The sequence below is a fragment of the Ipomoea nil genome, unplaced genomic scaffold, assembly GCF_001879475.1.
Source record: "Ipomoea nil cultivar Tokyo-kokei standard unplaced genomic scaffold, Asagao_1.1 scaffold2690, whole genome shotgun sequence".
In the NCBI taxonomy this organism is placed as follows: Eukaryota; Viridiplantae; Streptophyta; class Magnoliopsida; order Solanales; family Convolvulaceae; genus Ipomoea; species Ipomoea nil.
The window spans coordinates 72,778-144,866 of NW_017619118.1; the positions used below are offsets into that span (position 1 = coordinate 72,778).

Sequence of the window (72,089 nt, forward strand, 5' to 3'; positions counted from 1 at the left end):
GGGAAGGGAATCAAAGAATTATGATACACACACACACACCTTTTTTTTTTTTTGAGTTTTTAAAGCAATTGTCAATTGAGCTCAATTTCACTTTATCAAAAATTGGTCTAATCTTCTTGCACTTAGTATCAAATCATGTATATTATATATACATATAATTTATTTTTTTTAATATGGGGCCCCCAAAAATTGGGGGCCCTGTGCGGTCGCACATGTTAGACATGCTCAGAACCGGCCCTGAGCTAGAATGACGTTTTGCTTCGTTGTGGCCGCTTATATTACTTTCTTCTCATAAATCATAATCATCCCAAGACTAAGCTTCTGCTTACCTTTCCCTTGACTATGGTTGAAGTAGATGTTAACACTACAACAATCGTCTGACACTGTAGTGAACACGTTGCCACTGGATCTCTTGTGGTTTTCACCCAATGCACTTGATATCTCAATAGACACCAATTGTGTGCCACCAATCACAGGTCTATTAATTCATGAACCGAAGTTCACCAGAGCATCATCATGTGATTTTACAACTTCCATGGAAATATTATTCCCACAATTGCTAACATTTACTAAAGTTTCAAAATGTGCAATATCAGTTAATGTTGAATGTGAAACACTAGCAGCATTGACGGTTTTTATGGAATCCATCGACTTATTCATCATATCAGTTTTAGAATTGTATGGCGAATAAGTCGATTTTCAACAATATATACAGACCAATGGCACACGACATACAGATTAATGGCACACGACTACACCTGTCCGCACAGTCCTCTATAATATACTTGTCCTCATTTGAACACACACACACAGTAATCCCAACCAACATATATGAATATATGAACAAAGGGGTTAAATTTTAGAAAAATAATCTAGCCAAAGAACCAAAAAACCAAGGAATCCAAGTCGTGTGATACCCACAATATCCTTAAAATTGAAAATTAATTAAAGAGTTAATTTCACCAAAGGTCCATTATCTTTGGTAGCAATTACAAATTTAGTCTCAGACTATCGTTTTTGTCATTTAACATCCTAGACTATTATTTTTTGGACACTTTTAGTCATTCTCACGACTTTTCCTATTTTTAGTAAAGACATTTTTGTCTTTTCATATTTTTCTTTTGTTATTTTTCCGATTTCAACCGGTTTAATTGGTTTAGAATTTTAGGTAACCTCAGATTTTTAGTAATCATATTTTTCAACCAGTTTTTAGTAAAGTCCTAAAATGAAATTGTCCAATGAAACCGTAGTTGAATTAGAATTATAATTTAGTGGTGTTGAATAAGACTGCAGTGTGTATAAAATGAAATTCAATAACATGTCTTACTGTAATAAGACTATTATATGTATAATGTCGAATAAAATTGTTGTTGTACGTGCTAAAATGAAACTATAATGTATATAAAATGAAACCGAATATGTTATAAAAACATAACTATTTACGCGAAACGTGTGCCGTTTCTTTTCATTAAAAGAAACGGCACCGTTTTGAACCATGGTCCACAGAAAAATTTTCCATTACAAGGGGCAAATTATATCGTGCACCCTCGGTGATTATGCACCGGGCTTCTAAACGACGCCGTTTTGTTTAATGAAAAGAAACGGCACTCGCTTTACGTTGTTCCACACCGTTCCGCAAAAAGTAACTCTATTATTCAGTTTCATTTTGTATACACTGCAGTTTCATTTCAACATAACTACAATTTCGTTTCGATATAACTACAATTTCATTCGATATTTATACACTCAGATATGTGAAAATGTTTTTAATTTTATTTTATATACACTATAGTTTCATTAAAACATACACAACTACATTATCATTTCGATATAATAACTACAATTTCATTGCACAATATACACTCAAATATGTGAAATGTTGTTCAGTTTCATTTTGTATACACTGCAGTTTCATTTTAACACAACTACAATTTCATTTCAATTCAATTGCAGTTTCATTTGATAATATAAAAATAATATGTGAGTGCGGCCCTATAATTTTAGATTGGTTAGTTTAATTAATGTGGATAGTTGGCAATGCTAGAAAATTGGATTGTGGAGTAATTAGTGAAATTCTTTCTTCAAACTTATGAAATCTCAGGTTTCTACAGTCGAATACAGTGACTAATCCCCTCGTTCCCTTCTTGGCCTGGAGGTTTAAAGCTGCTCCATTCCCAAAGCCAAAGATCGAACCCTTGACCTTTGGTTAAGGATTGACGAGTCTCTTCCACTCAACCACACCCTCCAAGTTTATGAAAGTAATTCATCAAGGTGTATCTCAAAATCTTAGTGGAGTAAAAATTAAATCTCTTGTGAATTCTACAGAAAAATAAACGGCAACATATGTATTGTATCACTTTTCTCCATATCCAGACCTTTTTAAATACCAAGGCAATGTTAATATATTGCGGAATTAATATTACTTCTCTTCTTTTATCTTCCAGGATAAAATAATTAATATACTGTAATAAATACAATTAAACAACATAACAAACTCTTCTACTCACTCTTTGAAAATAAATTGAAAGACTAACAGATCAATAAATAATAAAATTTCTATCAAATTTAAAATAATCTTTGTAACTCAAATAAAACCAAAATATTATTTAAATAATTGGTAGACTCTGAAATATTAAATTGACTACTTAACATATACGGAGTATATAAATTTCTAATAGACACATTTTTCAAGAACTTCAAAAAATCATTCAATCATATATACAGGCTTTGTCCACATTTTACAAGTATATTATTATCATACAGAAATATTTCTAAGAATACTGAGCCTGAGAAATTGCATTTTGGAGATATTTTAAGGTTCTTTGATGATGTGGGAACCACATAAACCAGAACTCAAAATGATCTTCTGTGACTACTTGTATGTACTTCTCTGATGGATTCTTCAAATTCTCACTTTCATTTGCTCTCTTAATTCTTGCAATTGGGATTGATACCTTATAATGCATTCTCATGGACTTTCCAGTTGAAGAAGGGATCTTGATTGATCTCTCACTAAGGAAGGCAAGTTTGTGAGTAGAAACAAAGAGTAAGCCAGGCATTGGACCAGATGTTGTTGATAAATAACATTGGGAGGCCTTCAACAGCTTTTCGCCGTCTCTAACAGGACCGAAGTTCTTTTTGAACACCTTTTCGACGCCACCTGCTTGGAGAAGTTTTGCCCCAAGAATCAGCTTGCCCTTCAAAGTGTCTGTTATCTTTGGCCTTAATCTCACTCCACCATTTCTTAGTTTTGAACTGGAAGAAAGATGGCATTGGGTGGCGGAAGAATGAGGAAGTGCCTGTTTTGTTGAGCTCTGATTCAATAAAACTGCCTAGTAGTTGATGGGAAACTGCAGGTTCTCTCCAATTCTTGATTTCATCTGATTTTGCTTCATCTCTAACTTACTTTTGTTCTTTTGTATTTGGAAGGATAACAAGAAATTATGTTTGCTAAAGCCTAAAGGGTGAGAAGATTCGAATGAACTTATTTCTGGTATACAACTGATTCTTCCATAAATAATGTGTATATATAGGTTAAGTAATGGGCAGTTGGACGAGTCAGATATTGATCATCATGACCCAGAAAGATTACAAGATGAGATGAGATTTATAATTAGTCCCTTTCAGCGTATCTGCTTTTCTTTTAAAAAAAAAAAAAATTTCTAAAAGATTATTGTGAATTAAAAAGTATGGGGGGAGGAGGAGGAGGATGTGATGATATGATGACTCATCTTTGGTTGATGTAATGGGCAATCTAGCTAGGGAAACTTCCCACATGCTGCTCACAAGAACCTGGTATTTGAATGCCCATATGCAATTCTTACTTTTATCATGTTTGATGTGTAAAGGCACAAAATTTTAACCTCACATCAACATGGCTTGTCTATGAAAAGTTGAAAGGCCGCCAGTCGGCTCAGTTGTTTTTGAGGATGTGTAAAGGCTCAAATTTGACCACATTTCCAAATCACATCAACCTTAGCTTGTCTATAAAAAGACTTGGCCAGCCGACTTAGTGGTCTGATTTGGACCTTAAATTTTGTGGATTAAACAGAATTCTATGATAGGATCGAGCACTTAGCTTCTTAATCTCCTCAAGCTTTCGGAGCTCATTTTGACATTTGACTTACACAATGCATATGAGAATGCCTTCATGTTACAAATTCAAATTGTATATATTGTTAGGCCGGAATAATTATTGTATAGATTTTGATGATGTTATTAGATGTATTTTAGGAACTTAGATTCCGCAAATATTTTTCTTTGCAACCGTCAATGTTGAAATTATTTTATTCTTCTCAAGTAGGAGTCAATCTTCAGGTAGACCTTAGTCATGGTTGATTGCACGCACTCACTATTGGCAAACCTTATCCGTCAAACCTCTCAATCATTTTGGTTAGCTAGGTCAATGGCAGACCCCAAGATTCATGTGTATAAGTTTTCCCGTAGATGTTATATCATCTGACCTTAACTAACTCTCACAAGTTGTAACACTCCCAAATTCTAACATTTGAGCCTAGATTAAACTACGCATTTAAGATAAAAGATTGAGAACTTAAATATTAGATATTCACATCATAGAGTTAACATCCTAAGCATACTAGGGGATGCTACCGCCGTAGCCACTCTCAATAGAGTGACTACCAGGCTATTACTACAATCCAAAATATATGAAACATCAAACACTACTGGAAATTCTGAAATTTCCGACCACCTGAAAGTGATCTTAAATTAAATTGAAAGCTTTGTTCCGACCAGTTTTGGTATCCCGAAAAACCCTTGTTGCTATTTCCGACCACTTTTTGCTTTTAACTTGATTTAAGATCACTTTCAGGTGGTCGGAAATTCAATAATTTTCAGTAGTAAAATATCATGGATTCGCAGACCACCAAGCCCACCAACAAGTGACGGTAACCCACATGAGAAGGAATGGCCTCTCCCGGCATTTTATGTAATTTAGTTGTTCTTAGCTGATATGATGATGTTGGATGATCTGTTGGTGCAGGAGTTAGTGTCACTCTTACGTTTAGATGCTTTCAATGGTGATCTCTAGAGTTTTTTTGAACATTTTTTTCAGCTCCACTTGCTTTGAGAAGTAACATGCATATATATAGGTTAAGTCGGCAGTTGGTGGATCTTAAGTTTCAGGTGGATGAGATTTAGGGTATGTTTAGTTTGTACAAAGGAATTGGAATTGGAATATGAATAGTAATGTGGTGAAAATATTTTTTATGTTTGGTGGTAGGATGGAATTGTAATGAATATCTTCGGTTATGTATGAATCCATAATGGAAATAAAAGTTAAAACAAAAAAAAAACAAAAAAAAATAAAATATTAAATCAATTGATCCTTATATAATGATAGCCAAAGTACTAATATGAATAAATAAAAATCAAAACAAAAATCTTAAAATACTAATTCAAACTTAAAAATCAATAAGATGGAATGAAACCCGTTTTTTAATTAAAAATGAGGTTTTTAATTAAATTGATAATTAATCGAATCCCATAATTATAATTTAAAAAGTTGTTAACTAAACACTAACTATAATTTTGATCATCATTCTTGATGTGTAAACCCATGAACCAAACACACTGATAAAAGTCTATTTGAAGGATCTTCCCACATTCTTATTAATTCAAATAACCATGAATATGAATTGCTTATCTGGCATGGATATGCTTCTTTTAGGCATTCCTTTTCTATATTGCTTTTTTTTAGTTTATTTATTATTCAATTTATTTGTAGAGGCAGACCAACCATGAAGGCATGCAGCCAGATTGATTGCCTTAGCTTTGTTCTCTTCTACAATTTTTGTCATCACATACCAGTGCCACATCACCCTCCGAGTCCAACCAAGACAACTCAAAGTTACAACAATTAGAATCAAACTTTGACTTGGAAGGGAATCAAATATTGTGCCTTTAATTTTCTGTTCATATAACAGGAATGGATAAGTTTAATGTGTATACTTGACAATTTCCAAGAACTGCTTCAACACTTATCCAATCTTATATACAGTGTTTTGAGCCCTACCACTTTGTCTGATCTACATTTTTTACAAGGAAAGAATATTTTTATGCTTAACTCAGAATCATAATGGATATTTCTACAGATATACTGAGCTTCAAATCGAGATGATTGCATTCTGGAGATATTTCAAGGTTCTTTGATGATGTCGGAACCACATAAACCAGAACTCAAAATGGTCTTCCGTGACTATTTGTATGTACTTCTCTGATGGATTCTTCAAATTCTCACTTTCATTTGCTCTCTTAATTTTTGCAATTGGGATTGATACCTTATAAGGCATTCTCATGGACTTTCCAGTTGAAGAGAGGATTTTGATTGATCTATCACTAAGGAAGGCAACTTTGTGAGTAGATACAAAGAGTAGGCCCGGGATTGGACCAGATGTTGTTGATAAATAACATTGAGATGCCTTCAACAGCTTTTCGTCATCGTCTCTAACAGTACCGAAATTCTTCTTGAACACCTTTTCGATGCCACCAGCTTGGAGAAGTTTTGCCCCAAGGATCAGCTTCCCCTTAACAGTGTCTGTTATCCTTGGCCTTAATCTCACAGCACCATTTCTTTTTTTTGGTGGTTTATTTAAAGTAGGAGACAGATTGCATTGGGTGGCTGCAGAATCAGGAAGTGCCCATTTTGTTGAGCTCTGATTCAATAAAACTGCCCAGTAGTTGATGGGAACCAGGTTTGATTTCATCTGGTTTTGCTTCATATCTAACTTTCTTTAGTTCTTTGTATATAGTGGCAAGATAACAAGAAATTATCTTTGCTAAAGCCTAAAGGGTGAGTAGAATGTGGAATGAACTGATTTCTGGTATACACCTGATTCTTCCATAAGTAATATGTATACATATATAGGTTAAGTTGGCAGTTGGTGGATCTTAAGTTTTAGTTGGATGAGTCAGATTTTGATCATCATGACCCAAAAAGTTACATTATATTATTTATAATTCCCTTTCAGAAATTAAAAAGGTTCCATGCAATGGTTGCTAATTTTTATATATAATTATTTTTGTAAAAGATAGTTATGAATAGGAAAATACGGAGTATATATTATATGTAGTCTCATGCTTTACTCCCAACTTTTTACTCCCACATTTAAAATTTTGATGGAGACACTCTTACAAGGGTCTACACGAAGAAAATATATAACCTATCAGCGCCCGCTGCTGGAAATTATGGAATTTAGGACTACCTGAAATTGATCTTAAATCAAGTTGAAAGTAAAAAGTAGTCGGAAATAACAACAAAGGTTTTTCTGGATACCAAAAGTAGTTGGAACAAGACTTTCGACTTAATTTAAGATCACTTTCAGGATGGTCGGAAATTTCATAATTTCCAGCAGTGGCCCGCCACATCAGGAAGCAAATTTGAAAGAATAAAATTTGAGAATACATGTAGTAGAACTACTGTGAATATTAGCATGGCAGTACTTAAATAGGGAGTTTTCTTTTCATTTCTTTTTATTATTATTGTTTTGAAGTCATATTGGCCCGTCTCAGAAAGTAGTTGGATTGTGTCTGGTCAGGCAGGAGGACGATCTGATGACTCATCTTTTGTCTGCAGATTGCATGCATGCATGTTAGTGTGTTACTGCAACGCAACTTTTTAGCTGTCTTAGTGGCTTTAATTTATTTCTGATCAAACTAACCCACTACTTTTGTGCTAATCTTTGGTTGGCAAGGAAAGCTTCCCACATGCTAGTCACAAGTTGCAATTTGCAAAGAACATCACGTACTTTTATCATCTTTGATGTGTAAAGGTACAAATTTTAGACCAGTCTTCCAAATGACATCAACCCTGTCTGAAAAAAGGCTTTGCCACCAGCCGGCTCAGTTGTTTTTGACATTGCATATATACCATCTCCTTCATCTCCAAATATATATTGAATTGATGAACTTCAGTTGCATGATCAAAGATTCCAGATGGTTAACTTAACCTTTTACCTTTTATGTATAGAAAGAAATCGACCAATCATTATACTATGGACCATGGTCCACTTTGTAAGGTGAACCCTATTGGGCGTCGGCCGGGTTGGCCGAGTTCAACCCCTGCTCGATTCGGGACGTGGCGCTGTGGCTTAGCATGGAGAGATGTGGTTAAATGGTTAATGTCCACCTACCTATCACCAATTGATTTTAAGTAGGATATGGCAACCAGGTACCATAGAATTCTGTGATTAAGCGTGCTTGACTTTCGGCAATCCCGATCCCGAGATGGGTGACCCACTGGAAAGTAAGGATAGTGCAGCGCTGAGGTTCAACAAACCCCGACATAAGATACATTTTTATTATCTTAAAGGCACATTTTTTACACTAAAGGTTCATTTTTTGAAAGTACATTATTTGATTTATTACCAAATAATGTACCTTCAGCACACAAATAATATACATTTAGAATATTAAAAATATACATCTATTCATGCTCCGTAATTAATCATTATCCTATGGTCCATAAATAAATATACTAAAGGTACATTATTTGAGTTTTTGATGTACATTGTTTTGTATACCTACTATCAAATATTGTACATTCAGTACATAAATAATTCACCTTTAGTAAATTAAAAATGTACATTTTTTCATGATCCACACAGAATTTGCCACACAATATAAGAACAACCTCATCAGTTGAGGTTTTTTCTACCAGTTTGTTGTGGGCCGCCCCAGCATCCATGATGAATGTCTTAAACTCATTCTTTTTCCAAACACATTTTAGTATTTTTTACTTGTTACTCATTGAGTCATTGTTTTATGGAGTCAATTTGGTTACTTATGAAATTATATTGCATTTGATGGTTTGAGACATAAGATGGACTATTTGACCAAGTCTTTGAAGTCGCCTTAGCATGAGAGCAAAATTGGATGATCAAAGTGATACTTTTTGGAGTTTTAGGCGCATTGGGATGGACCATGGCTTGACCCACGACCGAGGAGAGCACCGGAACAATCACTAAAGACATTGGAGGCCTCCCCTGCTAGCCACGGGCTCAGCCACATCTGGTAAGCATAGGTATAGGCATGCCCGTCCATGTATCCATGTGCACAATCCAATAGTTTTTTCTTTTTTTTTCTTTTCTTTTTATTTTTGCTGGGCACAAGTTCGACCTTACCCGTGCCCAACCTCTACAACATTAAAAAGACTTTTTGCTTTATTTTAAATGGAGAACTCTTTACACCAAAAACACAACTTTCATTTCCTTTTTATTCCCTAATTAGGTTTAGCTCTCTAGAATAGCTTAGGGTAGAATAGATTTTTTGTTCCTTTCCATTTCCAAGCTCAAAAACACTTTGCAGTCCTGGATTTCAAGGCTTCAATAGAAAAGTTTTCTTATTCATCTATTTCCTTTGTTTTTCATTTATGCTTTTAATTACTCTTTTAGTACTGTGTATCTATTGTTATATTATGAGTAGCTAAGTGTTTTAGGACTAGGATTTGGTTTGATTTCTTGCTATTGATGCCTATTTGAGTTGTATTGCATAAAAGAGATTATTTGGATGTTCTAGGGTTTGTTGTCTGAATTGGGTTTGTTTTGAAATTGCGTATAATTGTTAGATTCCAATTATATGCTTTTTTTTTGGAGTCTGTTTGTTGCTACGAGAGTAGAGTTTGTACACTAACCACATATTCACACACTTAGACACAATACGAGAGTATTTCGGGTGTTCAGGAGAATTTATGCCTTGTGTTCTTGTTTGGGCAACTTTGGGTTGGATTGCTATGAGAGTGGAGTTCAAGGTGAAGTTGCGAGTCCAAATAGCTACGAGAGTGATATTTGGACAATGATGTGTATCTCACTTACCATATGCCTTTATTTAATTCCCTAATTGTTAGTATAATATTTGGCATTTTAGCTTGAATCAACCAAATTCCAATCATTTGTTTTACTTGTCTTATTTTCTATTTGCTTAATCATATCAACCCAACCTATTAGCGATAATCCTAACTTCTAAAACGGTAGTTTTAACTTGTACTTAACTCCACTTTGCATCATCTCCCGTGGATCGGAACGATATCTTAACACTTTACAATAATTTGATACTTGATAGTTATGTAAAAACATCTTATCAAATTTGACGCCGTTGCCAGAATGGCTTGGTTATGAATGTTTTGTGGTAGTTGACATTGGTGAAAGACTATTCTAGGAGACTAGACCATTTTTTTTCTCTTTGTTTTTATTTTCCTTTTGTTACCATTTGCTCTAGTTCGCTTTGCTAACGGACATTCTTGAACTTATATGCACAGAAGATCCAAAGAAATTGGAAGCTTGCACCACTTAGAAATTGAAAGGGGTGTCAAGCAAAGGAGAAGGGAGCATCATGTCATTCTTCAACAACATAGAGTAGCTATGGAGAACACAAGCTATTTCGTACGTGTGTTATTAGGGTATGTGTTTTTGAACAATTGTCCTTTGGAAAGGACTTATTATGGTTTTTGCGTACGTACTGATCTTTAATAATTAAGTTTTTATTAGTTGCTTAAATGTTTTTATTTCATTTCGAGTTGTATAGTCGTTTGAAGTGTTTTTCCAAATGATAGCCAAAAGTGGAATTTGTTAGTATTTAGTCTTGTAAACCCCAACTTTGTAATTGATAAATTATTATGGCAAATAGATAGGTTAGGTCTAGTACTAGTTAGTGTGCTGATTGAAGAATAGACTTATCAGATCCTGCACTAGAGCCTTTGGAACTAGCTGTTGAGAACTACACCGCCTTAGAATATCCCTATCTCTCTTTAATACCTCAAGAGTAAGACAGTAATTGGTCCTACATATGATATCATGGATCACTTGTCTTACAAGATCAGAGTATTATATATACAAAGAGAGAGAAGCAGCATCAGCAACAAGAAGAGAATTAGAACGCATGAACTTCAAGATTTGAAACGCCCCCTCTAAGATTTACAGAAGAAATAATACCTGAGAAATTATCTTCTCAAGATATTGTTCATGATTTGAACTTTAAAAAAAAAACAAAAAAACTTGAGAAGAAACTCTACAAAGTCTTTATCTCTTGGATCGTAACCCATGAAATTGTGGTACAGTGGTGCGTGAGTCAGCGAGACAGACAAGAACAGTGTGTATCTCCAATAGCTTCATCAATTGACGACCTCGACAATCTTCTATAGCTTCATCAGATTGGGTTGTGTCATGTGGGGTATATCACACATTTGGTTGAAAAGGTGTTCTCTTACCATCTGTAAAATTTGCTATTGAGATAGTTGATTGGACTGACTAATGGTGGTCCCCAGACATAGATACGATTGTATCGAACTGGGTAAACAATATTCTAACTCATTTACTTTATGTTTGTTTAATTTTCCGCACAAGTCATATCAATATCTAATAAATCGATTAATCACACGAATTAAAGTTAGCGATGTTAAGACTTAGTCCAGGCTTGATATATTAATTTCATTATATTTGTTTTTATCTTGTGGCTTAGCTTTTATCTTGTGGTTTAGCTTTTACCTGCTTCCTGTTTCCTTGCTTTGTAAAGCTTATTTAAAGCTTGTGTTCATTTAATGCAATACCAGAGTTCTTCACTCTCACATGGTATCACAGCCATCTCTCTAGCGAGCTTTTTTTTTTTTTTTTTTTTTTTTTTTTTTTTGCTTCCTTTCTCTTATCTCATTCGCCATGGTTGATGCTACCTAACCCACTATCACTCACATTTCCGCCCCAACCCACTTCCCAATCAAACTCACTTCCACGAATTTTTTAATTTGGAAGAAACAAATAGAATCTACACTCATAGGTCTTGACCTTGTGGGTTATATCACCGGTTCCACTCCCGCTTCGGCTAAATTCTCCGATCAAGCGCAAACTGTGTTGAATCCTGCATACAAGGCTTGGTTCAGACAAGACCAAACTATCTTGAGTGCAATCTTGGGCAATCTCTCAGACACCTTACAACCAGTCATTTCATCCGCGACTTCTGCATGCGACGCATGGACACGGCTATCCACCAGCTGTGCCGCTGTTTCTCGGGGTCGCATAGTTTTGCTTAAAACGAAGTTAGCGAAGAACCCTAAAGCCAACCGATCCATTGACTCGTATATGAGGGATATGCGAGCCATTGCCGACGATCTGGCTCTTGCCCAAAGTCCTGTTACAGAAGAAAATCTTGTGGTTCATATATTCACGCAACTTGGCAACGAATATAACTCCATAGTTGCTGCTCTTCGCGTCAGGACGGAGGCCATCTCAAACAGTGAGTTGCATGATGTCCTCAAATGTGTTGTGTGTTCCAAGTCTTCAAAAGAATATAATTTCTATGTCTAAACTCTGTAAAACTAACTCCGTTTCGGTTGAATTTTTTGACACACACTTTGTTGTCAAGGATCGACAATCGGGAGCTCCTCTCGCGCAGGGTCCAATCGTGAATGATGTCTACAGTCTTCCTGTTCAGCGGTTTCAAATTAATGTCACTGCCATGTTTCATTGTCAAAGTGGCACCATCAATTCGGCCACCCTAATTCTAAAGTTTTATCCTGCATTCTTCGACATAATAATGTAAGCTTTAAGCCTGAACAACTTAAGAAATTTTCGTGTAATTCATGTCATATCAATAAAAGTCACAAGCTGCCTTTTTCTTTTAATTCCATGTCTAGCACCCGACCGTTACAATTAATTTACACAGATGTGTGGAGTTCTGCAACGGTTTCGGTCGATGGTTTTAAATACTATATTAACTTTGTCAACCACTACACTAAATATATCTGGTTGTTTCCTCTAAAGTTTAAATCACATGTTCATGCGGTCTTCCTTCAATTTAAACGTATGGTTGAAACCTATTTTGACTATAAAATTGTTTTGGTCTTTTCTGATAATGGGGGGAATATATTAAATTAACTCCTACGTTTAAAAGTCTGGGGATTTCTCACTATACATCCCCCCCCCCCCCCCTCCCCCCCTCACACTCCGGAACATAATGGTCCCGCTGAACGCAGGCATAGGCACATTGTCGAGAGTGGTATGACGTTACTGCATTACGCATCTATGCCTTCCTCTTACTGGTCCTTTGCGTTCCAAACGATTGTGTATTTAATAAATCGCATGCCCACTGCGCGCTCTCCTTAATCACTCGTCACCATATGAGAAGTTATTTCACAAATACCCGAACTACCAGAAAATTCGGTCGTTTGGGTGCCTATGCTACCCGTGGCTAAAACCGTACTACCCAGCTGAATTAAGTCTGAAGTCTCAGCCATGTGTCTTCTTAGGCTATTCGGTAAGCCAATCTGCTTACAAATTCTCTAGTTGTCGGATATATGTTTCGCGTCATGTTTTATTTGTGCCAGATGAATTCCCGTACACTGTGTTGGTTCGTAAAACCGTTTCCACTCCTGTTTCGTCCACTTCATCAAGTTTATTGTTGCCCAGTCACGTTCAGAGTCTGCCTAGTATGGTGATCGCGTCGGACTTACCATCGACTTCCGCACCGCCACTGAATCAGCCAACGACTATCCTGAAGGAGCTAGCTGCTGCCTTAGAGGTCCCGGGGACTTCCACGTCTGTCAATCCAGAACTGCCTCACCGACCAGAATTGCCATTGCCGACCTCGGAGTCCACACTACCAGTTATATCCGTCGGGGGTCTCGCGCCAGCTAATTCTGGTCAGGCGCCCACTGGATCAAACTTCCCGCCACCCAGCTCTGACTTCCTGCCGGTTGACGCAAATTCACAACAGCAGCTATCTCGTCAGGTGGGTGAGTCGGCGTCGGCAGCAGGCTCTATGGCGTCTGCAGGGTCTGTAGACGCTGAATCGGTGGTTGCCGATCATTCTACCGCGGTTTCTACGGAGCAGATGGTTGCTCCTTTGCGGAGGTCTAACCGACAGAGACGACCAAATCCTATGTACTTTAATGATAAATTTGTAAACTTGACGACTTCCCATCCCGTTGCTTCGTCCATTGAGCTACGCACCATGGTGGAAGCGTTGAAAAATGACTTGTGGCGGGATGCAATGTCAGGTGAATTCAATGCTCTGGTGAAGAACTCCACTTGGGAGTTAGTGCCCCGGGCTAATCATAGTTTGGTTGGCTGTAAATGGGTGTTCAGGGTCAAGCGGAAGGCTGATGGCTCTGTAGACAGATTTAAAGCCCGGCTGGTTGCCAAAGGCTTTCTCCAGGAATCGGGTCGGGACTACTTTAAGACCTTCAGTCCGGTGGTAAAACCTGTCACTATTTGGGTTATTCTCAATATTGCTCTGTCACGCAGCTGGTCGTTGCGTCAGTTGGACGTGAACAATGCCTTTTTGAATGACACGTTATACAAGGAAGTTTATATGGCATAGCCAATGGGTTTTGTTGACAAGGAAAAACCTGGTCATGTCTGTAGGTTGAGGAAGGCGATATATGGTTTGAAGCAAGCCCCGCGTGCTTGCTACATTGAACTGTCTAATTTTCTTGTTTCAGTTGGTTTTAAGAAGTCTGTGGCTAATATTTCTTTGTTCATTTATTGTACATGTAATATCACGTTATACTTCTTGGTGTATGTCGACGACATAATTGTTACAGGCAATAATGATGCCTTCATCGCGATCTTTGTTCGTCGGCTTTCGGACCGGTTTTCACTTAAAGACTTGGGTCCCTTGCATCATTTCTTAGGAGTTGAAGTCGTGCCTACTTTGACTGGTTTGTTTATGCCACAGAGTCAATATGTGGTTGATATTCTAGATCAGTTTGCAATGACGAGGCGAAGTCGGTCGCCACTCCGATGTGTGCTTCTGATAATACCTCGCGATCACTAGACCGGATATCGCGTTTGCGGTAAACCGCTTAACTCAGTTTATGGCGTCCCCTACTGAGAGCCATTGGCAAGCTTTCAAGCGGATATTACGCTATCTAAAAGGGACGCTGCATTTTGGTCTTCATTTTAGGCATGGGTGTCCGCTGTCGCTTGTGGCCTTCTTAGACTCTGATTGGGGTGGTGTTCATGACGGGGGGGGCGTTCTACCACAGCTTACTGTGTATTTTTTTTACTCTAATATTATTTTCTAGAAGTTTGCAAAACGGCGTTCCGTGTCTCAGTCCTCCACGGAAGCCGAATTCCGGGCTCTTGCTAATTCCGCTGCTGAGGTTATGTGGGTGCATAATCTGTTGCGTGAACTTGGGGTTCGTCTGCAGTCTACACCGGTGCTGGTTACTGACAATTTGAGTACCTCGTATGTGTGCAAAAATCCTGTTTTTCACTCGCGAATGAAGCACTTGGCCCTGGATTATTTCTTTGTGCGTGAATGGGTTACTTCTGGAACTCTGCGGGTCACTTATGTTCGGTCAGCTGAGCAGGTTACGAATCTTCTGACTAAACCGCTTGGTCATCGACATTTTGCTGCATTTCGATCCAAGCTTGGGCTCATCGATGGTGCCTCAATCTTGCGGGAGCGTGTTAAGACTTAGTCTAGGTCTGATATATTAATTTCATTATATTTGTTTTTATCTTGTGGCTTAGCTTTTATCTTGTGGTTTAACTTTTACCTGCTTCCTGTTTCGTTACTTTGTAAAGCTTATTTAAAGCTTGTGTTCATTTAATGCAATACAAGAGTTCTTCATTCTCACAAGCGATAACCAAGAAATCAAACAGTTGCATTACAATATGTAAATAACCAAGAGTACTTATCTGGGGAATAGTGAAATTTACATGTATAATTTCAAGTAATTATAAGATTGTTATAAATTTTCAATATGTGAATTGTCAATAAATAAACTTAAAATTAGAGGTTAATAAATTATGTCAATATAATACTTTATGAAGTTAATGTATCAGGCTTCTAAACTTGTTGTATTGATTTAGTAGAGTCTTATTCTTTATTTATTAGTATAATGATATGGTTGTATTCGGTTTACGTTTAATTATAGTTGACTAAATGTTTGGCATGTAATTATAATACTAGTTTTTTACGCGCATTGCGCGATTGGGATAATGCCCAAATGTTTTTTTTTTTTAAATAAGTACTTTAAAGTATATTAAGGCAGGATTATATTGAAATTGTTCATGCATAGATAATTGAAGGTTGAATTTGCGTATTTAAATAGGTAATTCTTCTCCCAAAGGTTGAGTCCTCAACCCCAAGGGCCCCACACTCCGGCCCGACAGAGCATTGTGGGAAATTGTAAATCACGGTGACTCAATGGTTCAGTAGACAGGGCCAAATGCTGATACGCACAAGGAATCTGCCCACTTTGGACATAATTCTCGCACTGCCACCGCCGAGGTTCAAACGTTGGTCTCTTCTCCCAAATACTACCCACTAAACCATTGAGCTAAACCCGTGCTGGTTAAATAGGTAATTCTCAGTTTACAAATGCAAGATAATATAATCAAGATTGATTATAATTGTCAATAAAATAATTGTATAGGTATAGTTGAAACCAAATACGGGACATAAGGGAGAACACATAAAAATTATGGCATAAAATATTAAATATATACTAATATTGTTTGAGGAGATTCCGACATTAGGATTTGTGGTTAAGTTCTATTAAGACTTTAATATTAGAATTAGATTAATGGTGTAGTTATAATTCTATATTAGACTTTAATATTAGAATTAGACTAACGGAGAATTAACGGAAAAGTTAAATGGATAATCATATAATTAAGGATAAATTAAAAAATCTTAAAAGAAAAAAATTATAACCTGAACAATATGAACCATTCATTTGATTTAATAATTTGGCGGTCATTTTTTCTACCCAATGTTAATAATTAAATAAATTCGCTGGTCAAATCCGCTAGTATAATCCGCTAACTGCTGATTGTCAAACAAGGACATTGCGAGGTAGTTCTCACTTCAATTTGTTGTGTGATTTGAATACTCTCTTTGTCACAAAATCTCTCAAGTAGTTAATATGGTTGGCTTTATTAATTATATTTTTTTAAATTTTTTCATGGTATTAATAAAATACTTGGTAAATAAATATATAGCATTATTTTGTATTATAACTTTGATATTTAATTAGAAAAATAGTGCACAAAAAACATAATAGATAATGTAGTGAGTATAATCAATTCATGAATTTGAATGAAAAATTTTTACATTTGAGAAAAATAAAGACAATATAACTAATGAAAATATTTCTTTTAATTAATTTATTGACAATTAATAATTTTTTTTTCACTGAATAAAGACATTGTAAGGACAATGTAGCGAACATAATCAATTAATAAATTTGAATATAAAGAATTTTTATATTGAAGAAAAATAAAGACAATATAACTAATAAAATTATTTCTCTTATTTAATTTATTGATAATGAATAATTTTTTTTTTTTGAATAAAGGTATTGTGGACACATAATTCTAAATTAAAGAAATGCATATGTATTATTTTTTGTTGTAACTACTAAATTATTATTTATATAATTTAATAAGACTAAAATAGAGTACTAATTATGCCAACATTGATTAGGATGAGGTTCGAACCTAAGACCTTTTTTTTTTTTTATTGAAATCCATGAGTAAGTTAACGGTGAACTAACGGCAATTCTTAAAATTTTAACGGAATTAGTAACGATGTGTGGGTATTTTAGGAAATTTTAGTGTAAAATTTAAATCTGATCAATCTTTTAATCAATCTGAACCATTCATTTGATTAAAATCTGTGACCGCCATTTTTTCTACCAATTATAGGCCTAACTCTCTTGGGCTCTTATTAGTATAGTAGATATAGTAGATATACTAGTATTTGTCCCGTGCGATGCACGAAAAATATGTTATAAAAATATACCCTATATGAGGTTTATTCATATATAAAATTTTTGTTATTTAATAATTATTACGTGTGAATTCCTATGATAAAATTATGAACATAAATATATTTACAATTAAAATAATATTTAAGGTGGGTGATTACTACAAATCTTAAACTATATTAAAAATTTAGTACATAGTATTTAATATTACAATTTACAAATTTTTAAGAACTTAGTAAACTACAATAGTAATTGAATTACAATTTTAGAGTCACCACGGATCAAAATTTTTAGACCTTTGAGATTTCTAACTCTAGATGTAGCAACATACAATTGATCTTTAAAGACCAAAATCACAATATTAGTTCGAACATTGATTCTTTTTTTTCCAAATACTATCGAATTAAGTGTGTAATCAATAAAAGATGAGAACTAATAATCCGAGAATATAATCTTAATGTTACTAAGCCTACTTCACGTCAATTAAGTTGGAGAGTGTTGTTGGATAGTATCCGATAAATCCACGAATAACGCATTTTTGTCTCCGTAGTCCTCAATATGCACATCAATAATCTTAAATATTAGGCCGCCTAGCTATGCCATATATTAATTTCAAACTTATGAACTTTGGGGTTGCATGCAATAAAAACTATATTTTAAATATACTAAGGGTACAGTATATATGTATGTAAGGTACTTTCAATATAAAAATAATGTATTTTTAATATATTAAAAATGTATTTGATATTCATGATCCATACAATTATGTGGACCATCGTTCACACAATAATTTGCCAGTAGAAATTGAAATATAAATAAATATAATAAATATATATATATATATATATATATATATATATATATATATATATATATATATATTAGAAATTGTCAGTGAAAATTATTATCATTATTATTATTGTAATTATTATTATTATTATTATTGTTATTATTATTATAATTAACAATATTATTATGGTCTTGTGAAAATTAAATGTTGATTATTACCATTTAATTTTCACAAGACCATATGGCTTATTATATATAGGATACGATGATATAATTTTAACTTATATTTAGTTTAAAATTAATAAGTTTTTATTACGAACTCAATGTATTAATTAATTGAGTTAATTTCTAAAATGGTCCTCTGACTATAGCATTTTCTCAAATTGGTTTCTTGACTTTTAATTGTATCCAAAGTGGTCTTCTAACTATTGAATTTTAAGCTAAAATGGTCCTTCGTTAGTTTGGGTGTTAAGTGGGTGTTAAAAATGAGGGATAAAACGGGTAATTTAAGATTTTTACTATAGTCAAAGGACTATTTTGGGTGCAATTAATTAAAAGTCAAAGGATTAATTTGAGAAAAGGTCATAGTTGAAGGATCGTTTTAGGAATTTTCTCTTTATAGTTCAAACATGATTTGTACTCATTTTGATTAAAAATGGTTGATCTTGTACTTATTTTCATTTTCTAAATAAACAATCTTTTTACTTTAATTGTTAGTTAGAAAATTATTTTTTTAAAAAAAAATAACTTAGAATAATAATTTTGATTATTAGCCTAGTACTTATTTATAGTTGTACAAACGTACTAACATTAATTTTGAATTAACTCTTTATTATTCAAGAATGCTTGACATTATGTATTAGAAATTTTGAATTTTGATTTTCTATGATCATAAATAGGCATACATATAATGACAAAACTATTGTGAAAAATTACAATTAAATGGACAAAGACATAAATCATTGCTTATTAAATAAATAAATAAAAAAAGACAACAATTAAATACAAGCAGATAAGAAAGATAATAATAATAATAATAATAATAATAATAATAAATCATTGTCTATTACAAAGTTACAATATTGATTTTATAGGGGCGGAACAAAAAATGTTGGTCAATAATGGAGGCGAAAAATTAAAATAAAATAATAATAAAAAACTCCAAAACGTGATAAAAGAATATTTATAATAAAATATGAAATAGTTGGAACAAATTGTATATCATCGCTATTAATATTATATTCATAAATACCTTTTAATTTAATTAGATATCTAAGTATTTTATATTAATTTAAATACGATAATACACAATTGAAAATTTTAGATTATATTAACTAGATAGTTCATAAAAATGAAATTTTCTTTTAAAATATTAACTAGATAGTTCAAATTGGTCCTTTGACTTTTAATTGCACCCAAAGTAGTCCTCTAACTATAGTAAAAATAAAAATAAAAATAAAAATAAACTATAGTAAAATACTGAATTGTCAGTTTTACCCCTCATTTAAAACCCACTTAACAACAAAACTAACAAATGACCATTTTGACTTAAAATTCAATAATGAGAGGACCACTTTGGGTGAAATTAAAAGTCAATAAACCAATTTGAGAAAAAGATCATAGTCGGAAAACCATTTTAGAAATTAACTCTAATTAATTTTATAAAGTTAAAAGGCGCCTTGCTAAACGTGCCGTTTCTAAAAGTTACGAAATAGAGTAACTTTTGATCAGATCGCCACAATAGAGTTGTGCATGTGAAAAAATTAGACTCTACTTGAACTACAATTAAAGCCTACCAAACTGGCTGGTCTGTGAAATCATATGGAAAATGAACTAGTCTTTCTCATTCATATCATACATACAATTGTGAAACCTCATTGATCTGTCAAAACTTTCCAACAAAGAGGTTTTGTGACAATTAAGTCTCTTCCCAACAATTCATATTTACATTTTCGATAAACCCAAGCTTAGTTACAGAATTCTGCCTGTCTGTGACAGCATATGCTGACACTGATTCTTAGAGATTATTGCCTCCTGGAGAAATCTCAGTGTTCTTTTATGATTTATGAACCCCATGAACCAGAACTCAAACTTGTCCTCTGTAACCACTTGCACATACTTCTGTGATGGTTTCTTCACATTGTGACTCTCATTAGCACTCTTTATTTTTCTGAGTGGGATTGTCACTTTGTAACGAATTATTTCCGGTTTCCCATTTGCAGAAAGGAGCTTAATGGAACTCACACTGCAGAAGGCCACCTTATCAGTGGAGATGAACAGAAGGCCTGCTATGGGACCTGCTGTTGTTGATAAATAGCACTGGCTAGTTTTGACTAGCTTTTCACCATCTTTGACAATGAAATTCCTCTTGAAGATTTTGCCAACTCCTCCTACTTGAAGGATTTTGGCTCCTAGGCTCAACTTTCCCTTTATGGTTTCTGTGATCTTGTGTCCAAATGTTACTGCACAATCAAATATAAAGATATTAGTGTTAGGATCAAACGCTTATCACTATATACCAGAAGTAATAGTTCACAGGGAAGGTGCAAAGACTAATTGTTGGACTTGGCCGCCTAAAAATTTTCCCTTTAAGCACTTATCAGTCTTAATTGCACAGTTTACAATTCCCCTTCCTAGCACCTGTTGGTTTAAGTACACAGTTTTTGTTGGGAAGGCGCAAGGACCAATTGATGGGACTTGGCCGCTCAACAATTCCCCCCTCAGCCAATTTTAACTACATAGTTTTTACTGTTGTTGGAAAGGCGCAAGGACCAATTGCTGGACTTGGCCGCCAAACAATTCACCCTCTCAACATTTGTCAGTCTTAACTGCACAATTTACTATTCCCCCTCCAAGCACCTGTTAGTTTTACACCACTTGTTAAAGATCAAGCGTTACCACTACGCCAAAAAGGCGCAACTTTATTTACTTAAATACTGTCACCACATTTTCAGGAGGCAGGATACTGCACTTGACCCTTTACTAACCTCGACCCAATAATTCTATAGCCACCAATTGTTGAACTTGACCCGTTCACCGGCCTCGGCCCAGCAATTAGCAACACTTTTAATTTTCTCTTCTGCTACATAACAAATTGGAAGTACTATACATGAGTTTATATTTTGTCTAAGCAAGTGAATGGAACTTACTTGATCTAATTTTTTTTGAAGTTTCATTGGATAAAGTCAGGACTTGGCGTCGGCCTTCTCCATCATACAAAATTCTTCTCTGAGAGTTCTGAAAGGAGCATATTGCTGAGCTGATCGGAATTCCAACGTCGACGTGGCTCTTTCCGGCGGTTCTTGCATAGCTCTGCAGCAATGGATTCATTTTCAACGTAACAATGCTTACTTTGGAAGGAATGACCGTGTTGAAGGGTTGGTGAGAGCGAATGGGCGTTTGTTTTGCGATACGTCAGATTCATTTTCTAAGGCTATATTTATAGGAGAAAATGGTTCCCTTTGCTTATTTTCGGCTGATATAAAAGCATTACTTTATGATGCAGCATACTTACTTTCTGATGTAAGCTATTCCTAATTTAAGACTGAAATAAGAAACCACCATTAATTGTATCCAAAAGTTGCAATATAATGTACTGATAGATTTGGCATGCCACTATTGAATAGCATTGTCATTTCACTTATCAAAGTAGTACCAAAATCAAATCTCTGCAAAATTGAAAAGAAACTCATTAAGAGAATACCAGTCTACTTGTGCATTTTATTCAAAAATGTTACCTTTTTGCTAATATCTTGATTAAGATCACAATCAATAATATATATTCACCAATTGATGAACTTCGACTTCCGCCCAACAATTTCCCCTCTGAGGGCTTGAACCAGTGACCTGATTCTAATACCACTTGTTAGATCAAACGCTTACTACTATGTCAAAAGTTATAGCTCACAGCGAAGACGCAACTTTATTTATTTATATATACCGTCACCACATTTTTGAGATGCAGAGTGTTAGATTTGGCTTTTTATCGACATCTACCCAACAATTCTCCTAACCACCCATTGATGAATTTGGTTCTTTACCGCCCTCCGCCCAATTATATTCATCAAATTATCTTTACCTTCACAAAATGAAGTTGAAAATTAGAAGGGTAGAAGAAAATGTGAACCATTAGCATCATACATTGCTTGCATATCTGCTACTATACATGCATCTCAGACAATCTTGGTACATTTATATTTCATTCAGTAAGAATACCTAGAATTCTAAAGTGAAGTATATATTCTATCTCAACTAAAAGTCTAAGTTCATAATTGGATTGCATATTTATTTCGAATCCATCGACTCTGATATATACAAAATTGAAGTATCTGTATGTTCTATATTTTCTCAAATATTTTCAGTCTAAAGAATTTAAATCCCTATCACCGGAGTTCGAATCTATGATCATCCATTTGGAACAGTAACCGAATAACATCACACTACATGGTAATTGGCATATAAAAGGAATCTTGATTGAATGGAATCTCATTTCAGAATATTTGGTAGACCAACTTCCATCCCATTTGTCATCATGCTAAAAGAAACCATTACCAGAAAACTCTATTTTGAGTAGCTGATCTGATGCACAACCTCTAGAGTGCGTGCGACTGTCAGGTCTAAACAAGCGAAAAGCCGTATCATCTGACTCAGATTCTTGACACTCTAGCTAAATATTCTAACCAACACCCCCACTCCTATTGTTCAGGTGATTACATCAAAATGTATATATTAAAAACAAACTTTTGAGTTGGCATGCTTTCTTTCTGGTGCAACACTGTAACTTACTTTTGATGATCACTAAAAAGATAAGATTTACATGGAAGTGTTACTTAGCAGCTAAGGGATCGGAGGGCTAGTAGAACTAATAATATAAAGTAGAGTTAATGTCATATTGGGCCCTCTGAGTATAGTGATTTTGTCACGTTTAGTTCTAAATTTTCAAATTGACCAGTCCTTCGACGTTAAAATTATTATCGTCCGTGATCCAAGTCTACACCCATGGTCATTCAACTTTCAAAATTTAACCAGCTGTGATACTCCTAGAAGAATCATGGGTAATCAAAATTTGATAATTAAAGAACCAGAGTGATTAATTTGAACCACGAAGGGTAACAATTTAAAAGGCAAAGAGTCACAGATAATCAATTTGAAAGCTTAGAACTAAAGTTGGCAAAACTACTATACTCAGAAAATTCCAAATGATATTATACAGTACTGGTATTAATTAATTATTAGTTAATGCTGATCGATTTGGATCAACAGCTTTTGGGAAATTTCTTTTCTCATCTTGCTTTTGTTTATGTCAGCTTCAATGTAAATTGAAGGCATGGGTTGTAGTAAGGCACCCATGCATGCTGACCTATTCCAACACCATCTAAAAGGTCCAAACCATCCAATTCTAAGATATATTAGAAATGCTATATATGAACTAATTTTAAGAATCCATGTCCAACTACTACCAGAAATTCAATTGTCATTTACATACATTATGTATATATTTGTTATAGAGTCAATTCCATGAACACTCCTTTGACTATTGACATTTACTAATTTTTATCTTCAACTTTCAAATTGACCATAATTAATCCTTAAACTATTGATTTTATTTCAGATTTGATCTTTCGATTAAATATTCATTTAATAAGCATTAAATTTAAATGTAAGAATATAAAAATTAGCTTGCAGAATCGCTTTTCCAAATTTGCATATTTAAGGATGTTAAAACAAAATAAAAGATATAATCACCTCAAATTTTGAGGTAGAGACTTATCAGTATGTAATCTGGTCAAATTAGCTAATCATGCATCAACATGTTCTTCATATTCTCACTAATGATAAATCTAGTGTATGAAGTTTATGAATCATATTTGTCCATCTCAGTAACAAGCCAATGTTTACAGTCTTACCCTTATATTAAATGCTTACTAAATAGACATTTAACTAGATGACCAAATCTAAAGCAAAATCGATAGCCAAAAGACTACTTATGATCAAATTAAAATGCAATTATAAAATTTAGTAAATCTCAATAGTCAATAGATCATTCTTAGAGTTAACTCATTTATTATCTATTTCTGCAATAAATCAATGCCACCATTCAGGGAGGTGGCAACTAGTACCAAGCCAGCTCCCCCAAAATGGCCTCTTTCTAAATTAGTTAGAGTCCAATATGATTAATTAACGGATACTAGACTACTAGAGGGTCATAATACAACAACAATATAATAACAATAACACAAACAACAATAATAATAATAATTATTATTATAATAATAATAATTAAAAAAATAATAATAATGTAAAAGGTTGCCAAACATTCTTATACATGGACTCAGGTAGATCTTATACCACTGAAAAGAAAGGGATGAAAAATGTAAAATTTTAAAGTGAATGAAAAGGAAAAAAAGAAAAAGTGAAATTGCAAACGAAATAGAGTAGAAAAAGACATTATCACTGAGAATCACAAGCAAAGACTAATCCCATATAAAAACTTTTGCTTGCAATTTGCATTGCTACGTTTGCTGGAAATGTTTGCTTTACCAAATCCTTCTGTTCAAATTCTATGCATATAATATATAAAGGCAATAACTTGTCAGAGTTCGCTTCATATATCCTTGTCCGTGAGACGAGTCGAGTCGAGTCAAGATCAAATGTAATATTTATATTGAAAAATATAATACTAATAAGAAATAAAATATTTATTACTTATATGAGAAAGTGTAATACTTTTACATTTTGATTTAAAATTATTACATTTTTTTTCAAATATATTACATTTCTACATCTACAATTCTAATAAGAGCCAATAATGTTAGGCCCTTAACTGGAATAAAAAAAATGACGGTACTACTTGTTTCTTAAAATGAATGATTCATAGTATTTTGATTTTAGTATTTTTAATGATTTTCCATATTTACCCTTTATTATATTATTTTCTTTCCTTAAATAACCTTAAATTTCGTTAGTATAAACTTTATTAACGGAATATTCCGTTAACTATTTATTATTATTAATTTACTCATTAATTTCTATAAGAAAGGTCTTATGTTTGAACCGCATTCCAAATAGAGTTAGCATAATTGTTAAACATATACTATGAATATGTTAAAATGTATTAAAAATAAAATATAAAATTTAACATAAACTTTGGTCAAATAATTAGCTCGACTAAATACATAGCATTCAATGATTATAAATCCGGAACTTTGATAATCATTTGATTTTCTTTCATTAAAAAAATAATAAATTTAAGTTCAGTTTTTTTTTTATTTAATTAATCTTCTTTTGATTATTGAGAACAAAACTTAATATTTCAATTATGCTTTTAACAATGCATGAAAACTTCTAAAGAAATTTGTAAGTTAATTTTTACTATATTATTATAATAATATCTATTGTAACATTATATTTTGAATTATTTATTATCATCATCTATTGACAACAATTGTCATTGACAAACTCTCAAAACAATTTGTCTCAACAATGAATGGAAATTAAAAAAAAATCAATGATTTCATTATTGTAGATGAAAAGTATGTACGCCCACTATATTCAATTGTTATGTTGTGGAACTGTGTCCACCTTGCAATGTGGACGCAGTTCTATGTTTATAATTACTGAACTTTTATGTTCATAATTATAAAACTATATATTCATAATTTTTGAACTTTATATTCATAATTATTGAACTCTATATTCATAATTACTGAACTATATGTCCATAATTATAAAACTATATATTCATAATTTTTTAACTTCATATTCACAATTATTGAATCTCTATATTCATAATTACAGAACTATATATTCATAATTATGTTCACAACTCTATGTTCATAATTATAAAACTATATGTTCATAATTTTTGAACTATATATTCATAATTATGAACAGTTTTGGAACTGTGTCCACCTTTGTCCACCTTGCAAGGTGGACACGGTTCCATATCATAATTTTCCCGGCCACTTGATTGCTCTTATTACTTAAATTAAAAAATTAAGTAGTAACTACAACAAAAAATAATACATATTCATTTAATTAATTTAGAATTAGATGTCTCACAACACATGAAACATGTAGGGAAAAACTACCGCTACCAAATATCAACATGTGCTTGTAAGATAAAGAGTTTATAGCACAACTAAGATCTCAGTCATATACACAACAAGACAAATCTGAAACTTCATACACCATAATCTCATTGCATGATGAATCCCTCTATGATACTACCAATAACTCAATTGCACATGACACACTACCAATAAAAAAAAAAGACATGTACGGAAGATGAAAACAATAACAATGCTACCTAAAAGAGAATTAGAAAAATTTAAACCAAAAATAATATTTATTTAGACTATCGCTTTTAGACTTAGTACTTAGATTAGCGTTATTACAAAGTTGCAAACATTTATTTTTGTGACAGTTATACATAATCAATCTCTCATATATTATCTTGCATTTATATACTTTAAATTACCGATTTAAATAAACAAATTTAACATTTATTTACCTATGCATGAACATCTTCTATATAATATTGCATTGATATACTTTGAAATACTTATTTAAAAATAAGTATTGGACATTATCCTATTCGCGCAAAGCGCGTAGAAAAACTAGTTCTTTTATAAGTAACAAATACTTGCCAACATTATTTATAAGGGAAAATGTAATAATATTTTTGATAAAAAAAAAAATATATTTTTACATCAAAATGTAAAAGTATATATTACATTTGTCATCAAAAGTATTACATTTTCAGTACTGATATTACATTGTTATATTGACTCGACTCGACCCGTCGGTCTAACAAAAGTGTGGCCCATATATAAATAGCTTATTTTGAAATCTAATTCTGGTTTCTTCATTTTATAAGCTTAGTTATATTTTCCATTTAGAAGCTTCAGTTGTATTTTCATGTGTTCTAACTTCAAGTAAACATATTTAAAATTTTGTATCTTTCAAATTGGATTCTGAAACATATGTCTATTTTCCATTCCATACTTACATGCAATACAAATCAAAGATTATTTACAACGTGTGACAACACATCCTAGCACTGGGTCTGATATATTGCCTCCTTAAAATGTTTCAATGTTCTTTGATGATTTAAAAATCCCATGAACCAGAACTCATGCTTGTCCTCAGTAACTACTTGTATGTACTTCTGTGATGGTTTCTTCTCATTACGGCTCTCGTTCGCACTCTTTATTTTTCTAAGTGGGATCATGACTTTGTAACGAACTCTTAGCGATTTCCCACTCGAAGAAGAAGAAGAAGAAGAAAGCTTAATGGATCTTTCACTACAGAAAGCAATCTTGTCAGTGGAGATGAAGAGAAGGCCTGCAATGGGACCTGATGTTGTTGATAGATAGCACTGAGAAGTCTTTAGAAGCTCTTCACCTTCCTTAACATTGAAATTCCACTTGAAGATTTTGCTAACTCCACCTACTTGGAGAATTTTCTTGCCAAGGCTCAACTTCCCTTTTACAGTTTCAGTAATCTTGTCTCCTAATTTCACTGCAGAGTGAAATAAATAGCATTAGAATAATTTTGTCTCTTGGGTACATACCCAGAGTTATTTAAAATTTTTGTGATTGGGCGGGGCAGGTGAAGGGCCAACTCCATAGTTATATCATGAACTTGGGTCCACCTTATAAGGTGAATTTGGTCCAAAATACACAATTTACATACTGAATGTTCACAATTTGCATATACAATTTACATACTAAATGTTCATAATTTACTTTTTATAAAATTGTAAACATTCAATATGTAAATTGTGTATTTTGGATATGGGATCACCTTGCAAAATGGACCCAGGTCCACAAAATAATTTGTCACTAGAGGATGTTGGGATGAGGTCGGTAAATGGGCCAAGCCAGCACCTTACCTCTCAAAAATGTTATGATGGTCTATAAAGAAATAAATTTGCGTCTTCACTACAAGCTATAGTTTTTGGCGCAGTAGTAAGCGTTTGATACTAACAAATTGGTATCAAACATGCAATTAAAACTGACAGGTGTTAGGAGGGGGAATTGTTAGGCAATTGGTGGCGGCCAAGTCTATGGTGGCTAGGGGGATTGTTGGGCAAAGGCAGGTGAAGGGCCAAATCCAGTACCCAACCTCTTAAAAATGTGATGGCAATTTATAAGGAAATAAAGTTGCATCTTCGCTACTAGCTATAACTTTTGGCGTAGTAGTAAGCGCTTATCCTAATAAATAAGAACGACCAAAAACAATAAAAAAGAAAATGTTACCGTGTTCTCGGATGCCTTGTGCAAATTTATTCATCTTGTGAGCCACTGAATCTGCTCTACTACCTGCATTTGTTTGCATTTCATTATATTAGTTTGTCATAATGGTTTTATCAGCTTTAATTTATTCTTCTTCAGAGTGAATAGAACTTACTGAATCTGATCTTTGAAGGTTCATTTGACAAAGCCAGGGCATGGCATTGGGGTCCATGGCAAGCCAGAAGCCTTTTCTGTGACTTCCCAAATGAGGAAACTGCAGAGCAGATTGGAATTCTTACATCTAACAGTGGATTCATCTTCCCCAGCTTGCTTCAAGTTCTTTCACCCTCTGCAATGTCTGCTACAGAAGAAGAAGAAGATTGATGAATATAATGGAAGTTTTGTGTGACTATTTGTAGGAGAAAGGTGTAGTGTTTTAGTTGCATGAATCCTTTAATTTTGCTTTTAGATTATCCTTGCATGTGCTGATTGGTTGGTGGTGTAAATGTTCTACTTTATGAAGAGGCATTCTTGCTTTTTTATGTAAGCAACTTCTAATCTATAAGAGCCAGTGGCCCCATTGTACACCCAAAAGTTGTAATAGAATTGAATTGGCATGCTAGTTTTGAATGGCATCATCCTTTTACCTACAAATAGTCCAACAAATAAAAACCAAAGTGATAGTCAAATAGCAACTGGCCTACTAATATGGATCTTGATGTTCCCTCTGTTTTAGTAATAATTAAATAAGCACACAAAAATATGGGCAACTCAACTGGTCATAGAGGTGAAAATTGAAAAAAATGCCCGGGGATTGAGTCTCACCAGCGGCAATGTGGGAGCAACCTCTCAAAGTGAGAGGAGCTCCTTGTGCGCAGTAAGCAAAGGTCTAGCCTCTGTGCTTCATGTTCAGTTAAGTTATCATTCTCAAGACTGCAAGACGCGATCAAAATATATTAAATAATTCTTAACTTTTCTCCCCAAATTCATATTTTCAACTTAAATTTATTTTTCTCTTTTTATTTTATACAAATAAAATTAATGTATAAATATAGATCATTAGAAAAGCTCTAATTTAAATTTTTTAAATGACACACATCAATTTTTTTTTTTTTTTTGTTAAATGCATCTGCTAGCTCATAAACCTAAACATTAATGTATATAAATACTAAACTTAATATACATCATATGTATTTTCATTCACTCGATATTAGGTTAGGTTCATAGGGTTCTTTCTATATATTCTAAAAAATAAAGTTTAATCTACATAAACATTATACTACAAACGTATTATGTTTATTGTTTAATAACATTTATCATGTACTATATTCAGAATATTTGCTTTATATGTCCATAAATTTAAACCGTAATGTACAATTGTACATATACATTAAACTATATGTACATCATATGCTTTTGCATTCACTCTATAATTATTTTATATGTTCATAAAAATAAAGTTGACTGTACATAAATATTAATAAATTAAAATAATGACTTTAATTATGTACCGATAGACTTATTTTAAAAAAAAAATATATATATATATATATATATATATATATATATATATATATATGTGTGTGTGTGTGTGTGTGTGTGTGTGAGAATATCATTTAAACAATCTCAATTAGATTTTTTTAATAATATATTTTTAATACAATAATTTTATTTGTACATAAAAAGAAAAAAAATAAATTTTAGTTGAAAAAAGAAAGTATAAGAAGAAAAAAAATAGAAATGTGTTAAGTGCCATCTAACAACATGCATTATGCATATGGTCCCCAGTTTAACTCTTAATAGCATAATAACCCACATAATGAATTGAGGCAAATTAAATTATACAACAAAGTACAGACCATGTTCAAAATGGAATATGGAATATGGATCATGGATAAATGCAGAGCGGGTCCTATAGTTTTATAGGCACACAATCATTATTGCATGGACCATGGTCCACACAATTGTGTGAATCATAAATAAAAAGTACATTTTTAATATATTAAATGTACATTATTTATGTACGTAGTATATTTTTTGAAAGTACATTTTTAATATACTAAGGATACATTATTTTATATAATGTACCTTCAGTACAAAAATAATGTATTTTTAATATATTAAAAATGTACCTGATATTTATGGTCCACACAATTGTGTCGACCATGGTCCATACAATAATTTGCCAATCATTATACCCTGCACCACGGCGCATACAGCACTGTGCGCCCTACGCCTCCCAAAACGACGTCGTTTTGTTATGTTGTGTAGGAAGTTAACGCGATTATGTACATTATGGTATACAATTATGTACATTTGTTTATATAATTATGTACATTTTTTTATACAATTATGTACATTTTTTTTATACAATTATGTACATCCGAAACAAGGAATTTATGTGCATTATGTTAAGAGTTTATGTGTATTATGTTAAAAATTTATGCGTATTATGTATTATGTTAGATTATGTGTATTATCTTTTCAAAAAAAGTACGTGTATTTTCTTATATAATTATGTGCATTTTAGTATACAATTATGTGTATTTTAGTATACAATTATGTACATTTTTGAAACATGAGATTTTTTTTAAAGAAAATTAATAATCAACACAGGAAAGCTAAATTTCCAAAAAAAAAAATTCCAAAACGACGTCGTTTTGCACCAGGGCGCACAATGCAATGCGCACCCTGGTGCACGATATAAATTGCCATAATTTGCCCAAGTGAAAAAAGGGGCCCCAATACAATATTTAGAAGTTAACATAATTTTTTATAACTAAATTTTAAATGTCATATACGAGTACAAAAATAGTAAAATACTATTGTCAACTAAATTGAAATAAAATTTAAAAATTTTCAACATTTTACAAATACAATACTAATGCAAATACTATTGTCTAAGATATCATTCTCAATACACAATATTGCCAATCCATTTAATATTTCTTATGACATTGAAGATCTTAGGTATGTTTTCAATAATTTTAATTTTGAGAAACTCCTTTGAGCAAAAACTACAGTCACGAGTATAGTCAATAGAATCCGATAAACAATAGAAAACGTTGGGTAGCAATCTGCGACTTTAACAAACTCAAGAATCTCAATTGGTGACATCAACTTTTCTGGCAAAGTTATCTGTAACACTTTTAATTCAGAAAAAAAAAAAAAAAAAAAAAAGATAATTTGAATCAACATCCGACACATTGTTATGAGAAAAGTAATTGCAAAATTATTACAACATTCGATTAATTCATTATTATCTAATGACTTCAATTTTTTTGAATCATACAAGAATCCAAAAAAAAAATCAAATGTCTTTAATTGCTCAAATCCAGTATTCAATGAAGCAATTGCCATATACGTAACAACTAGAAAATAATTAACTCTAAAGGATTCCTCAGGTGATTGCATTTCTTCTTCATGATCATTTTTGTCAAATTGTTTTCCTAATAATACGACATTTAATTGGAAATGTAGGATCTATGTTCATCTCACATGCAATACCTTTAGGGGGCGTTTGGTTCACGGAATCTTAGATTACCCCAGGTAATAGGATTACCTCGATGAAGGTAATGTCAGATATTGGGAATGTAAGATTACCTTGTATGTTTGGTTTGGAAGGTGCAATATAATATTACCTTGTTTGGTTCAAGGTTATATTTTAGGTTATATGGATCAATTTACAATAACGTCCTCAATATATATATATATATATATATATATATATATATATATATATATATATATATATATATATATATATATATATATATATAAAATGTGTGTGTATTTATTTATATGTATGAATGTATATCAATGCTTAAATATTAAAAAAACTAAATATATAAATATACACATGTATATTTGATTATATAAACATATATTAATTTATTATTATTATTATTATTATTATTATTATTATTATTATATAAGGATTAGTTAACAAGGGCAAAATTAGAATAATTCAAGGTAATCTAAGATTACCTAAAAAATGGGGTTAATCACATTACCTTGAAACATTACCACCACATCAGCTTTCAGGTAATATAACATTACCAGGTAATCTTATAACTTGAACCAAACAAGGTAATATAACATTACCAGACTCAGATTACCTAGGTAATCTAAGATGACCTGAACCAAACGCCCCCTTAGCAATATCTATACTAGAAACAAACCCTTCATTTCTATACTTCTCAAAAAAATCTATTACACCTTTAATTTGATTTTTAGTAGTTTCAATGCACATAGATTTTCCTCACCAAAAAAAAAAAAAAATGTACATAGATTTTGATTGCAACCTTTTACTTACCATGTTAATAGCAAATAAAATTTCATACCAAATAACAATTCCAAGTAAAAATTCAAAATTCTCAAGTGCACAAACCAAGCTATCTGCTTCACTCTTTGACTTGGCATCATTACAAGATTTAGATAATTCTAACAAAGCTAACCTTATTTGAGGAGCTTGAAATATAATAGCTTTGACATTTTTTATTCGACTCTCCCAACATGTATTTCACAAAGATTTTACAGTTAGGTTTGAAACATTATCAAGTAAAACTTTCCATCTTTTAGAAGAACTTGAAAATAAAGCATATATTTGTAATTTGTTACATAACTCCAAAAAAATGAAACTGCTTTAGTTCAAGAATGTGTCATATCACTAACAGTAAGATTAAGACTATGACAAGCACATGGCATATACAATGTTGGATAAAAAATAGCATAAATTGGCATAAAATGACATTTTAAGTAGCTATTTTGTGGTACAAATATCAGTGGGGTCCACTTCCGAATTGGGTCGGTTCAAAGTGAATTCGGGTTCTTCGTAGTAAGACGAAGAGATTGATATATTGTACGCTCAAAACAGATAATGGGTGAATAAGATATTGATTCTCAAAGTAGACCCATTTGAGTTAGAAAAATGAAGGGAAAAAGTGAAGCTTTTGTCCCACATTGGTTTGGGAAGAGGATTTGCCCCACTATTTATACAGGAGCTCTTTTTAAACTTATTGAATTGTATAGCATGGAGGTTCTCTCTCATGCACAAGGGGGAGGGGTGCAAATCAAATCTTAAACTGAGATTTGTGTATCGTGCTTAACGACAAGTTTCTGCTGGCTTTTAGCCCCCTCTTAGCCAATTGTGTCTTAAGCTTTACTCTAGTTCGTCGGGTTTAAAGTTTGGGTGCTGAAACATTGAACCGTAGCACGTTTTATAGCCCTCTCTTAGCCTACTGTGTTCTAAGCTTTGCTCTAGTTCGTCGGGTTTAAAGTTTGGGTGCTGAAACGTTGACCATAGCACGTTTTATAGCCCTCTCTTAGCCTACTGTGTTCTAAGCTTTGCTCTAGTTCGTCGGGTTTAAAGTTTAGGTGCTGAAACGTTGAACCGTAGCACGTTTTATAGCCCTTCCTAAGCTTTGCTCTAGTTCGTCGGGTTTAAAGTTTGGGTGCTGAAACGTTGAACCGTAGCACGTTGTATAGCCCTCTCTTAGCCTACTGTGTCATAAGCTTTGCTCTAGTTCGTCGGGTTTAAAGTTTGGGTGCTGAAATGTTGAACCGTAGCACGTTTTATAGCCCTCTCTTAGCCTACTGTGTCATAAGCTTTGCTCTAGTTCGTCGGGTTTAAAGTTTGGGTGCTGAAACGTTGAACCGTAGCACGTTTTATAGCCCTCTCTTAGCCTACTGTGTTCTAAGCTTTGCTCTAGTTCACCGGGTTTAAAGTTTGGGTGCTCAAACGTTGAACCGTAGCACGTTTTATAGCCCTCTCTTAGCCTACTGTATTCTAAGCTTTGCTCTAGTTCGCCGAGTTTAAAGTTTGGGTGCTGAAACGTTGAACCGTAGCACGTTTTATCCCGGGAAACCTAGGCTACAACGCTCCTAGCACTTGTGGGAGGTAGCAAATAAGGTTTTAAGGAAATGAACAATTTCGTTCAACTCGTGCTAACCTTTAACCAAATCATCCACCCTTTCCTTCCCATTTATTTGCATTTCCATATAATAATAATCTTTTCGTAGGATTATAATATTTGGGGTATACCAACAAGAAACTATCCAACATACAATGCTTTCAGATTTATTTCAAGTAATCGTTTTTGAACACCTTGGTGCTTTCCTTTCATATTAGAACCATTATCATATCCTTGACCTCTCACATCATCAAAATTAAGACTTAGAGCTTTAATTGCATCTAATAATTCATTAAAAAGTCTTAAACCAGATGTTTTTTTTCACTTTTAAAAACTCTAAAAAGTACTCTTCGATTTTTATTTTAGTACTAGACATATTAACACATCGTACTACTAAAGTCATTTGTTATTAATGACTCACATATGGGGTACAATCAAGAATTATAGAAAAATATTTAGCATCTTTAATAATATTTATAATAAAACTTTTAACATATTGGGGCAAAACAGAAATTAACTCATTTTGAATTTTGTGTCCAAGATAATGATGATGAATTTCATGGTTTTGAATATGTCTAATATGATCTTGCATTATCAAATCAAATTCTGCAATCATCACAATCAATCCCAGAAAATTACCATTATTATCATAGTAAATTTTTTCATTGGATCCTCAAAAGTCAAATTATGCTTTGAAAGATATTTTACAACAAAAACTATGCGCAATAAAACTTGCCTCCAACATTCTTTTTCTTTTGAAATTTCATGTTGTAAATCTTTATTAATAGTTTGATTATTATTTAATCTTATTTTTAGTTCATTCCAATTTGTCATATTAGTCATATGTTCAATACTATTCTCATGTTCTTTGTGTCTTTCACTAAGATGTTTCTCATCTCTAAATCCATCATTTGCTAAAGCACTTGTATTGTTATTAGATTTGAACAACTTACAACAAAAACAATATACTTTATCCACATGTTTTGAGTAAACTAACCATTTTCGATCACTAGTTTCTCCATTACTCAACTTTCTAGTATAATAAGCATATGAAATATGCTTAGAGTTATTATCTAAAGGAAACACAATATTAAAATCTGTTATAGGCCCCTTTTCAACCAAAAGATCTTTTGATTTATTATCAAGATTAGACCAATTTCTAGGGTCATAAATATCAAAATAAGGAGTAATTTTTTTATTAGATTGTTCAAGATTATCTACGGTTAGTCTTTCTAAATTTTCATTAGATTTTTTAAGATTATATGTGGTTGGTATTTCTAAATTTTCATTAGATTGTTCAAGATTATCTACGATTGGTCTTCCTAAATTTTTATTAGATTGTTCAATATTATCCACGATTGGTCTTTCTAAATTTTCATTGGATTGTTCATTAGAGAATCGTACTATTTTAACAAAGTTATTCATAGATCTTCTTTGTGAGTCTATTAACTATTCAACTTGTTTTTTTTTTTTTTTTTTTCACTTCCAGATAAATGGTTTTTAGGCAACATTGTATAAAAAATATTATAAAATTGATCGTAACAAAAAAAAAAAAAAAAAAAAAAAAAAAAAAAAAAAAAAGAACAAAGCACCTGTGAAGCGTTTGCACTTGTGAATCAGTTAATTATGGTAAGTTTGACAGCAAGCAGTATTTCCTCGTGCTTCTTCAATCAGGGTTTGGTGAGAATGTAGTACTTTTTCCTCCTACAACAACTTAAATTTGTCTTTATTAGATAAAAATATTGTATAATATGTCAATTACAAGTCTTATATTTAGGTTCTGTCATTTAAAAAAAAAAAAAAAACTACTAGACACATTTGAAAAATTGTTTATAGTAATTCTAATTACAATAAACAGAATACCCAGAATTGAATTATGATTTGCAGATTGCAGTTTGCACTTGTGAATCAGGATTTGCATATTGTAGTAATTCAATCTGCAAATCCTAATACGCAAAATTGAATTAGGATTTCTAGACCTGCAAAATTGAATTCTCAATAAATAAATAAATAAATAAATAAATAAATAAACAAATATATATATATATATATATATATATATATATATATATATATATATATATATATTATAAAAAAAAACTTTTATTGTTTTGGTCCGCGTCTCTGCGACTCTACCAATGGTTGATGGTTTTTGAAAAATAAGGAGAAAATAAGTGTCAATTTTATAATTATTGCAAATTTTTAAATTTGCAATAATTATAAAATTGACATTGTGTTTTTTACTAAAACTATATATATATATATATATATATATATATATACTCTCTCTCTCTCTCTCTCTCTCTCTCTCTCTCTCTCGTTATAGTGCACACATTGCACGATTAATTAATGTCCAACATGAAAATTAAAATAAGTAAATACTTTGTATAATTTTTAAATGTCAAATTAAAGTTAATTTTCAATATAATCAAAATGAGTATATAATTTGCACTTGTAACAAATATAGTAGTAAAAATAAGTATTGTTGTAGATAATTATAATTGAGAACAAAAATTATATCATAACAATTTTCATATTAAAATAAATTAAGTCTTCTTAATACGATATTGATGAGTTAGTAAAACTTAACTAATTTTCTTTTTTAAAAATGACATGATTATAATAGGCTTAGTAATGTTGTTGAAAAGTAATTAAAGAGTTATGTATGAAATTATAGTGTACGAATTCATAAGGTTTCCTTGTGTATAGATTGGGACATCAATTCTCATTATGTGTAAACTATTCATCTTGTAAGCTCTCATTAATATTTAAAAATAGGGAAAAATGGTAATCCCCCCCACCCCCACCCCCACCCCACCCCCGAGTTATATGCTTATAGTACTTTTCCCCCATGAATTATTCATGCATCCACATTTGTCCCCTCAATTATTATAAAAGTGGCGATTCTTCCCCTAATATATTAAATATACATTTCTACCCTTAAAATAAATATTTTATTTATTTCTCTTCTTCAACAAATTATTACTTATACGTAGGGATGACCACGGTTCAGTTCGAACTGAACCAAACACTATAGCAATCAAATCGAAATTTTTCGGTTATGATTTAGAACCAGAACCCAATATTTGGGTTCCGTTTATTAAAATCGTGAACTGAAAAAAAAAAAAAAAAGATCATGAACCGTGAACCGGGGATTCAAATCTAAAAACTACTAGCATTAGCTTAAAATTAGAATTATAATATTACAAATAACGTATGTTCTTTTTCGCATTTATTTTGATTCTCACATATAAGAATATATAACCGCGATTTGGTTTTGATTTTGACCCGTTGGTTCACGATTTCGGATCCAATTTGAACTGCTGGTTCAAACTTTCTTTTAAAATTTTATTTTTTATTTTTAAAATATTCTAAATTCAACAATTAATGTATTTTATTTTTTCAATTCAGAACATGAACCTGCAGTTTCGATTTGCGATTTTAATAAATTCTAAATATCAGGTTTTGGTTCTAAATTGTCATCATAACCTTTCTATTTGGTTGCTATAGTGTCAGTTCGATTTGGACGAAATTGTGGTTATAATTTGTTGGAGGAGAAAAATAAATGAAATATTTATTTTAAGGGTAAATATGTCCATTTAACATATCAGTGGAAAAACTGACACTTAAATAATTCAGGGGAATAAAGTGCTATAAGTATATAACACAGGGTAAAAAAGTGTTATTTTCCATTTTAAAATGTTAATTTTTTTTCGTATAAGATTGATTAGGCACTACAACAAATGGGTTTTTAGCTACACATACTTAGCGGCGGTTATATATAACCGCCGCTAAATGAGTATATAGTGACTGTTATGTAAACCGCCGCTAATTTAACACTGAAATATTGAGTTAATACCAGCTGGGGTCCTTCGAGTATAGTGGCGCCGCCATGTTTAGTCCTAAACTTTCAATTTAATCATCCATGGTCCTTCAACTTTCAAATGTAACTAGTCATGGTCCTTCCATTAGTTTAATTAATGGCAAAGTTAAGACCTGGGCTGGTTAAAAATTTGAAAGTTCAAGGACCATTAGTGGTTAACTTGAAAGTTGAAGGACCAATGATGGTTAGATTTGAAAGTTGAAGGACCACGAGTGATTAAATTGAAAATTTAGGACTAAATATGACGGTACCACTATACTCAGAGGACCCTAGCTGTTATTAACTCAAAAAGAGAGAGGAAGAAAAAGAAGGAAAAAAACACTTTGACAACAAAGTCATGACATGTGCACTTGCTTATTGGGCATGACATTTTTTTTTTCTTTTTTTCTCATTCAATAGGTCTCACAAAAATGTTGCATTTTCATGATAAAAATTTGCCAAAAAGCTTTATCCCAATAGTTAAAAAATCACTCATCCAATTTTTACTTTAAAAAATATCACCCAAAAAACTTTTGTTGGGGTAAACTTTTATATGGACCATAAAAATATAAAGCACAGTCAGTACACAAATAATGTATTTTTCATAAATATATTAAAAATATATTAATAAATGTATTGAATATACATTATTTAATAATATACTTTTAGTATTCAAATAATATATTTTATATACACAAATAATGTACTTTTCATTTGTGATCCATACACCTAATCTAAGTAATAAAGATGAGAATATAATTGTGTTGTATTCCATAATAATGTTTGAGAGTACATGGAGCGAATATATAGAGATGCTAGATAGAATCATAGTCTAACACGAATAATATAGTCCTAGTCTAATATGAATAATATAGTCCTAATACTTCCCCTCAAGCACAAGGTTGGCTAGCCAAAACATTGATCTTGTCACAGAGAGAGTTAAAACGAAGAGACGACAGAGACTTTGTGAAATATCCGCTAGTTAATCCTTGGTTGAAATAAAGTGCACTTCTAACTCCTTTTTGGCTACTTTATCGCGGACAAAATGATAGTCAATCTCAATGTGCTTCGTGCGGGCATGAAACACTGGATTGACACATAAATAAGTAGCTCCCAAATTATCACACCATAGTCGAGGAGGAGACGCAAGCGGGATGCCGATTTCATGTAACAGAGAAACGAGCCATGTAACTTCTGCAGATACATCAGCGAGTCCCTTGTATTCTGCTTCAGCCGAAGAACATGCCACCGTCCGTTGCTTCCGACAAACCCAAGATATAAGATTACTGCCCAAGAACACAGCAAAGCCACTAGTAGATTTGAGGTCATTCAGATCGCCAGCCCAATCTGAGTAAGAATATGTATGAATATCCATAAATGTAGACCGAGAAATACGCAGGCCAAGATTCAGGGTGCCTTTGACATACAGCAGGACTCTCTTTAGAGAAGCCCAGTCTGTAGTAATGGGAGCATGCATATGTTGACACAATAGATTAACAGCATAAGATAAATCCGGACGAATTACCGTAAGATACTGGAAAGCACCAGCAAGATTCCTGTATCGTGTTGGATCGGCATAGGGAACGGCCACGTCGTCTGTGATTTTCACAGAAGAGACATGCGTGATTACTGGCTTGCAGTCCACCATGCCAACACGTTTGAGAATATCCTTCATGTACCGTTATTGGGATAAAAGCATACCGCCAGATAACGGGACAATTTCTATTCCCAAGAATAAAGAAGACATACCCATATCACGAACCTTAAATTCAAGTGCTAATTTATCAATAAGAGCAGTAACACGATCTGAGTCAGAACCCATAATTAAAATGTCATCAACATACACCAAGAAATAAAGACGAATATTGTCACGAGAATAGATAAAAAGAGACACATCCGTCTTAGAAGGCGAGAAGCCCACAGAGATAATAAAATCATGTAACCTTGTGAACCATGCACGTGGAGCCTGTTTGAAACCGTATAGAGATTTTTTTAAGAAAACATACATGATTAGGTAACGACTTATCCTCATAACCAGGTGGCTGTCGCATGTAAACAGTTTCAGCTAGCTCGCCATTTAAAAAGGCGTTGTGAATATCCAACTGGCGAATAGACCACCCACGAGATACGGCTAAAGATAAGAGAAGACGAACCGTAGTGGGCTTAACCACAAGGCTAAAGGTTTCAAAAAAGTCCTCTCTAGCAACTTGATTAAAACCTTGGCTACTAACCTTGCTTTATGACGGTCTATTGAACGATCGGCCTTTCGTTTGGTTCTGAAACCCCACTTGCAACCAACAACGTTCGTACCTGGTTAAGATGGAACGAGATGCCACGTATGATTATGGACCAAAGCATTGAACTCCGCGTCCATTGCATCACGCCACTCAGGAAACTTGACCGCCTGAGAGTAACAGGTAGGCTCAGGCAATATAGTGGAAATTGTGATTAAGGCAACATGTTGATGCGGACCGAAACTGCGAGTGTTCATGCTATGTGACCGAGGAGGCGGAGTAGCATGTCGAGGACGTCCCTGCTGCTCAACCTGCTGGTCCAAGACAGTCCGCTCACTCGATGCGGACTGCTCGTGACCGTGACGGTCATCACCGCTAGAAGCCGCCACGGGCTCGTGAATCTGCTGAGCTCCATCAGTAACCGTGGTCGAGACATCACTTCCTTGGCCCGTCACAATTTGTGCAGTAGCTCATGGTTCGGAACGCGGTGTAGCAACCTGTGAGGCAATAGGAGAAACAAAGGGAAACACAGTCTCATCGAATTGCACGTGGCGACAGATAAAAACCTTAGTAGTGTTAGTGTCCAAACAATGATTGTAACACCCCCTAACTTCCATGCTATTCAAAGCCTTAAACATGCAGATATCTAAACCAAAACATCAAACACAGCGGAAGACTGAAAGAGGAAATATATAAACTGGAAGTGAAGGGATGCTATGCCACGCTCACCCAGGGGTGAACGCACAGGCTAACATCTGCATTGTTCAACATCTAAAAACCAACATAACAAAGTACTAAGTCTAAATTGGCTCGCAGGCCACAAAACATAAGGGAGGAGCTACACTAGCTGGCACTAAATCGCGCACTCGTCTAAACATCACCAGAAAGAAACACATAAAAGATGGGACGACGCCCGGTCAGCGAATAATGTTGGTAACCCACCAATACATGTGAAATATCATACATAGATAAGATATAAGTTTGTAAAGCCATTTTCGAAACGGAATACATATATATAAGTCCAAAACCAAGAGTAATAGTCAACACAAGACTCAAACACTTTCAACAAGAACACGGGAACACATCCCAAGACTACAAGGAACAACAACGACTCACAAGAAGTCTCAAGGCATAATCTATCATCACACAATAGACTAGCACTCGACATGCATGATACAAGAGATTAAGGACACACCCAATGGCAACACATGCCTTTGTGACTACACACGTCACAAGAAGAGAACTCACAACAACGGCTACACAAGCCCTCATGACATGACCCATCACGAGTTGATATGCCTTCCTTATGCCCGGTTCCAACCTTATGGCTAACCCCAACCTTATATCTAGTTCCAACCTTTACCTCCAGGACCCATATACTCCAAGTCCAACCTTTTCCCTCCGAGGACCGTCGTCTCCTCTCCAACAGATCTCCAACAGAACCACCGATTTCATAGTACACGAGGGTACCGATCACACACACGGCAACACATGCCTCCCAAGAAATACGTGAACATTACACAAAGGTCACAAACTCCATAATCACGTCATGGCCACCACGAGGACCACTACAATACCTTGGTCACTAGTGTCCCATACCACTAATCGTGCAATCCAGGTAAAGCTACACACACCACACCTCAACAGGAATCAATCAACGGATCACAACGAAGATATGAAACCATACTCAATCAAGGAATGGATCACAGTCCAACAACAACGATGAATAACACAAGTTATCATTAACAATCGGAAGGTACAAACAACACACACACTAGTATTTAAACACCAAACTAGCATGCTCATCAAATGGGTAAACCAAACGTAGTTCCGAAGAACACACAAGACCCATCACGGTTCAACGAAACACAATGATGAACACTTAGCACGATTCAAGACACCAAAACCTACATGGATCCCTACCATATAGTTCTAGACATACGAAACATCAAGAAGACACTCTAATAGTTCCACAAAAGAACATCGGGAGGTCAAAAGACCAAATACCGAGTCAAAAGGATCACGGGGAACAAATCCCTTAACAACACCAGCATGTTCCCCGCGGGTGGACCCACGGGTAGGCCCCCATCCTTGGTTCCGCCCGCGGGTACACACCCATGACCAACTTGTACCCCGCGGGTAGGCCACTGCCCGCCGTTCCGCCCGCGGGTACACACCTGTACACCAAATAATCCCTTCGGGGATTTTCAACACCAAGCTCAAATTCAAGTCCAAAACATGCCAAATCTCACCAAATACAACAAAATGACTTGAATCAAAGGAATAGCCAATCAATGGCATACAAGAACCACTGCTGGAAATCTCGCTGTTTCCGTCCAACATTTCCATCCAACTATAAATTGGTCGGTAATTTAATAAAAATTTCAACTTTCCGTCGCTAAAGATAGATGGACGGAATGTTGGTCGGAATTTCCGTCCAACACGCTAATGTCGGACGGAACATCCGTCCAACATCCGGTGTTGGAAAGAAATTCTATCCAACGTATAACGTTGGTTGGTAAACCCAAATGGACTGATAGGTAAAAATAAAAAATAGTAAGTATTTTTGTTTCGAGCCTTCTCTTCTTTTTTTGAATGGAAGTCTCTCAGACTTTCCCTCCCATCCAAGACTACTGCCAAATGGATGCCATGGCCTGCAAGTCGACAGCCACGACTGCTTCCGCCGTCCAAACTCAGCAGACCGCCGATGGCTCCTCAGGTCGCGCGTGTGTTCAGTTTTGCGGCGGATCTGCGGACTTTGCTTAACATCGCGGAGGATTACACCGTGCTCTTCATCTTCTCTTCTCTGGAAGCTGCAACTTACACCGTGCTCTTCATCTTCTCTTCTCTGGAAGCTGCAACTGAGTGGTACGTTTTATTTTTTAGTTTTTCAACTCTTCTCCTTCATTCTTTAGATCTGTACTAAAAGAGCACTTTTCCGGAGAGTCCTATTTCGGATCTACGCTGGCAACTCAGATCTACGTTGAGAATGGAGGAGACGAGGACAGACTGTGAAATGTCGTGGCTGCTTTAGTGCTTTGTACGTTGCCTTCGTTGCTATAGGTTTGTTCCATTACTCTAAATCTCAATCCCTAATCCCTAAATTCTATTTCGCAACGTAGAGTTGCAGAGGCGAATTGAAGGTGTGCGACGCGGTGTGATTTGATTTTGTGGGAGGGAGCAGAAGAGCAGTGTAGAAAGGATGAGCGGAGAGGCGGTGGTGTCGAAGCTGGCCATGCTGGCTAAGTACGCGGTGTTGCCGGGAGTTATGGCCGCCGCTGTGATCTACTCTCCTCCCGATTTTGTTATTCGAAAACCTAAACCATCATCCTCTTCTTCTTCTTAGGGTAGGGATGGGGCTTTCAAGATTGCTGTTTCCCAACAGGAAATCATGGGAAAGAAATCGAGGACAGTATGATGTAATGCAGGAGGAAGAACAAATTGCAGCAGAATAAAACTAGGCAAATTCACCACAAATAACTTTAAAAAGGAAACATGAACAGGTTGTTTTTTTTTTTTTCTTCTCTATATTACCATCCAGTACTATGATGTATGATGTGACAATTGAGTTTTGTTTCATGTGATTGGAATTATCATCAGCATCAAGTTTTTACATTTATCTGTGCAGGGATGGTAGTTAGTTTAGGCAAACTGGTGATACCATATTTAAAGGCAACTGTTTTCAGTATAGAAGTGTAGAATTAAAATTGCTTATAGTTAATCCACTCTGAAATAAAGAAGTGAAAGTAGAGATCAATGGTACTGAGGTGTTTTAAATTTTTTGGCACAAATGATCTTTGTGGATTTAGTGATTTGCTTCCATATCATTTTAAATTTGCTTGCTGTGAATATTGTAAACTGTGAATAAGTTATAACTCTTTACCTGTTCATTTATTCATATACTAATTTGGTTTCAACTGTTTTACTACTTCATCGAATCTGAGAGGAGCCCAGAAAACGATCTGATCTTGCTATGGCTCCCTGGAGGCCCAGGTTGATCTGCTCTCTCCGCTCTCCTCTATGAGATTGGTATAATATAATCTTCATCTCATTTTTGTTTAATTTCTGTGATACTTACCTTAATTACATTATTAAACCTCAACCCCCCTTAATTGTGTTTATGATGTTTTGTTGAAGATATAATGTTTTACCATTACGCCAAAACGTAACTGTATTTCCTACTAATATGATTGGAATTAACTAGCAATCTAAAACTTAATGATGTAAATATGTAATAGTCGATATCATATTGCGTGCTCTTTTTTTATAGATGTTTTTGAAGGTAAATACTTAGTCTCTGCAGTTGAAGATGTTGTTTTTTATATATGCTTTTGAAGGTAAATACTTAGTCTCTTTAGTTGAAGATCTTGTCTCAACAAGAAAAGGATATGGAGTTGTGAAGCTTGATTATGTTTTGTAGTCTCTCCCCAAGGAAATACAAATCACTGAATTTGCTTCTTTAAACGTTACTTTCATTGATCATCACTATATTTTAAACTTAAAAACTCAGTTGTGATGTTTATTATTTGGCTTAATACACTCAATATATGTGCATTTGATTATGGGATATTCCATTTGTCTTAATACTCTCAACACATGTGATTAACTCAGAAACAGTGGTGGAGAAGTTGTAGAAAGTTTTGCAGAACTTACATTCATCTATACCATCAAGTAAGGTCATTTTTTGCTAGAAATCACTTTAGAAATGCATGAGAAAAATGTTTATTTGATCAAAGCCATCATCTTAAATTAGTTGCATTTGCAGATATACCCATCATCTACACTGGATCAAAGGCATTGAAGTAGAAGGTTGTGGATGCTGCATTGATCAAAGCCATAGAAGAAGTGCCGGATTTGAGGGCTTATTTGGGTGCATCGAGCATACTTAAGTAGTATTGATTAAGTAGTATATATTTTCATGACTTTTTTTTTTGTGTGTGTATGGCATTAATAGTCTATTGTTGGAAGTACTATGAACATGACTATTATTGTTGTAAATATTTTTATGTTTAAATATATTTTCAATTTGAAATTTAGTGTGTTCATTAATTTGTTGATGACATATAATTTATTAACAATAGGTATAAATAAAATTATGGTAATATAAAAATAATAAAAACATTCCATATGATTTAGAATTTTCCTACCAACAGTGGGAAGGAAAATAACAAAATATAATATGTGAGCTTTCCGTCCAACGTTGGACGGAATTTCCGACCAATGCACGTAGTTGGACGGAAATTCCAACGTTTCAAGAATGGTGGGTTATTGTCCGGAAGTTCCGTCCATTTTTATATGTTGGACGTTATTTTCGATCAAAAATTAGAGTTGGACGGAATTTCCGACAAGTGTTTTTCCGAACGTTCAATTTTGTCAGTATGTTGGACGGAAACCTCATTTCCGACCAATATATCGCGTTTTCCGTCCAACATTCGTTGGACGGAAAACGCGAGATTTCCAGCAGTGAACCCTAAACACAAGCTCTAGATATGCATTTTCACAAGACAATGCATAAACACTCACATTTCATAGCAAAACACATGTAGAATCCAAGAAATCATCATATAGGTAAGCAAAATAGATTTTGTAGAGCATGGGTTACCTCTTGAAGACAAAAACCTTCTCTTAACACCTCACCAAGCTCCTAACAAAGCTCACCTTCCAAACCCACTTCAAGAACACACCAAAAGATCATAAAGATTCTATCTTTAAGAAAAGACACCTTAGAAAACACTAAAAACACAAGATGAACATAGATCTTACCCTCCTAGATGCCCAAATGTATGAAAGGTAGAATCTTGGAGACAACTCTTGAAGTTTTGACAAAGCTTCAACTTGGCTTAGAAGAAAAGCTATCTACCTTTTTAGAGAGAAGGTGGAGCTAGAATTTGGAAAGTGTAAGGAGAGAAATGAGGGTGTTCTACTAGGTTAGCTTACAATACTAACACAATGTGAAAAGTCACGAATACCCTTACTAACATGAAGAGGTGTAAGGAACAAGGGAACTCCTTACAAAGCTTAAGGTACAACCTTGACTTTGGGGTTGGCTAGTCAATTACTAGTCCCCGACTATTGAATTTTCAGGATTTTAGGAATTAAATTATCAATTGAAATAGGATTAATTACTTAATTAATCCCTTAGTCGAATTTGGATTTCGAGGTGTCACAACGATAGCCACGATAAGACGGATGATAACCTAGAAAGACACTGTGAGATGAACGAAACTGGAGTTTATTGCGATTATAAGGACGTAGGACAGGAAAGCACAAACAGCCAAACACTCGCAAGTAAGAGTAGGACGTGGGAGATCGATGGAAACGGAAGTGAAGGGACTCATCAGACAAAACACGAGTAGGCATTTTATTAATTAGATACACAGCAGTTTCAAAAGCATAGTCCCAAAATCGAGACGGGACAGATGCTTGAGCCATTAAAGACAACCCTGTCTAAACAACATGACTATGTCTGCGTTCTACTCGACCATTTTGCTCGTGAGTATACGCATAGGATTGCCTGTGGCGAATACCCAGCGAAGTAAGAGTGGAACCAAGTTTTTTATATTCTCCACCTAAATCAGATTGAAAGGAAATAATCTTGCGACAAAAAGAACATTCAACGAGTGACTGAAACTTATCAAATATAGCATACGAATCAGATTTTGCACGCATGTGATAATACCATATATAACGAGTGTAATCATCCACAAACAACACAAAATATTTATAGCCAGACGCATAAAGTAATGGCGTCGGGCCCAAAATATCTGAATAAATTAATTCCAAAGGATGCGTACTAGTAGTTTCGACACGAGTCAAAGGAAAACGAGAGGATTTTCCCAATTGACAAGAGGAACAGACATTGGGAAGATCACTAGAATTAAATGTACCAATAGGCGAAGACGTTAAAATTTTACGTAAGACTCGAGAATGAGGATGCCCCAACCGCATGTGCCAAACGTAAGAGGATCACGCAGCAACAAACGCAGCAGGAGCTGAGGAGGAGGCAGGCCATGTGTAGAGACCCCCAGATGCATGTCCCTTAAAAAGAACCTTCTTGGTCAAAATGTCCTTCACATAGAAACAAATAGGGTGAAACTCAAAGAAAACATTATTGTCTTTTGCAAAACGCTGGACAGACAATAGAGAAGAAGAGAGACTAGGGACATGTAAAATATCATGTAACTTAAAAGACCTAGAATCAGTAGCTAACAAAGCGGAACCAACATTAACAATAGGCAAACATGTACCACTACCGACTCGCAGAGTCTCCGGGCCATCATAACGTGTCACAGAAGTCGTCAAAGAAGAATCAGGCGTAGCATGATTTGTAGCACCAGTGTCAGGGAACCACTGATGAGGACCGTTGGAATCACCATTATCACCAGAGATAGCCACACTAGCCTGAAAACCCGGAGCCCCTGAATAACGCCGAAAACAGTTGGCTCCCGTGTGACCAAAACATTTACAAATTTGACAAGGATCATCATAGCGCCAAAAACAATTGGCTCCCGTGTGACCAAAACGTTTACAAATTTGACACGGATCATCAATGCCACGTCGTTGACTGGACCGCTTCTCATACGGTGTATCTTGGTTCAATGCCATCGGCTACTGCTACGAACATGGATGTTGGAAAGGAAAACCCTAAGGGGGCGTTTGGTTCAGGTTATATAACATAACCAAGGGAATGTGACATTCCAAAGCTCACATTCCAATGTTTGGTCCATATTACCTTAGGGAATATAACATTCCCTAGGAATGTCACATTCCCTCCACATAGGATTTTGAGAGGTTGTTTGGTTCATGGAATGTCAACCTTAGAGAATGTTAGATTGCTGGGAATGTTAGATTACTGGGAATGTTAGATTCATGTGTTTGGTTAAAATTGGGGTATGTAATATAATCATGTTTGGTTTAGGGTTTCTTTTATACACACTATAATATCCTTAACATATTTTCATATATTTTAATAAATTTAAAAATTAAAATAAATAAATAAGATAACGGTATCATATATAATTACATGATTTTAAAATATTAACTAAAATCTTGAACTTGAGAAACAAAATTATTTTATATGCTAACATAACATAATAAAAATAAAAATATATATAATTACAAAAATAATTATATATATATATATATATATATATATATATATATATATATATATATATATATATATATATATATATATATATATATAAAAACTAACATAACTAAGGTTATCTTACATTACCTAAGATTTTGAAGGGAATCACATTCCCTTCAAAATCCTATGTGGAGGGAATGTGACATTCCTTGGGAATGTTAGATTCCCTAAGATAATATGAACCAAACACCGAAATGTGAGCTTTGGAATGTCACATTCCCTTGGTTATGTTATATAACCTGAACCAAACGCCCCCTGAAGGGAATGTGATTCCCTTCAATTTCTTAGGTTATGTTAGTTTATATATATATATATATATATATATATATATATATATATATATATATATATATATGTATATATATATATATATATAATTATTTTTGTAATTATATATTTTTTATTTTTATTATATTATGTTAGCATATAAACTAATTTTGTTTCTCAAGTTCAAGATTTTAGTTAATATTCTAAAATAATGTAATTATATATGATACCATTATCTTATTTATTTATTTATTTTAGGAAAAATAGCGAGTTTGGTCCCTGAGTTATAATGGTAGTGACGACTCAGGCCCTGAGTTATACCCGTATCCATTTTTAGTCCCTCAGTTATGAGAAAAGTGGCGCATTTAGTCCCCGATCGTTAAAATTGACGGAAAAATTATAAAAAAAATATTTAAAATTTTAGGGGTAAAGTAGGAAATTCACATTTTATTTACTTTCTTATATTGAAACCACTTTTGCAACATTATTTTCAACTTCCTAGCATTCTATTTCAAGGTTCTTCAATTCCAAAAGCAATTCAATGATACATCGGGGTGCCCTCTATTCATGGTAGGGTCACAAAAGGACTGCTTAACCCTATTCTAGAAAAAATTGATGCTACACTTAACGGATGGAAGACCAAATTTCTTACTCTTGCGGGGAGACAAATTCTCGCCCAATCGGTCCTTCAAACGATCCCTTATTACCACATGCAGACCACCTTTTTGCCTGCAGGAATATGGGAAGCTATTGATAAACGAATCAGGAATTTTATTTGGGGGGCACTACGGAAAAACACGCGATGCACCTCATCAAATGGGAGACAGTGACTAAACCCAAAGACATGGGTGGCCTTGGCCTCAGATCCTCTAAGGCAACAAATATTGCTTTCATGGCTAAGTTGGGTTGGAGACTCCTAACAAACCCAACAAGCCTTTGGAGTCGTGTTCTTAGAAGCAAGTATGCTCAAGGAAGGAAAGGCATGTCAATTTTCCAACCCAAACAGGGAGCCTCGAATGCTTGGAGGGGAATAACAATTGCCATGCCCTTGGTGATGAATAACGTCTGCCACACAGTTTGCGACGGTGAGGGAGTGAGATTCTGGAAAGACCCGTGGATCACGAACGAACCCCTCCTCGCCCATATCCATGCAGACGAACAGATTGACGAAGAAGCTAAAGTCTCAGATTTTTGGGAAGTGTCACGAGGCTGGAAATGGGAGACCATCAATAACATCCCATCCGACACCAGGAACAGAATCGAGCTAGTTCACCTTAGGGAAGGAGATGACAATGTCTCTTGGAGTCTGGAGCCTTCAGGTACGTTCTCTATCCCTACGGCTTATAACACCATTAACGAATATGCCTTGTGTATGCAGGACCCGATCTGGAACAACCTTTGGAAGATCAAAGTCCCATCGAAAATGAAGACATTGCTATGGACCATCTTCCACGGAAAGATCATGAGCAATGCTGAACGGAGAAGACGAGGTTTCACTGCAAATGGAAACTGCCATGCCTGTCCACAACATGAGGAAACAATACAACATATTTTCCAGTCCTACAACAAAGCTGTAGAAGTTTGGGAAGGTCTGCAAGCTGTCTTTGGAGACTGGACAGCCAACCACCCCAACTTCAAGGATTGGATTGGCAGCAATATTCGACCTACTAGACAGATAAAAGAAAATTTTGATCGCCCAACCATGTTTACAACTGTAATTTGGTGGATATGGCACTGGCGTAACAATGGAATCTTCAGAGGGGAAGAGATTGAGCAAAACAGAAAGGTCGCATGGATCATTGAGTCTGAAAAAGAAATAGAACATGCCTTCGAGAAAACGACTAATAATAACAGCAGGCACACGAGGAATACAACCAATCCACATTGGAACTCATCCAACGGACATGAATGGACGTTTAACGTGGATGCGGGCGTCAAACCATCCATTCCTAGAGCAGGCTTTGGTGGAATTCTTAGGAAAGCCGATGGTGAGTGGGCTGGTGGTTTTTGCGGCAAATCAACTCACACTGATGTCGCAATAGTTGAAGCGGAAGCCATTGCGAAAGGCCTCTCCTGGGCATGGTCAGCTGGGATAAGAGATGTTGAAATCCAGTCGGATGCGGAAAGAGTGACCAACTGGATCATGGGCAACACAAATTTGAGAGGACCTATTATTGAATACGTTGAGAACATCAAACATTGGCTAAGAGGGAATTGGAAGGTTTCCCTTCGAAGCATCCTTCGTGAACAGAATGGTTGTGCTGATTTCCTATCAAATTTGGGTGTGAACTTAAGTGAGGAGTGGAATGAGCTTGCTTGGTGCCCCCCTGGGTTGGAAGAGATCATTGATGAGGATCGTCTTCGTGCGACCTGGGCTCATGGTGATAGGAACTAGTTTTCCCCTCGGGGTATACCCCTAAAAGTTTCCGATGGAAAAAAAGCAATTCAATGATCTTCGTATGACTTGTTAGTAACCAGAGTCTCGTATAAGGAACATGTGACTCAGTACAAACAAGATAACACTTGATTATTGTCTTCAAACATGTAAAACACACCATCCTAAAAGTTTTTGATTTCCCTTACTAAACATAATGGTAATTAAACCATAACTTTTGAAATGCAAGAAGATATCAAATTTCTCAGGTTATTTTTATGACAAATTCACCAAGGGAGTAACTTGAGATTAGATTTTTAGTACGTAAAATTCTTTCGTAAGCTCTGTAGTAACTTAATCAAGAATCATATATCCTGACAATATACGAAAATTATATATATATATATATATATATATATATATATATATATATATATATATATATATATATATATATATATATATATATATATATATGTATATATAATCGCACTCAGGTGCGAATGCTTCGCCCAGGAGCGAAATAGGAATGGATTCTGTCCGTCCACGTGTCCAGATCTAATGGATGAGAAACACTGATTTTTTTAAAAAAGCGCGGTGACATTTTCGTAAATAATTGAACATCGAAGTGCAAGTAAAATGTATTACAAGTGCAAGTAAAATGTATTATAGGTGCAAGTAAAAATTTACACCGAGTATCAATACTAAGTGCACCTATGGTTATAAGTAGTTGCACCTATAGTTCTAAGTAGTTGCACACATAGTTATAAGTAGTTGCACCCATAGTTAATATTTGCGGGTGGTTTTCAGGGGTATTACTACCCGCTGAACTCAGATCAATGAATGTTAACAAGGCAAAATTACATGCACTTATAGGTGAAAGTAGGTGCACCTATAGTTATAAGTAGTTGCACCTATAGTTATAAATAGTTGCACTTATAGTTATAAGCACACCCAAGTGCATGAATGTTTGCGGGAAGTGAATGCTAACAAGACAAAATTACATGCACTTATAGGTGAAAGTAGGTGCACTTGTAAGTGATTTTACTTGCACTTCGATGTTCAATTATTTACGAAAATGCCACCGTGTTTTTTTTAAGCTATTAGATCTGGACACGTGTCGCGCGCTGATTCGTTCGCATATTCCTTCCTGGACACTTATTCGCACTTGAGTGCATCCCTATATATATATATATATATATATATATATATATATATATATATATATATATATATATATATATATCACATCCTTTGTCTTCTTAAAAATCAGAGTAATGAATGAGGAACCTAACACTCAGTTATGAAAATTCTAAAAACTTTTGTAACTTCTAAAAACGATTATTGACTAAATTACTGCATATGAAAAAATTTTACACACTAAAAATCTCAAGTTATTCCGTTCGTGAATTTCTCATAAAAGCAACCTGAGAAATTTGACATCATTTTATATCTCAAAAGTTCTGGTTTGATTACTTTTGTTGCTTAGTAAAGAAAATTAAAAATTGATAAGATAATGTGTTTCACACCTCTGAAGACAATGATTAAGTGTTTATTTGTTTGTGCTAAGTCTTAAATTTGTTATACGAGAGACAAATTCCTAACAAGTCATACTAAAGTTATTGAAATGCTTTTAGAATTGAACAATCTTGAAATAAGAGGCTAAGAGGAGAAAAATAATGTTGTGAAAGTGGTTTTGATATAAGAAGAATAAAATGATAATTTCCTACTTTATCCTTCAAATTTTAAATAATTTTTAATTTTTCCATCAGTTTTAACGATTAGGGACCAAATGCGCCACTTCGTTCGAGGGACTAAAAATGGATACGGTCATAACTCAGGGACTGAGTCGGAACTTAGGTATAACTCAGGGACCAAAGATGCAATTTTTCCTTTATTTTAATTTTTAAATTTATTAAAATATATGAAAATATATTAAGGATATTATAATGTGTGTATAAAAGACAACCTTAAATCAAACATGATTATATTATATACTCCAATTTTAACCAAACACAAGAATCTAACATTCACAACCATCTAACATTTCCTAAGATAATCTAACATTCCGTGAACCAAACGATTCCTAACTAACTGATACCAGATGAGAATATAATTGTGTTGTATTCCATAATAATGTTTAAGAGTACAGGGAGCGAACATATAGAAATGCTAGATAAAATTCTAGTCTAACATGAATAATATAGTCTACTCCCATGTGGAAATTGGAATGGTAGTTTTTAGCGGCAGTAATTACCAAATTAGGAAGGAAGTTTCATTCGGGCTTCGCGTATTGACCCGAGTCTTACCTGGGCTGGCAGGCATAAGAATCTCTGATTAGTTACCTCAAGTCCTCAACTCATTCTATCTCAGGACTCAGGTCTCAGGCGCAGTAATCTCAACCCTTCTAATTTATATACTTTCCTCCTCCTCCGCCGCCGCCAGGCCAGCCTACCGTTACCAGTCTGATTATCAGTTTTCTCCTCTGTCATACGTTTGCGCCACCGCTGTAAAACTCCCCGAACTGCTAATAAGCTCTTTCAGATGGGTGAAATTAGTGAGAAAGCTCCGAAAGTGCCAATCCCAGGCAAAAGAAATATCCTAATCACTAGTGCGCTGCCTTACGTCAACAACGTCCCTCATCTCGGCAATATCATCGGCTGTAAGATATTACATCGGTTCATTTGTTTTTTAGTTGATTCGAAGCATTTATTAGCTTTTGCTAAAGGAATTGTACTAATTTTTTGGGTGTTTATGATGATTTGTAGGTGTGTTGAGTGCCGATGTGTTTGCTCGGTATTGTAGGCTCAGAGGCTACAATGCCATATACATATGCGGAACGGATGAGTACGGGACAGCCACTGAGACGAAAGCCTTGGAGGAGAATTCTAGTCCTCAGCAAATATGCGACAAGTAAGGCTGTTATAATTTTAGTTTTAATGCTCAACAAATATGTGCCAATACAGAGTATTTGCACACCCGAATATATTGTTTACCGCTCTAATTAGTTGGGTTTATGAATTTTAGTAGTTCTTGAAAATTAATTGTAATAGACTGTGGGACTGGGAAAAATTTAACTGAATAAGCTAATTGTCTTAAAAAAGTTACTCTATTTAATTGTCTTGAGAACTCTTTGTAACTTCCTAAAAATATGGTTTAAATAAATATTTATAGTTAGAAGAAGAATATAGTATTTTATTTAGGTAGAGAAGCTGCAAAGTACTAAGAAAATAAGAATTTTCATAATAAAGTGCAAATTCATAAAGAATAGGGAGCAACTGCAAACTTTTTGTAGATACTATGAGTTTACTATGCCTGTGAAATCATTATTGTTATAACATGGTAAGTGGATCTCTCCCCATGGTCTAGCTGTTTACATATTGTATTGATTGCATGTTTCACATTTGGATTAATTCTGAATATAAACCTTATTCCTGTGTATTCAGATATCATGAAATCCATAAACAAGTCTATCAATGGTTTGACATAAGTTTTGATAAGTTTGGACGGACATCCACTCCTCAACAAACTGAGGTTTGCCAGTCCATTTTCAAGAAACTATTGGATAACAACTGGCTTACTGAGAATACAATGCAGCAGGTATGGAGTTTTCTATTGCTAATTAGTTCTTTTGGCTTCAGAAAATAACTATATTTATTTCTACTTATTCACTAGACCTATTTTGGATGAACTGATGAATTCCCCACCACTTCATCTTATTAAAAAATTTTTCAACAAATCATCTTCTTTAAATGCAGCCTTACTGTGATACATGCAAAAAGTTTTTAGCTGACCGCCTTGTAGAGGGTACCTGTCCAACACCGGGTTGTAACTATGATTCTGCACGAGGAGATCAATGTGAAAAGTGCGGGAAGCTTTTAAATCCTACAGAACTAAAGGAGCCAAGATGCAAGGTGTGCTTTTGCTTGGTTTCTTTTTTACTTGATGCATTTCTATATTAATTTGTTCTCTTTTTGCCTCAATGAGACTTGTTTATCGACAGTGACCTAGTTGCAAATTTGAAAATATGTGGAAGTGAAGATTCTTCTCGAACTTAAAAATAACTATTATTGCAGTGCTGTAAGGTTTGCTATTTTGTATTTTGTAGAATAACATTAGCATAAACACAAATGGTCAGAGTGTATAAATGAGAATGTTATGCTGGAACTTAGGACCGATAAGAAAAGATAAGATTAGAAATGAAGTTACTAGGGAACAAAAATGTGTAGGTTTTATTGTAGATAAAATGCTGGAAATAATTTCAGGTGGTTTTGATATGCAAAGAGAAGACTGTGCCCAGGTTAGGGGATGGGATTGGGCTATCGGGGAAGAGGGAAGGACCTATGTTGAAGTTTAGTGAAACAATTAAATGAGACTAACCTTATAAAAAAATATTGGAAATGTTAGCTTCAAGGAATGTCATTGCAGAATCTATGTAACTGACTCCTTTTTGTGGGAACAAGGCATTAGTTGGTTTGTAAGAGTATGTTTTTTCATTTTCTCTTTTGTATGTTGAACATTCACTACAACAATGAAATGAATATTGTTCATTAACTAATTCTTTAATTTCTTTTCATCAGGTCTGTCGTAACACCCCATGCATTAAAGATACAGACCATTTGTTCCTTGAGCTCCCTTTGCTGAAGGATAAATTAGAGAGCTATGTAAACAGTATGTCAGTGGCTGGAGGATGGAGTCAGAATGCTATTCACACAACTCATGCATGGCTTAGAGAAGGGCTGAAGTCAAGGTGTATCACTAGAGATTTGAAATGGGGGGTTCCAGTTCCACACGAGAAATACAAGGACAAGGTTAGTTGGCGAAAAGTTAGCCATTTAAAAATTTGACTGATTTTTATTTTTTATTTTTTGATTAGGTGGGTATAACTTCACTGACATTTAGTACTTTGTATATGTTTATGATGCCACTATATTGCACAATGGTGTGTGTTTTTAAGGTTAAGGATGCACTAACTATTATCACAATACTTTATCAATCCGTTGGAATGTGGATTCTGTGCTTGCTTATGAAATTGTTTTTGAATTTATTCTGATTAGGTTTTCTATGTATGGTTTGATGCACCTATTGGTTATGTATCCATCACTTCATGCTACACAGCTGATTGGGAGAAATGGTGGAAGAATCCTGAAAATGTGGAGCTGTATCAATTTATGGGCAAGGACAATGTGCCTTTTCATACTGTGAGTAATAATAATGTTTTTTGTTTTTGTTTTTGTTTTTTTTTTTAAATAGTTTTATCTAAGTTTTGTATTCTATTTATGATTTGTTTTGTGCCTAATGTAGTGTAGTGTGGTGGCTGCATGATTTTATAAGTGTGTTTATTCTTTATTTGTTACTTTTTTTTTACAAGGACAATTTGGAAGTTTTTTATGCACCTTTAGTGGTAATAAGATGTGTTATTTGTTTACTGCCCAATGTAGTGGTGCAGGTGTAGGACTTGAATGAATTATTTGATTACCTTTTGGTGGTAAGAACCTCTGAATGTATTTGAGGCATAAACTTTCTTTTCCTTGCACAGGATTTTAAAATGATTTTTCTACTCTATATCCAGTGCTATATCATCTTCTCTCAGTCTTGGAGTGAGTTACCAACCAAACACCATCTTGATGTTTTATGAAAATACTTCACCTGTTTACAAATAACTGTCTTTATTTAGGACTTAGCAGAACATATTTAATGTGATCTAGAAAATTAAGTAGGTATAATTCCAATTTTGCCCCATCATAAATGTATTATATCCGAAGTTATTCTTTTTCTATTTCAACTCAAAAGAATATTTTGATAGTAATTCTAAATATTATTAAATTTGTGGTAGATGACAGTTTTTGTTGGGCATCTCTAAATAGTAAGGAGGATAGTTATTTGTAGACAATAATTTATCAGTTGTTGCATGAATCAGCTAGCAGTTATTGGCTTGCTGTTGTAGACCAACTTTTCTATTTTGAATTACCGTATAAGCCCAATTGAGTGACCTTGGCCCACATGGTATCAGAGCCTGGTTTGGTCTACTTTGTATTCACCCGGTTGTTTACCCATGGTATTGGTGGTGTCCAAGCCCTCGTTTTAGGGGATGGTCCGATCCTAAGCCCACTTGTTCGGTCCACTTTGGTGGTGTCTAGAGCTTTCGTTTTAGGGGAGGGTCCAATCCAATTTCAAGTGGTCAACCGGTTAGATTCAAAATGGCCCGGTTGTCCACAGGGGAGTGTCAAGAGTCCCACATTGAAAAAATAGTCTTTTAGTGTGGTTTGGCCCATGTGCATTATAGCCAAATTGAGTGACCTTGGTCCAATCTTAGATTATAACAAGTATAATAATTTATTCTTAAAGCATTCTATCTGTAAGGTTGGATTAAATTAAAGTTTTTACTTTGATATGTAACATTGTATTGACTCTTAAGTATTTTTCAGGTAATTTTCCCATCTACACTTTTTGGAACTGGTGAAAACTGGACTTTTATGAAAACTATCAGTGTTACTGAATACTTAAACTATGAATCAGGTTAGCAAGAAATCTGTTTGCCAGATGGTTGATGTTTTTTTAATAGTTAAAAATGTATTTTGCAGAGATCTCATTATATTTTGTTCACTGTTGAGTATCCTCTGATTTGGCTTCTACCACGCCTTTTCCATGTGCTATCCTATGCAGGGAAGTTTTCAAAAAGTAAAGGTATAGGAGTCTTTGGAAATGATGTGAAAGATACAACTATTCCTGTAGAAGTATGGAGATACTACTTGCTGGCAAATAGGCCAGAGGTGAGTTCTTGTTTCTTTTCACTATGTTTCCTGTTATTAGATTAATGTCTTCCTTTATCTTGGTAAGTGTGTCTGTGTGAATAGATAGATAAATAGTGAAAAGGGATATTGTATTACTTATTGCTTTAATACACTGTACATTTATTGGCAAGCTCTTACATGAACACAATATGTATAGAATCCCACATACTTAACACTCCTCAAGTTGAAAAATAGATTTTAATCCTGCCTAGCTTGTAAATTTCATTAAGCAATGAGTGAACATCAGTGATCTCAGAAACAAAGGTTAGGGTTTTTTGAACTTCCTAGTCAAAGATGCAATGCAGAGGCGGTTGCTGAACAAGAAATTGGTTTTTTTTTTTTTTTTTTAAATTTTTTTTTAAAAGGTCAAAAGACCAAAATGACCTTGTCTGGTATCCTGTAAGTATATATGCATGGATAGTGAAAAGAGATACTTCATTGACTGGTTGTAATACACTATACATACATGTATAGGCTAGCTCCTAAACAAATGCCCACTTAATACTCTTTAACTTCTACTTGCTACTAACAAATTTATGTTTTTTTAGGTATCGGACACATTATTTACATGGACAGATTTACAGGCAAAGTTAAATAGTGAATTACTAAGCAATCTTGGGAACTTCATTAATCGTGTCTTGAGTTTCATTGCAAAAGATCCTGGTAGGTCATCTAACCATTTGTCTTTTGGTTTGATTAGCTTCCAATGGAAGTATTTATGTTTGTACAAAGCTTTGGAAGTTTTCTACAGTTTACCTTGTGTATTCTTCTCTGTTTCTCCTTTATTGTATTTTTTAAAATCATTTTCCGTTATCTGAGCTTCTTTTCCAAGAATAAATTTCCCTTGAATGTGTATTTTCCACTGGGTTTGTTTGTTGCAGAGGATAGTTCTAGATCTGAGGGGAAGTAGTATTCTGTTTACTTTTTAAGTTCCCATCAAAGGAAACATGATAATGTTTGATTTTCGATGGCTACATCTTATCAAATGAAGATATCAATATATCATGCAGGACTAGATTCACATTTTTCAGAGTTCTTTCAAATTTGTCATTCTTTCACTGACAATACTCCTGAACAGCTTCTGGATATGGTTCTGTAATTCCTGATGCGCATGGTGTTGAATCTCATTCCTCAACTAAGGCTTTAGCAGAGAAGGTCGGAAGCTATTTGGATCAATATATTGAAGCCATGGAAAAGGTGATTGATCCTGCATTGGAGTTCATTTCTATTGTTGCTTATCTGAGTAATGGCATAATATTTTAATTATAGGTAAAATTGAAGCAAGGCTTGAAGATTGCCATGTCTCTTTCTGGTGAAGGAAATGCTTATTTGCAAGTAAGCCTCAGTTTGCCATCTTTTGCTGCAAGTAATTTGTTCGTCTTTAATTTCCTCTAGTTTTTGAGTGATTAATAAGGTTTTTCTTGGGATTTTAGATAGCATTACATTTTGTTTTTCTAGAAGATTTTTTTTAAAAGCAATATAGCTATGTTAATCTCAAAGGATTCTCACCTTTTGTATTTCTTCCAGGAGAGCCAATTTTGGAAGCTTTACAAGGAAGATAAACCTTCATGTTCCGTAGTTATGAGAACTGCTGCTGGTCTAGTTTATCTACTCGCTTGCCTTTTAGAGCCTTTTATGCCTTCTTTTTCACGTGAGGTAATCAATGTTCTCCATTTTCATTTTGGAAGACAAGCATTTATGGGTTCTTGTAACTGGGATGTTTTGCTGCTTTTTTGGTCTCTGCCTCGTAGGTATTCAAGCAGTTAAACTTGCCTGAATCACGGCTTTCACTTTCTGATGAAAATGGTGACATTGAAAGGGCTAAAAAGCCCTGGGATATTTTACCTGCTGGTCACAAAATTGGAACACCTGTGCCATTATTCAAGGAATTGGTGTGTGAACTTTGACATTTCTTCTTTTACCAATGTTGCTTTCTATGTCTCTTGTGGGGTCTAGAATCTGATAGGTTGCTCATGAATTGATATTATTGTTTAATGTGCAGAAAGATGAAGAAGTTGAAATGTACCGGGAGAAGTTTGCTGGAAGTCAAGCTGATAGGACCTTGAGGGTAGAAGCTGAAGCAAAGAAGATTACTGAACAATTGAATAAAGCAAAAATTTCAAGTAATCTTATTTATTCTTTTTTGATATTCTTTTATTGAGTCTCTCCTCATTTTGCATGTATGAATCTATGCCCTCTCTTTTCAATGATTTATAGGGTGAAGTTAACCCTTGGTTACAATTACTGTCTAGCAGTTTTCTTATATTGCATCAGAACCATGCCTTCTCATCCCAATCACCCGACTTGGATTTTAATTATCTTTTAGAAGTTTGAACACTTCAGAGACAGATTAAATTGGCACTCTTTAATGCTTCTATTTATTTAAACAACTTGCTTGATGCATCCCGCTTTTGAGATCCCCTCTGTAGTTGGATATTTGCAGTTGATGTGGTTGAGTTTCCTGTGAATGTGTATTCTTTAAAGACCGTATTGGTAGCTTATTTTTCTGCTGCTGTTATTGCTGTCAGATGAAAAAACAAAGAAGGAACGATCAACAAAATCAGCTCAAGCCAAGTCGAAGGCTGGAGCATCTGTCTCTGCTGAAGCTGAAGTATCCATTAGCCGACTTGATATCCGTGTTGGTCTTATCAAGAAAGCCCAAAAGCATCCTGATGCTGATTCTCTGTATGTAGAAGAGATTGATGTTGGTGAAGCACAACCTAGGACTGTTGTTAGTGGCCTAGTCAAGTATATTCCACTTGAAGAGATGCAGGTTTGCCTTCCTTTTTCCTTGTTTTTTATATTTCAACCGCGTTTCACTCACAGTGGTTTTTACTTTGTGCCAGAATCGTAAGGTCTGTGTTCTTTGCAACCTGAAGCCAGCAACCATGAGGGGTATTAAATCTCAAGCGATGGTTCTTGCTGCTTCTAACAATGATCATACTAAGGTATGTGGTGATCTACTTTTGGGGTTAAAGTCTCTATCTTTTTTGCAGTAGGTTGATGTGTGTTATATGAACTCTATATCATTTTAAACTGCATAGTTGGTGGGAAAACCAACTGGAGAAGTAAATTATAATTGGTTATGCTCATTGTTCCTGTAGCCATGTGTTTTTTCTTTGCATGATGGTGTTTCCTCAAATTAGGTGTTTGTCATGTATTCTTCCATCAGTATTTTGATAGTAGTTTAAACTTACCACTGAAAATTTTGTACACATGCATATGTATGTGGCGGGTGAGGGAGGATTGTCTTTTTGCGTTCAAGTGCGCCTTTGAATCGCAGGAGATTGATAGGTGTGATTGGCCTTTTAGCAAGATTTCTTTTCAGGGCATGCTTTGTGGTGTTCGTTTTTATCTTTTAATTTTAAATGGTAACAAAAGGTAAAGAAAATTGATGGTGGCAAAGTACAACAGTTACAACCCATAAACAATGGGAAAACAGATATTGATTATACACTGGATGTTCAAAATAACAATCCCTCAAACAAATGAGTTTAGGGAAGTTACTCTGTTTTTGCTCTCTTCTAGTTCGACACATGTTTATTTGTCTCAAATTGTTGGAGTTAGGTAACAGAAATTTCAAATTATGCTGAATGTTGTGCAAAAAATAACAAGGAGTCGAGCCTGTGGTTCATGAAAACCAGTGTTTTTATTCATCTGTGTTTTTTTTTTTTGTTATTGATGCTAGGTTGAATTGGTGGAGCCACCTCAAGATGCTGGTGTTGGTGAGCGTGTAACATTTTTGGGATTTGAAGGCAAGGCTGACGATGTGTTGAACCCCAAGAAGAAGGTTTGGGAAACCCTACAAGTGGATTTTCACACTAACAAGGAGTTAGTAGCTTGCTACAAGGATATTCCATTCACCACATCAGCTGGGGTGTGCAAGGTTTCATCCATCTCCGAAGGATCTATAAGATAGACGTAGACTTGCATTTTGAAAAGAAAATTCTCTACAGTTTTGTGTATTTCCTATTCTGGTTTAGTTGTTTTTTCAAAATATCATTAATGATTGTTTAATGGCGATTGTCAATTGCTGCTGTTCTAACCTTATGTTTGCACTCTATAAGGATGTTACAAAGATGTACTTTCAGAATGCTTGGTTATAGGAATTTAATTGTGGATTTGTGCCTGTCTGAGCATTTATTGCAGAAAAATTATGATAAGGGTGTTGCTATTTGCACCAGGTATAAAGTATCTTGAAATTATAAAAAGGTGAAAACATTCAATAATTACATAGGTGGTGTAAATAGTCAAATGTGAGTTAATTTTGGTATTTGCATCAACTTGGTCAAACCTCATTTATGAGGTGTAATTAATAATTTTTTATTTAATTAAGGGAAAATGACATTTTCCTCTCTAAGTTATATACTCATAGCATTTTTTTTCCTGAATTATTCATGTTAGCATATTAGCCCCTCGATTATTTTAAAAGTGACGGTTTTTTCCCCCCCCTGATATATTAAATTGACATTTCTATCTTTAAAGTAAACATTTTATTTATTTTTCTTTACAAATTATTGCGTATACGTATGGATGACCACGGTTTGGTTCTAACTGAACCGGACACTATAGCAATCGAATTAAAAGTTTCCGGTTATGATTCAAATCCAGAACCCAGTATTTGGATTTCAATTTATTAAAATTATGAATCAAAAAAATTGGATCCTGAATCGTAATCTGGTTCGCGATTTTGAACCGTCGTTATTTTAAAATTTTATTTTTTATTTTAAAATAGTTTAAATTTTAAAATAGTTTAAATTCAACAATAAATATATTTTATATTATTTATTTATTTTTTCTTTTTCAACAAATTACTCTTTATATGTACGGATGATTATGGTTCGGTTCGATCAATTTTTTTTATTGCCAATTAAAAATTTATTTATTTATTATAAATTATATTTTTTATTTTTAAAATAATAGAAATTCAATAATTATTTTATTTTATTTTTCGGTTCAGAATCATAAGTATAAGAAAATAAAGTTGTGTTGTGCCTTCATATTTAGTTATATTTGTTCTATATTTTCTCAAATATTTTAACCCTAAGAATCTAAGTTCCACCCCCAAGGTTCGAACCTATGAACATCTATTTGAAATGGTAAGTGAAAAGTCATCGTATTACATGATAGTTGGCTTAATCATATCATATATAATAATCATATAAAAACCAATTGCTGTTAAATCAAAGTAATTGTAGATTACTAGTATATATGTCCTCTAATGAAGGTGTGCATTCCTCAAAGAGAGAAATCAAATATAATCTTGGATATAAAATCACACTCCAAAATGCCATTGGAACGTAATGGATTGTCAACTTCAATATGACTGTGAAAGCCTAAGAAATCAATATTTTTTTCCCCTTTTTAACTGGAATGAAGTTCGGAAGAGTAATATATAACACGTGTGATTGCAAATTAAAACAAACTCCATTTGGCTTTGCTTACTATTGAATATTAGGAAAGTTGTCTTACTTTCCTATTCTTATTAGTAGTTTCCTAGACTAATTTAGTATCTAGTTTAGTATATATAGAGTTTCATTGAAGTATAGAACATATACATAGAGAGACAATCTATTGTAATCTTAATCTTTCATTATAATATATTCTCTATAATCTCTTGTTCTTTGGTTCTCACATATTTTGCTTCCGCCTAACTGGCGGGTGGTGGTTATTCTCCACCCGCAAGACCTATCAATCCCTCAATTTCAACATGGTATTAGAGCCTACTTTCCTAGGCTGTTTTTCTTCAAATATTAAAACCCTAATATAAACCTTAGCTTTCCGCTGCCACGACTGCCAATCTCAGATCCGACGTGTCTTTGTGGTTTTTCTTCCATTCTTGCACCACAGCCTTTCTCGGATCATTGTCGCGAGCCTAAGCCTGGAAACTCGTCACCATCCGCCACTGCACGCGCCACCACGGCCGACGGACTGCTTCAGTTTTTCCGGTCAGATCTCCTTTTCTCCGGTGATTTTGTGATCTCACCTCCTACACCAATGGATTCCTCTCCCTCTTGCGACTTTATCTGGAAAATTTCATCGCTTTCCTCCACCGCTGTCGTCCTCACGCGCCACCGCTGCCGCCATGTGCTGGCGACCTTCCTCACGCGCCGGCGCGTGAGTCTGCCTCCGGCGAGATTTTCCGGCGAGATTTTTCAGATGGCTGTTTTCCCTTCTTTCGACTTGTTGGTGAAATTTGAAGGCTTGTTTGGGTTTGTTGCCGAACTTTTCCCATGGTGTTTGTGTTTTGGTATAACTGTGTTTGTTTCTTTATCTCCGATATGCCTTATATATCTCATGGATTTTCAGTTTCAACACTACTATAAAGGCCTTAGATTATTTTCTAAGTTTCAAGTAAGGGGGAGTGTGACTATCTACAATCGGTGTGCTATCCTTTACTATCATTTTATCTACTATGGGCTCTACTGCGTCCTTTGCTATTCTTTGCTCCCTTTTTGCCTCTACCGCTCTATTGTGTTATCGGGAGGTTGTTCATATTTAACTCTATCCTTGGTGTGTTCGTCTTTATTCCCAAGCTAAGGGTCCTTGGTGTCTTCGTCTTTATTTCAAAGGGTCCTTGGTGTCTTCGTCTTTATTCCCAAGAATTGTGTTCAGCTCCGTTCTTGGTGTCTTCGTCTTTATTCCCAAGGAAGGGTCAGACATAGCGCAATCTCTTTTGAAGTCATCCATCCTAGAGTGCTTATGTTGTTGTGATGGTGTTCGTGTTTTCCCTTGGTGCCTCCATTCCCAAGGATGTTCGTGACAAGCTTTGCCCCTAGCGTGTTCATTCCCAAGGGTTGCATTGTCCCTCCGAAGCCATTTCGCATTGTTATCCTCTAGTTGCATTTAATTTTCATTCGTAATTTTGAGTGAGGTAGAGTGCTTGTTTTAATCGAAGCTTGGAACTTTCAGATGTTCCAGCTCGAGGGGGAGTGTTGAATATTTGGAAAGTTGTCTTACTTTCCTATTCTTATTAGTAGTTTCCTAGACTAATTTACTATCTAGTTTAGTATATATAGAGTTCCATTGAAGTATAGAACATATACATAGAGAGACAATATTTTGTAATCTTAATCTTTCATTATAATATATTCTCTATATTCTCTTGTTCTTTGGTTCTCACATATTTTGCTTTCGCCTAACTGGCGGGTGGTGGTTATTCTCCACCCGCCAGACCCATCAATCCCTCAATTTCAATACTTACGATTCAGAACCGAAAAATAAAATATAATAAAATAATTATTAAATTTATATTTTTTTTAAAAAAGAAATAAAATTCATAATAAGTAAATAAATTTTGAATTTGACAATAAAAAAAAAAAAATGTTTGAACTGAACCGTGATTATCCGTACATATAAACAATAATTTGTGGGTATAGAAAAAATAAATGAAATATTTAGTTTTTAAGGGTAAAAATGTCTATCAAACATAAAAGGAGGAAAACATGTCACTTTTAATATAACTGAGGAGGCCAATGTGGATACATGAATAACTAAGAGGAAAAAAGTGCTAAAAGCATATACCTAAGGAAAAACTGTCATTTATAATAAATATTTGTTAAAAAATTCACTAAAATTAATGAAGGTGGTGCAAATAGCAATTTTCTATTTACACAACCTATAAAGCTATCACACCTATTAAATATGTGGTGTAAATAACAATTAAGGTGGTGCAAATAGAATTCCCCTTATGATTATTGGTTGGAATCATATTAGGATTTGTTTTTAGTAGGCTTGGCAACGGGGTGGGTAATAGATCCCAGCCCTCGATTTCTTACCCCATTCTCTGTTACGGATTATGATTATGATCAATCCACTAGGCATGCTGACACAAGCCATGCTGAAGGCATACGTGCTAATAGGAGTCGGAAACCACCTGTCAAATTGAGAGACTATGGGTGTTGTTCATGGGTTTAGCTATCAGGAATGAGAATCAAAGTCATTGTTATTGTTTGGTTGACTGGTTTGTAGAGCACTTCTATGGGATTTGATTACTCCCTTAATTATAAAATCCATTCCCTAAAAAATAAGGGTTTCATTCCGTTATTTCTCTCCTAATTGGTAATTTGATTTTTAAGTTTGAATTAGTGCTTTTAGATTTTTATTTTTATTATTATTTTTTGTTAATATTGGTGCTTTGGATGTCTTTATATTAGAATAAATTGTCTAAATTTTTTGTTCTTGTATTTTTAAAAGAGTAAATACCAGCCAAGGTCCCTCGAGTTTGATGGTTTCACAACCTATAGTCCCTAACTTTCGTAATTACCATCCATGGTCCTACGAGTTGCGAAATCTGACCTACTACCATCCTTCCGTTAGTTCCTTCCGTCTAAGCCGTCAAAAGCCAGGGTAGATATGTCATTTGACATATAACAAAACATTTAAAAATAAAAAAATCATAAAATTCCTCCATTTATGGGAAATCAAGAACCCCCAAGGCCCCACCCACCCCTTCTATCTCCACCTTCTAACGCCACAAAATACATCCGCGTTTCTAGCCGCCGGTGCTGCCACTGCCCACATGGACGGAGCTGGAATGAAGGTGGAGGGGGTAGACGAGAGCCCGATTCGTTATCTTGGACTCCTCATCCGGTTCTGTCCGCCGAGGTTGCGGCGAGTGAGAAGTGGAGGTGGAAGGCGCCGCCGTGGATGAAGAGTGGCGTGGGTTTGGAGGGCGGAGTCGAAATCGTAGTCCCACCGCCGCGCAAAGACATGCTGAGAGTGGAGAAATTAGCCGGAATCGTACTCGTCCTAATACGTCAGATTTTGTAGTCTTCGAGATTGTCCGAGGTCGATTTGTGAATGAAAAATTAATCCCATCTCTAAAAAATTTTAGGGTTTTCACGAATAATTTGAGCGGGATTTTTCCACTTGAAATGGGACTTCATTCCTGGCTAGAAGTTTTTGAGGTTTTGGGCAATTGGTTCATCGGAAACCTGCCGGAGAATTTGTGAGACGGCAAGGCTCTGCCTGATGCAAGAGCCACTCTATGGTCTCCCCATCAGACTTATTGAGCTCCTCCACGCTGTGCTGAAAGCTAAACTCCCCTCAATTTCAACCATACGCAGAATCAATTTAAGAAAGAAGGTAGGAGATTGTTTGTAATCTTGTATTTAATTTATTCCGATCCCAATTTGATTCGCATTGGTTGAATCAGTTCAAGAAATAATCTCTGACTAGCGGCGATGGCGGGGAAGAGGAGTTTGGTTTCTGCTCGTGGGGTGGGTCGTTGAAGGAATGAGATGTGCGCTTCGGATGAAGTGTTCAGCCCAGCTTCGATTCTCGAAGGTTCCACAGATCAATAACTATGCGCGCAATTCCACCCTTTGGAGCCTCTTCTGCGTTGGCCACGTTACAATGCCGGAAATCAGATCCCAGAGTTTCAGAGCTCGGAACAGGGGATAACAGCAGATTTTGACGGTGTGGCAGTACAAGGGATCAGTATGGCAAATGACATATCTACTCTCGAGTTTGACGGCTTAGACAGAAGAAACTAACGGAAGGATGACAGCAGGTCAGATTTCACAACTCGGAGGACCACGGATGGTAATTACGAAAGTTAGGGACTATATGTTGTGAAACCATCAAACTCGAGGGACCTTGGCTGGTATTTGCTCATTTTTAAAACTTTTATTCCCATTATAGGATCATATATAACCAAATAGCAATATTAATAATCATTCTAATTTCACCCTACTACCAAACATGCAAAATATTTTCACCAAAACCCATTACCATTACTAAGTATTTGATTGATTCCGATTTCCATGTGCAAACCAAACACATCCTACGTATGCTACTTGTCAAATTGAGAGACTACATTTGCTCCTAAATTAGTTGAGCTTTTGACATTGTCATATTCTCCTTTAATTACTTGTGGTTAGAAAATAATGTTATTTCATGGTGTCGTGGCTAGCAAATAAAGTAGGCAATTGTTGTGACACCCTGGAAATTAATCTCTTAAACCCAAATTAATTCCCTAAATATTTCGTAAGGATGAATTTAATCCTCCTAATTACCCTTACAATTCTTTTTATAATTTTTCATTGAATCTAGTTAGGGGATCTAGTTTGACCCAATCCTGTAACCTTTTAATATGGTCAATGGGTCGGGCCTTATTTAATAACCTTTGGACCCTAGCCTTAAAGAAACCTTTCTAGCCCTTATAATAAAAGTGAGGAGGCCCACATGTAACATTTCAGATTTCCTAACTTGAAACGATGAAACCCAAACTATAACTTAAGAAAACTCACTCTTGGAACCCTACACTTAGCCAAAAACTCCCAAACATTTCAGTCTCACCACATTCCCCTTTCCCTCACGCCATTTCTTCCCTTCTCCCACCTTACCCAAAGATTTGCTCACCTTCCCAACCAAGAAATCCAAGCAAGGTCTCACCTTTCCCTATCACCAAGCATAGGAGGGGTAAGTATTAGGTGTTTATAGTCTTGTTTCTTGGTTTTACATCTTCTTCATCTAAGACTTTTCTTGTGTTTGTTGGGTTTGGGGTTATTAATGAAGAGCCCATTGAGGAGGACTTGCAAGAGTGATCTAGGAGGATTTTGGAAGGATTTGGATAAGCTAAGAGGTAACCTTATATCCAACAAAATCTATTTTCCTTGTATAAATGCTTTCTTGATGATCTTGTGTGGTGTGATGCATATTCTTGTGATTATGCTATTGTAGAGCTTGTATCTAGGGTTATTTGATACTATTTGATGAGCTATTCCTTGTATTCAAGTCCCATTTTTTGTTGATGTGAGTATTGAGATATTTGGACTTGGATTGCACATTCTTGAAATTTTTCCCGAGATAAATTTCTTCTTCAGGTTTCGATACCAGGGGACCTGGCGGACAGTTTGCCACCCGCCAGAACCACTCGTTGGTACAAGGTGGTTTCAGCAGGGGTTCGGCGGGTGGTTTGGTACCCGCTGGTACGGTGTGGATTTTCAGCGGGACCTTTTCCACCCGCCGGAACTACCCACTAGTACATATGTTGTTGGCTTCCTGATTTGTTGATCCCCAAGTATTTGTGTGTCTTTATTGATGTCTCGTAAGTCTAGAGCGATGTATGGTGAACCTTATGGTTAGGTTATGAGTCTTGAATCGTGGTTGTAATCCAATATTGTGATTCGTTGGATTCGAATGAAGTTTATGTTATTCGTATGAGCCTTTGTGATTACCTTGTTGGCTTGCATGCTAGTTACGTTGCTTATTGGTATTAGTGTGTGATTTCCTTGTGATAAATTCTTGATTCGTGATTGAATTGATACTTGAGCCTATCTATTCGTTGTAATCCTTTGATGGGAATCCTTTGATATCGTTGCATTGCCTTTGGAATATCTTCTTCGTATCTCTTTCGTGAATTCCTTTCATTGTGATCTATCGTTGTGAGCTTGTACATTCGTTGTACTTTTCTCTTGATGATTATTCGATTGAGCTATTGTTTGAGCTTATCCGTTGTTGTACACACTTCATGTGGAATCTATACATTTGCTTTGTATCTCTAGATTCCTTGTGTATTGAACTCTTGTTGTGATGATTGAGTTGGTGTGATGGACAGTGGGGGCTTTATCTTACCGGGATTCGAGATACTGGTATTATTTGAATCGGGACTAGTCCTCGCGTATGTTACTGAATCGGGACTTTGTGTCCCGGCGGAATTATTGAATCGGGTCCTTTGACCCCATGGAAATCTCTAATCGGGTCTACGACCCCGCGAAATCCATACTAGGGTCCTTTGACCCCGCGATACATATTAGTTCTAGGCCCTCACATTGATCCATTGTGATCCAAGTCGTTGTGATTAGAGCCGTCGAAACGGTCTCGTGGGGCGGGACGGGCCAAAACACACCAAAGCCCGTCCTCGTAGCGGGACGGGCTAAAAAGCCCTCCACTTGGCGGGCTTGGAATGTGGTCGGCCCGCCCCGCCATGCCAAACCCCGCTGGCGGGGCGGGCTAGCCCTCCAATCAATTTTTTCACTGTGTTAATTTTTTTTTTTTTTTAAAAAATCACTATATAGACGTACAGTAACACTACCTAGTATTGTATTCCTATAAATATATAATCCTATAAGTTATAACACACTAACACACTTACACAAACAAAACTAACATGTATTAAATACTAAATATATATACAAAATATATATGTATTAGTAGGTTGCGGGCTAAACCCGTGACCCGCCTGACCCGCCCAGCCTGGACCCTTGACCAAGGTGGGACTGGCTAAAAAGCCCGCCTCCTGGCGGATCAAAATTTGAAGAACCCGTCCCCTACCTACGGCAGTACGGGACGGGTCGACCCAACGGGTAAAATCCATTTTTGATGGCTCTAGTTGTGATGACTCCGCGGTGAATGACTTGGTTTGGCTATGTCCTTTGAGAACCACCTTGTCGATGATTGTGCTTACCTTACCTTACTTGTTATCTCTTGATTCGTTATCTATATTCCTTGAATTGATCCATATTGTTGTCTCGTGGTATTGTTGCGTACATTTCTTGTGTGGTCGGAGTATTACTTCTACTCCTTGTGATTTATAAAAAGCTAGAGTTGTTTAAGGATATACTTATGTATTACCAAGTCTCAAAATTGTTTTATCTATAAAGTATACAATTATGTATTTCAACGCGTTGGAGTTGGGTTACTTAGCAATTTTTGCTAACGGTTGTTATACCTTATGATTTCAGGTGATTAGTCGATCCGAGAGCGCGATAGATAGAGCCCCGGTTTAGACTAGTTTTCCCTTGCTCTAGCTTAGATGTTTTGGCCTGTTAGCCTTTGGACTTGTAGACTTTTGACCAGTGAATTGTAATAGCCTGTGCATCTAGGTTGGATGGCCTAGGTGTGGCATGACATCCCTATTACTATGTTAGCTTCCGCCTAATTTTATATGATAATGATTAGACTTTGCTTCCTATATATTTAGTTTAGGGGTGTTACAATTGTGTAGGAAGTTGCTACAATCTGTCATGAATATAAATAAGCAATAAAGCACGAAGGGACATCATCTTAGATTTGTTTAAACTCTGCTCTCTGAATTATCAACTCACTTCGCCCCACAAAACTTTCTTTTTTCTAGAGGTCTTCCATCCTCGAATATGAAAAAAAACCACAACCAAAGCTTGCATCCTAACATTTTTTGTGCTTTCATTGAGAACAATAGACATGGCTCATGACAGGATGTGATGCAAACCAGATATGCAAAATGAAAAAGTGCTGTGAATCTTGAATGTAAGATATATCTTAAACTTCTACTTGATTTTAGTATAGATATTACCGGACCAATTAATTAAGTTATTTAATGAAATTAAATAACGAAATAAAAGGCAAAAAAAAAAAATAATAAATCAAGTACACCGGAATTGATCACGTAGTTTGGATCACTTCTCCTACATTTGCGGGGCAACTCACGTCAGCCAAATCCACTAGATGTTCACCAAGATTTTACAAGGGGTTTGTATACAAGGCAATCAACCACTATAACCAACTACAACCTTCACAACATCTAATATAGAAGAGGTGCGTGCATGCCGATTTTTTCAAACAGCTGAACCTGATGATAGCATAGTCAATCGTGTAGTAAGAGATACTGAATCCACTCCCTTTATATTGAATTTTAATCAACTACTTTTCCCTTAATGAGCTATCCATACGCCTTAAATAAATGCCAACCATATTTGAATAAACCACCACCACAATAATTAAGCCTTTTGCTTTCATGGAATGACCGAATCCACATA

The 72,089-nt window shown here is 34.8% G+C and overlaps 4 protein-coding genes across 4 annotated transcripts; 1 reads left to right on the forward strand and 3 right to left on the reverse strand.

Annotated features, from left to right (window-relative positions):
- Window positions 1-5,907: 5,907 nt before the first annotated feature.
- On the reverse strand, window positions 5,908-6,786 carry LOC109155036 (GEM-like protein 4). Its single transcript, XM_019302765.1, has one exon. The coding sequence runs from the start codon at window positions 6,738-6,740 to the stop codon at window positions 6,126-6,128; it is 615 nt and encodes a 204-aa protein (XP_019158310.1). The 5' UTR covers window positions 6,741-6,786; the 3' UTR covers window positions 5,908-6,125.
- A 13,550-nt stretch (window positions 6,787-20,336) lies between these two features.
- On the reverse strand, window positions 20,337-21,935 carry LOC109155039 (GEM-like protein 6). Its single transcript, XM_019302768.1, has 2 exons — window positions 21,664-21,935; window positions 20,337-20,976 (listed from the first exon to the last, which is right to left on the reverse strand). Exons 1-2 carry the CDS (start codon window positions 21,842-21,844, stop codon window positions 20,486-20,488), a joined length of 672 nt encoding a protein of 223 aa, XP_019158313.1. The 5' UTR covers window positions 21,845-21,935; the 3' UTR covers window positions 20,337-20,485.
- A 5,628-nt stretch (window positions 21,936-27,563) lies between these two features.
- LOC109155040 (GEM-like protein 7) lies at window positions 27,564-29,133 on the reverse strand. The gene is made up of 3 exons (XM_019302769.1): window positions 28,928-29,133; window positions 28,777-28,839; window positions 27,564-28,036 (listed from the first exon to the last, which is right to left on the reverse strand). The coding sequence occupies exons 1-3, from the start codon at window positions 29,067-29,069 to the stop codon at window positions 27,570-27,572; spliced, it is 672 nt and encodes a 223-aa protein (XP_019158314.1). The 5' UTR covers window positions 29,070-29,133; the 3' UTR covers window positions 27,564-27,569.
- A 24,749-nt stretch (window positions 29,134-53,882) lies between these two features.
- Window positions 53,883-62,470, forward strand: LOC109155104 (methionine--tRNA ligase, cytoplasmic). Its single transcript, XM_019302839.1, has 17 exons — window positions 53,883-54,215; window positions 54,322-54,466; window positions 55,000-55,153; window positions 55,312-55,467; window positions 56,134-56,364; window positions 56,611-56,754; window positions 57,982-58,072; window positions 58,220-58,326; window positions 58,896-59,010; window positions 59,426-59,544; window positions 59,617-59,682; window positions 59,875-60,003; window positions 60,099-60,239; window positions 60,350-60,470; window positions 60,876-61,120; window positions 61,194-61,295; window positions 62,036-62,470. Exons 1-17 carry the CDS (start codon window positions 54,098-54,100, stop codon window positions 62,264-62,266), a joined length of 2,415 nt encoding a protein of 804 aa, XP_019158384.1. The 5' UTR covers window positions 53,883-54,097; the 3' UTR covers window positions 62,267-62,470.
- Window positions 62,471-72,089: the final 9,619 nt, after the last annotated feature.

Bases quoted from the DNA above. Each gene is read 5' to 3' on its own strand.
- LOC109155039 (XM_019302768.1), bottom strand. From the start codon at position 21,844: ATGAATCCATTGCTGCAGAGCTATGCAAGAACCGCCGGAAAGAGCCAC. The intron at 20,977-21,663 runs GTAAGTTCCATT...TTGATTGTGCAG, and splicing joins TTCAAAAAAAATTAGATCAA to TAACATTTGGACACAAGATC.
- LOC109155104 (XM_019302839.1), top strand. From the start codon at position 54,098: ATGGGTGAAATTAGTGAGAAAGCTCCGAAAGTGCCAATCCCAGGCAAA. The intron at 54,467-54,999 runs GTAAGGCTGTTA...CTGTGTATTCAG, and splicing joins CCTCAGCAAATATGCGACAA to ATATCATGAAATCCATAAAC. The intron at 59,545-59,616 runs GTGATTGATCCT...TTTTAATTATAG, and splicing joins ATATTGAAGCCATGGAAAAG to GTAAAATTGAAGCAAGGCTT.
- LOC109155040 (XM_019302769.1), bottom strand. From the start codon at position 29,069: ATGAATCCACTGTTAGATGTAAGAATTCCAATCTGCTCTGCAGTTTCC. The intron at 28,840-28,927 runs GTAAGTTCTATT...AAACAAATGCAG, and splicing joins ACCTTCAAAGATCAGATTCA to GTAGTAGAGCAGATTCAGTG. The intron at 28,037-28,776 runs GTAACATTTTCT...TTCACTCTGCAG, and splicing joins ACAAGGCATCCGAGAACACG to TGAAATTAGGAGACAAGATT.
- LOC109155036 (XM_019302765.1), bottom strand. From the start codon at position 6,740: ATGAAGCAAAACCAGATGAAATCAAACCTGGTTCCCATCAACTACTGG.